The 72089-nt window shown below is 39.4% G+C and overlaps 1 protein-coding gene across 1 annotated transcript; it reads right to left on the bottom strand.

The window, feature by feature from the left end:
- Positions 1 to 19491: 19491 nt before the first annotated feature.
- On the bottom strand, positions 19492 to 63514 carry LOC129653613 (solute carrier family 22 member 10-like). Its single transcript, XM_055583355.1, has 10 exons — positions 63113 to 63514; positions 45043 to 45146; positions 29140 to 29294; positions 28870 to 29038; positions 27056 to 27179; positions 26369 to 26484; positions 24122 to 24336; positions 21791 to 21899; positions 21129 to 21332; positions 19492 to 19702 (listed from the first exon to the last, which is right to left on the bottom strand). Exons 1-10 carry the CDS (start codon positions 63512 to 63514, stop codon positions 19642 to 19644), a joined length of 1659 nt encoding a protein of 552 aa, XP_055439330.1. The 3' UTR covers positions 19492 to 19641.
- Positions 63515 to 72089: the final 8575 nt, after the last annotated feature.

Here is a 72089-nt window from a genome sequence, read left to right as displayed (position 1 = left end):
ATTAATTACTGTATATGGTTGCAAGTATTACCCCTAATTAGGTTTTTTTTTTTTTTTTTTAAGACAAAACCACAGACCAGATTATAGGTGCAATTATTTCTTAAACTGAACTTCAGTACCATCTTACAAATCACACAGGTTTCATAGAAATGAATACTGCAGTGAGGTTAACCATGACGTGAGGACCAAGGTGGGAACCTGAAACTATTTAGCTCATTGAATCTGTGAGGGACTTAACATAGAATTTATGACAAAGGGCTATAGTGCTGTTTCTTCAAACAGGCTGAATCGCCTATCTTGAGGCACTTTTTTCTTATTCAGATCAGATCAGATCAGTCGCTCAGTCATGTCCGACTCTTTGTGACCCCCTGAATCGCAGCACACCAGGCCTCCCTGTCCATCACCAACTCCCGGAGTTCACTGAGACTCACGTCCATAGAGTCAGTGATGCCATCCAGCCATCTCATCCTCTGTCGTCCCCTTCTCCTCTTGCCCCCAATCCCTCCCAGCATCAGAGGCTTTTCCAATGAGTCAACTCTTCCCATGAGGTGGCCAAAGTACTGGAGTTTCAGCTTTAGCATCATTCCTTCCAAAGAAATCCCAGGGCTGATCTCCTTTAGAATGGACTGGTTGGATCTCCTTGCAGTCCAAGGGACTCTCAAGAGTCTTCTCCAACACCACAGTTCAAAAGCATCAATTCTTCAGTACTCAGCCTTCTTCACAGTCCAACTCTCACATCCATACATGACCACAGGAAAAACCATAGCCTTGACTAGACGAACCTTTGTTGGCAAAGTAATGTCTCTACTTTTGAACATGCTATCTAGGTTGGTCATAACTTTCCTTCCAAGGGGTAAGTGTCTTTTAATTTCATGGCTGCAGTCACCATCTGCAGTGCTTTTGGAGCCCAGAAAAATAAAGTCTGACACTGTTTCCACTGTTTCCCCATCTATTTCCCATGAAGTGATGGGACCAGATGCCATGATCTTCGTTTTCTGAATGTTGAGCTTTAAGCCAACTTTTTCACTCTCCTCTTTGACTTTCATCAAGAGGCTTTTTGGTTCCTCTTCACTTTCTGCCATAAGGGTGGTGTCATCTGCATATCTGAGGTTATTGATATTTCTCCCGGCAATCTTGATTCCAGCTTGTGTTTCCTCCAGTCCAGCGTTTCTCATGATGTACTCTGCATATAAGTTAAATAAGCAGGGTGACAATATACAGCCTTTACGAACTCCTTTTCCTATTTGGAACCAGTCTGTTGTTCCATGTCCAATTACCCAATGGTAACCTCTCAAATTTATAAATTAATTTTTCTGGTAACTTGCCTCTAAAAACTTCTCTGCAATAGCCCCAGATCTAAGGTAGATGTCATTTCTGTAACCAGTACAGAGAACTCTGTGGAAACAAAGTCACATTCATCAAAATGAGTCTAATTCTGCATTTCCATCTATAGCTCCCTGGGAATCAAGGCAACCCCCAACAGTATAAATTACATACTGGAACTCAGTAAAGACTTCTTCATGAAATAATTAAGTACAAACTGTGAAAACACTACAGAAGAAGGGTAACAGTGATGTGGAGACACTCATCCATCTGAGAGATGGCTATATATGAGGCCTCCCACCAGCATTCCAGCTATGAATAGGGACTGAAACACTGATTTCTGTGATTGATAATGACATACAAGGTCACACTGGAAGAGAAGGAAGTCAGAACAGAGCAGCTTCACAGCATCTGATAGCCCTCTTCAATAGCCCTCAGTGAACACACTCTCTGGTTTTCTTTACCACATTTACTCATCGATATCATTCAAGTCTCAGCTTAAATAGCTTTCTCTATAAGCCCTCAGCTAACTCCTTTAGGTTATATCAGGGCCAATCTTCATATTCACTTAGCACTGTGTTCCTTGGTAGTTCTAAATCTTTGCCACACATTAAAAACATTAAGGACTTTTTTCATCAATGAGGTCTGGATTTTATACTTAGAGTGAAATGCACTCTGATATGTTTCTCTGAGAAGTAGCCAGGACATGGAAATTTTAAAAAATTAATACCACTATTTCCAAGTAGGAACTATTTCCTAATTTGCAAGTAGGCTAAGAACATTTGACCAAGGATAATTTTTCGCTCATTGTATTTTGTCTAACTGTATACCTTAAAACAATTTAAAGTTTTGTGATACTAAGATTCATTTCCAGTTTGTTTTTCTACTATGCTGCTGCTGCTGCTAAGTCGCTTCAGTCGTGTCCGACTCTGCGACCCCATAGACGGCAGCCCACCAGGCTTCCCCGTCCCTGGGATTCTCCAGGCAAGAACACTGGAGTGGGTTGCAATTTCCTTCTCCAAATTTCTACTAGACTCAATTGTAATAAAAAATAAAGTCCTTGGTAATTAAAAAGATAACCAGTACTTACTAAAAGAATAAAAGGCAGCTGGCTATACTATCTACTCAGTAATTGAAAACCTGAACCCTGTTTATGTTATTCTAAACATAGACATCATATAGTTACAAGAGGTAAATGAGGCCTTAACCTCAGTCACAATGGTGGAAGAGAACAAGCTGAGGTCATACACCCAGCTGTCCACACAGGGTTCCATGTTCTTCTCACTCATGTTGGGGAAGGTCCCATTCAGGTGAAGGAGCTGCCACTGGGGGTGGAGGAAATGGTGAAGTTTCTCTAGCTTCAAGTTAGAATCCAAGGGGATGGATATTCTCAGGAGGACATCAGGGCTGAGGATCCCAGTGTCATTATCTGAGATAGTGGCATTATCAAGAATATGGACCCAGCAGTGATGACCAGGAATAGCTGCAGTGAAATTCTCCAACAGCATATGACAGACTACTATCATGAGAGAAGGGAGACTTAAAACCATTTGAAAAAGTGAAAGTGAAAGTTGCTCAGTCGTTTCTGACTCTTTGGGAGTCTATACAATCCATAGACTTCTCCAGGCCAGGATACTGGAGTGCATAGCTTTTCCCTTCTCCAGCAGATCTTCCCAATCTAGGAACTGAACCAGAGTCTCCTGCATTGCAGGTGGATTCTTTACCAACTGAGTTATCAGGGAAACCATTTAAAGTATCTGGAATTTCCTTCCCTAGGCCACCAATTTCATCCAGGAATTCCTCAAAGGCTATTGGGAACAGGTGGTATTCAAGAGGAGTCAAAATGACTTTATGGAGAGAAGCTTAAAGGAAGGAAAATATTTTCTTTCATTAACCCACAGTACATCTATGTGACCTCATGACAGTTTCTCATCCATGGGTCTAACCCGCTTCACTACTGCAATAGATCAAAGAATCAGTTTCCCTAGTTCCTTTGGGAGCATTGGGTGTTTGATTTTTTGTAAAGTCAGAGAGAAAATTATTTACCAAAAATACTTGTATCTGATGAACATTAAATCTGTTTAAAGATTTACTGTCTGAATGTTTGTCCTCAGTGATTCTATGAAACCAGCATAGGACTTTGCCAGGTACTTGACCTTTGAGTAATCTATAATAAGTCTGCTACACAGTCTTCAGTCATTTACAGAAAATGGAATTTGAGAGGCGAAAGAGTAGATGCCCTGTGATTTTTCTGAGAAAAGAACAGAAAGCGTTTCATTGTTGGTAACAACAAATAATTAACAAAATACAATCCTTTGCTTTTAATTAAAGCAAAGTGGAATGTGGTGCAATTTCTGTTTCCAAACTGGGAAAGGAGACAAGGCTGTATATCAAACCTTATTTAACTTATATGCAGAGTATATCAGGTGAAATGCTAGGCTGGGTGAATCACAAGCTGGAATCAATTGCCGGGAGAAATATCAACAACTTCAGTATGCAAATAATACAACTCTAATGGCAGAAAGTGGAGAGAAACTAAAGAGCCTCTTGAAGATGAAGGAGGTGAGTGGAAAAGCTGGCTTGAAACTCAACATTCAAAAAACTAAGATCATGGCATTCAGTCTCATCACTTCATGGCAAACAGAAGGTGAAAAAGTGGAAGCAGTGACAGATTTTATTTTCTTGGGCTCCAAAATCACTGCAGATGGTGACTGCAGCCATGAAATTAAAAGATGTTTGCTTCTTGGAAGGTAAGCTATGACAAACCTACACAAGGTATTAAAAAACAGAGACATTACTTTGCCAATGAAGGTCTATATAGTCAAATCTATGGTTTTTCCAGTAGTTGTGTATGGATGTGACAGGTGGACCATAAAGAAGGCTGAGCACCAAAGAACTGATGCTTTGGAATTGTGCTGGAGAAGACTCTTGAGAATCTCTTGGATGGCAAGGAGATCAAACCAGTCAATCCTAGAGGAAATCAACACTGAATATTCATTGGAAGGACTGATGTTGAAGTTGAAGTTCCAATAGAGTGGCCACTTGATGTGGAGAGATGAATCACTATAAAAAATTCTGATGCTGGGAAAGATCGAAGGCAAAGGAGAAGGAGGCAGCAGACCATGTGATGGTTAGATAGCATCACCGACTCAGGGGAGATGAATTTGAGCAAACTCCTGGAGATAGTGGAAGACAGAAGAGCCTGGCATGCTATAGTCCATGGAGTCAGATATGACTTAGTGACTGATCAGCAACAAGAACAACAACCCAAGGATGTATTATGTAACATGAGAGAATATAGCCAATATTTGGATTATAATTCTTGGAATGTAAATTTTATGTTATTTGTATCTTCAGTTCAGTTCAGTTGCTCAGTCATGTCTGACTCTTTGTGACCCAGTGGACTACAGCACTCCAGGCTTCCCTGTCCATCACCAACTCCTGGAGTTTGCTTAAACTCATGTCCATCAAGTCGGTGATGCTATCCAACCATCTCATCCTCTGTTGTCCCGTTCTCCTCCTGCCTTCAATCTTTCCCAGCATCAGGGTCTTTTCCAATGAGTCAATTCTTCCCATCAGGTGGCCGAAGTATTGGAGTTTCAGCTTCAGCACCAGTCCTTCCAATGGATATTCAGGACTGATTTCCTTCAGGATGGGCTGGTTGGATCTCCTTGCAGTGCAAGGGACTCTCAAGAGTCTTCTCCAACACCACAGTTCAAAAGCATCAATTCTTCAGTGCTCAGCTTTCTTTATAGTCCAACTCTCATGTCCATACATGACTACTGGAAAAACCATAGTCTTGACTAGATGCACCTTTGTCAGCAAAGTAAAGTCTCTGCTTTTTAATATGCTGTCTAGGTTGGCCACAGCTCTTCCTCAAAGGAGCAAGTGTCTTTTAATTCCATGGCTGCAGCCACCAACTGCAGTGATTTTGGAGCCCAAGAAAATAAAGTCTGTCACTGTTTCCATTGTTTCCCCGTCTATTTGCCATGAAGTGATGGGACCAGATGCCATGATATTAGTTTTTTGAATGTTGAGTTTTAAGCCAGCTTTTTCACTCTTCTCTTCCACCTTCATCAAGAGGCTCTTTAGTTCCTCTTCACTTTTTGCCATAAGGGTGGTATCATCTGCATATCTGAGGTTATTGATATTGAATCTTATCACTGTAAAATGGAATCAGAAAAATGGGCAAAGGAACTGAATAAGCATTTCTCCAAGGAAGAGATACAAATGGCTAACAGGTATATGAAAAATTGCTCAATATCATCAATCATCAGAGAAATGTAAACCAAAACTACACTGGGGTAGGTCACACCTGATGGAATGGCTATGATGGAATAAAAAAAATTTTTTTAAGGCTGGACTTGAAAATTGAAGCATAGCATATTCCTGGCCCTTAATTGGTCCCTCCTTAATGTGCATCTATGTTAGACATTAACCAGACCTTCTCTGTGGTTTGCATGCTCAACCGAACCGGGGATGCAAGCTCAACCAAAATGAGTCATGGTGACCTATTCTCACTTGTTACATTCAGAACTGGACAAATGTCAATGTGACATTTTGATGTATGATTCACTGTCTTAAAACATTTATTTCTTTGGCTTCAACTTCTAACAAACAGAACAGACTTCAGAATTTTCTGGAAGTCTGTCTTCTGGATTATAGTGCCCAGGTTGGCTTGAAAAGATGCTCTGTTTCTTTGATTGGCTGTTGGTTTTCATCCATACCTATCATCAAGAAGATAATAGATAATAAGTACTGGTGATAATGTTGAGAGAAGGGAACACTTGTACACTTTTAGTGCTGATGTAGATTGATGCAGCCATTATGAAAACCAGCACGTGGGGGCTTTCTCTAGTGGTAGTGTGTGAGGGCTACTCCTGGTTGTCATGTGTGGGCTCCTCAATGCAGTGGGTTTTCTTGTTGTGGAGCACAGGCTCTATGTGTCCTCACTTTAGTAGTTTCAGTGCAGGGGCTTTAGTTGCTGCTCATGGGCTCCTGAGAAGGGATAGGCTACCCATTCCAGTATTTTTGGGCTTCCCATTGTGGCTCAGCTGATAAAGAATCCACCTGCAATGTGGGAGACCTGGGTTCGATCCCTGGGTGGAGAAGATCGCCTGGAGAAGGGAATGGCTACCCACGCCAGTATTCTGGCCTAGAGAATTCCATGGACTGTATAGCCCATGGGGTTCCAAAGAGTCAGACACAGCAGAGCGACTTTCACTTTGACATTGACAGGGGCTCTGGAACACAGACTCAGTAGTTGTGGTCACAGGTTTAGTTGCTCCACGGCATACGGGATCGTCCCTGACCAGGGATCAAACCGGTGTCCCCTGCATTGCAAGGCAAATTCTTAACCACTGGACCACCAGGGAAGCGCCCCAGCCTTGAGTTTTTATATACCAATTTATATATGTACAAGGTTCTTTTTTTTTTTTTTTACTTTACAATATTGTATAGGTTTTGCCATACATCAACATGAATCTGCCACGGGTGTACACGTGTTCCCCATTCTGAACCCCCTCCCACTTCCCTCCCCATACCATCCCTCTGAGTTATCCCAGTGCGCCAGCCCCAAGCATTCTGTATCATGCATCAAACCTGGACTGGTGATTCGTTTCACATATGATATTATACATGTTTCAATGCCATTCTCCCAAATCATCCCACCCTCGCCTTTTCCCAGAGAGTCCAAAAGACTGTTCTAGACATCTGTGTCTCTTTTGCTGTCTCCCTTACAGGGTTATCATTACCATCTTTCTGATTTCCATATATATGCGTTAGTATACTGTATTGGAGTTTTTTTTTTTTTTTTTCTGTCTTACTTCACTCTGTATAATAGGCTCCAGTTTCATCCACCTCATTAGAACTGATTCAAATGTATTCTTTTTAATGGCTGAATAATACTCCATTGTGTATATGTACCACGGCTTTCTTATCCATTCATCTGCTGATGGAAATCTAGGTTGCTTCCATGTCCTGGTTATTGTAAACAGTGCTGCGATGAACACTGGGGTACACGTGTCTCTTTCAATTCTGGTTTCCTCAGTGTGTATGCCCAGCAGTGGGATTGCTGGGTCGTATGGCAGTTCTATTTCCAGTTTTTTAAGGAATCTCCACACTGTTCTCCATAGTGGCTGTACTAGTTTGTATTCCCACCAACAGTGTAAGAGGGTTCCCTTTTCTCCACACCCTCTCCAGCATTTATTGCTTGTAGACTTTTGGATCGCAGCTATTCTGACTGGCGTGAAATGGTACCTCATTGTGGTTTTGATTTGCATTTCTCTGATAATGAGTGATGCTGAGCATCTTTTCATGTGTTTGTTAGCCATCTGTATGTCTTCTTTGGAGAAATGTCTATTTAGTTCTTTGGCCCATTTTTTGATTGGGTCATTTATTTTTCTGGAATTGAGCTGTGGGAGTTGCTTGTATATTTTTGAGATTAGTTGTTTGTCAGTTGCTTAATTTGCTATTATATTCTCCCATTCTGAAGGCTGTCTTTTCACCTTGCTTATAGTTTCCTTTGGGTCATTTATTTTCCTGGAATTGAGCTGCAGAAGTTGCTTGTATATTTTTGAGATTAATTCTGTCAGTTGCTTTATCTGCTATTATTTTCTCCCATTCTGAAGGCTGTCTTTTCACCTTGATTATAGTTTTCTTTGTTGTGCAGAAGCTTTTAATTTTAATTAGGTCCCATTTGTTTATTTTTGTTTTTATTTCCAATATTCTGGGAGGTGGGTCATAGAGGATCCTGCTGTGATGTATGTCGGAGAGTGTTTTGCCTATCTTCTCCTCTAGGAGTTTTATAGTTTCTGGTCTTATGCTTAGATCTTTAATCCATTTTGAGTTTATTTTTGTGTATGGTGTTAGAACGTGTTCTAGTTTCATTCTTTTACAAGTGGTTGACCAGTTTTCCCTGCACCACTTGTTAAAGAGATTGTCTTTTCTCCACTGTATATTCTTGCCTCCTTTGTTGAAGATAAGGTGTCCATAGGTGTGTGGATTTATCTCTGGGCTTTCTATTTTGTTCTATTGATCTATATTTCTGTCTCTTTGTGCCAGTACCATACTATCTTGATGACTGTGGCTTTGTAGTAGAGCCTGAAGTCAGGCAGGTTGATTCCTCCAGTTCCATTCTTCTTTCTCAAGGTTGCTTTGGCTATTCGAGGTTTTTTGTATTTTCATACAAATTGTGAAATTATTTGTTCTAGCTCTGTGAAAAATACCTTTGGGAGCTTGATAGGGATTCCATTGAATCTATAGATTGCTTTGGGTAACATACTCATTTTCACTATATTGATTCTTCCAATCCATGAACTAGTATATTTCTCCATCTATTAGTGTCCTCTTTGATTTCTTTCACCACTGTTGTGTAGTTTTCTATATATAGGTCTTTAGTTTCTTTAGGTAGATATATTCCTAAGTATTTTATTCTTTTCATTGCAATGGTGAATGGAATTGTTTCCTTAATTTCTCTATTTTCTCATTATTAGTGTATAGGAATGCAAGGGATTTTTGTGTGTTGATTTTGTATCCTGAACCTTTACTATATTCATTGATTAGCTCTAGTAATTTTCTGGTGGAGTCGTTAGGGTTTTCTATGTAGAGGATCATGTCATCTGCAAACAGTGAGAGTTTTACTTCTTCTTTTCCAATTTGGATTACTTTTATTTCTTTTTCTGCTCTGATTGCTGTGGCCAAAACTTCCAAAATTATGTTGAATAGTAGTGGTGAAAGTGGGCACCCTTGTCTTGTTCCTGACTTTAGGGAAAATGCTTTCCATTTTTCACCATTGAGGATAATGTTTGCTGTGGGTTTGTCATATATAGCTTTTATTATGTTGAGGTATGTTCCTTCTATTCCTGCTTTCTGGAGAGTTTTTATCATAAATGGCTGTTGGATTTTGTCAAAGGCTTTCTCTGCATCTATTGAGATGATCATACAGCTTTTATTTTCAATTTGTTAGTGTGTATTACATTGATTGATTTGTGGATATTGAAGAATCCTTGCATCCCTGGGATAAAGCCCACTTGGTCATGGTGTATGATCTTTTTAATGTGTTGTTGGATTCTGATTGCTAGAATTTTGTTAAGGATTTTTGCGTCTATATTCATCAGTGATATTGGCCTGTCGTTTTCTTTTTTTGTGGAATCTTTGTCAGGTTTTGGTATTAGGGTGATGGTGGCCTCATAGAATGAGTTTGGAAGTTTACCTTCCTCTGCAATTTTCTGGAAGAGTTTGAGTAGGATAGATGTTAGCTCTTCTCTAAATTTTTGGTAGAATTCAGCTGTGAAGCCGTCTGGACCTGGGCTTTTGTTTGCTGGAAGATTTCTGATTACAATTTCAATTTCCGTGCTTGTGATGGGTCTGTTAAGATTTTCTATTTCTTCCTTGTTCAGTTTTGGAAAGTTGTACTTTTCTAAGAATTTGTCCATTTCTTCCACGTTGTGCATTTTATTGGCATATAATTGCTGATAGTTATGATCCTCTGTATTTCTGTGTTGTCTGTTGTGATCTCTCCATTTTCATTTCTAATTTTATTGATTTGGTTTTTCTCCCTTTGTTTCTTGATGAGTCTGGCTAATGGTTTATCAATTTTATTTATGCTCTCAAAGGACCAGCTTTTGACTTTGTTGATTTTTGCTATGGTGTCTTTTGTTTCTTTTGCATTTATTTCTGCCCTAATTTTTAAGATTTCTTTCCTTCTACCAACCCTGGGGTTCATAATTTCTTCCTTTTCTAGTTGCTTTAGGTGTGGAGTTAGGTTATTTATTTCACTCTTTTCTTGTTTCTTGAGGTATTCCTGTATTGCTATGAACCTTCCCCTTAGCACTGCTTTTACAGTGTCCCACAGGTTTTGGGTTGTTGTGTTTTCATTTTCATTCATTTCTATGCATATTTTGATTTCTTTTTTGATTTCTTCTGTGATTTGTTCGTTATTCAGCAGCGTGTTGTTCAGCCTCCATATATTGGAATTTTAATTAGTTTTATATATATGTACAAGGTTCTTTTAAGTTGCTGGTTTCTTAATTTCAGATGTAGTTCCCATTTCCTGCAGCTGTGTTCTTCCCTTCTAATAATTATTACCGGTTTTGATATCATCTTTGTGTGTGGATGATATCTTACAATGACTTTATGGTTGCCTTTACCTGTGTGGTTTCCCATTAAGATTTTCTTATATACAGTTGTGGCCTCTTTTCTGCCTCCCTTACCTACAGAAGTTCCATTATCATTTTTGTATGACTGATTTGATGGTTTTGAATTCTCTAAGTTTTTGCTTGCCTGTGAAGCTTTTGATTTCTCTGTCCAATCTGAATGAGAGTGATGCTGGGTAGAGTATCTTGGTTGTAGATTTTCCCCTTTAATCATTTAAAATATATTGTGCCACTCTTTTTTAATTTAATTTTTAAAATGTGGACCATTAAAAAAAAAAGACTTTATTGAATTTGTAGCAGTATTGTTTCTGTTTGTTTTGGTTTTTTGGCTGCCAGGCATGTGGGATCTTAGTTCCCCAACCAGAGGTTGATCCACACTTCCTGCGTTTGGAGGAAAGCCTTGACCACTGGACTGCCAGGAAAGTTCCTTTCCTTACTTTATTGATGAGAGAACTGAGTGAGATATATTGGGTTAGCCAAAAAATTGGTTTTTCTGTAAGCTGTTACTGAAAACTCTGAACAAACTTTTTGACTAACCCAGTAAATAAGTGACTCATTTGTGTAGTCAGTTACCAATAACGCTGGTAGTGGAGTAGTAAGTAGCAGGTGTACTTACAATACTTGTTGGTGTTGGAGCTTACATAATTTAAGGGCTTCTTCTTTTTTTAAGAATATGTGTTATGAAAATACACTATGTGCACAAAATTGCTAGATTACACGCCAAACTTTGGGAGGAAATCATGCTTGTGAGTGACTTTAAGTTTAAACTTTAAAGTTTCTTTAAAAATCCCCTGGTAAATAAACAGAGGGACAGTTTGACTCCAAAGTCTGTGATCCTTTGTATGTAGTACAAAGAAACTCATATTTGAGTTAATATTTATTTATAATATATATTACTATATATTTATAATATTTAGGAGCTCATATTTTCCTAGAATTTGTTTAACAGAACATGAATTTCTATGTGAAGTGATGGATTTTAGATGGAAGGCAAAAAGCATCTGTTATCAATAATAATGTGACAAATAATGGAGAGACAACTGGCTGAACTTGTGTGCCCATCATTCAGCAGGTGGCTGGTAGAATCAGCTCGGCAGCTGATTATCATCAATAAACCTCACGAGTACTTTGTTGTTGATGTTCAGTTGCTAAGTTGTGTCTGACTCTTTGCAATCCCATGAACTATAGCATGACAGACTTCTCTGTGCTTCACTATTCTTAGAGTTTGCTCAAACTCATGTTCATTGAATTGGTGATGATATACAACCATCTCATCCTCTGCCGCCCCTTTCTCTTTTTGCCTTCAATCTTATTCAGCATCACGGTTTTTTCCAATGAGGCAACATTTGCATCAGGAGGCCAAAGAATGGAGCTTCGGCATCAGTCCCTTCCAGTGAATATTCAGATTTTATTTCCTTTAGGATTGACTAGTTTGTTCTCCTTGCAGCCCCAGGGGCTCTCAAGAGTCTTCCACAGCGCCACACTTTGAAAGCATCAATTCTTCGGGGCTCATGGAGAAGAAAATGGCAACCCACTCCAGTATTCTTGCCTGGAGAATCCCATGGATGGAGGACTCTGGTAGGCTGTAGTCCATGGGGTCGCAAAGAGTCAGCCACGACTGAGTGACTTCACTTTTTTTTTTTTCCAGCCTTCTTTATCGTCAAACTCTCACAACTGTACACGACTACTGGAAAAACCATAGCTTTGACAATACAGATATTTTTTGGCAAAATGATGTCTTTGCCTTTTAAAACACTGTTTAGGTTTGTCTATGCTTTTCTTCCTAGAAGCAATCATCTTTTAATTTCATGGCTGCAGTGATCATTTGTAGTGCTTTTGGAGCCCAAGAAAGTTAAATCTGTCACTGTTTCCACTTTCTCCCCATCTCTTTGCATGAAGTGATGGGACTGGATGCCATGATCTTAGTTTTTGAATGTTGAGTTTTAAGCCAGCTTTTTCACTCTCTTCTTTCATCCTCATCAAGAGATTCTTTAGTTCCTGACCTTTAGTTCTTTAGACTTTTAGTTCCTCACTTTCTGTTACTAGAGTGGTACCTTCTGCATATATGAGGTTGTTGATATTTCTTCTGGCAATCTTGCTTTCAGCTTGTGATTCATCCAGCCTGACTTTTGCCTGCTGCACTCCTTATGTAAGTTAAATAAACAGGGCGACAGTATACAGCCGTGACTTACTCCTTTCCTAACTTCAAACCAGTCTGTTGTTTCATTTCCATTTCTAACTGTTGCTTCTTGACCTGCATACAGGTTTCTCAGGAGGCAGGTAAGGTGGTCTGGTATTTCCATCTTGTTAAGAATTTTCCACAGTTTGTTGTGACCCACACAGTCAAAGGCTTTAGCATAGTCAATGAAGCAGAAGTAGGTGTGTTCTTGGAATTCCCTGTTTTTTTCCTATGATACAATGGATGTTGGTAATTTGATCTCTGGTTCCTCTGCCTTTTCTAAATCCCACTTGTACATCTGGAAGTCCTTCATGCAGATACTGTTGAAGCCCAGCTTGAAGGATTTTGAGCATTACCTTGCTAACAATGAACTTAAAAAGCTGCATACAGACATGGAATAATGAATGGTGAAGCAACCCTGACCACAGAAGAGAGGAGGAAAGGGAAGGTGGTTACTGGATTGGAAGGTAGACAAAATGAAACCTGCCTTCTCCTTACTGAGACAGAAAAACTGCTTTTCTATTAATAACAAGAGAAGTTAGTTGAGAATATAAGCTCAGTTCCCTTCTCTGTCATGTCTGGCTCATAGAAGAGAAGGTTTGCCCATTGTGCAACTATTGCTTCATTTAGCTCACTTCCTGATGTGAATCTCCAGTACACATGCTCTCTGGGATGTCCTGGACTCCTCTTTGTTCTCATTTTCAAAATATCAATGTGGCTATATAAATTCCTGGTGTCTCCCTTAGCTCTCTACACCATCCTTCATATCACCTCCACACTTGTGATTGCATGTATACTATGTTATAGAGAAAGAAAGGGAACACATCTCTCTTGTGTATTGTGTGCCAGTGCTTATCACAAGACCTGGCACTATGTTGGCAAACAATATGTGTTTTTTGTTGAAGGGTTTGAGAAGAGGAGGAACTGGAAGCAGCACAGATGAAAACTACCCTATTTGACTTGTTCTGCACTCCCAACCTATGTAAGAGGATTTGCTCCTGTCCTTTGTGAGGTGAGCGTCATACAGTACATGACAACATTCAAAGAGTGGAGACATGTATCTAATCTATTTATTTCAAAGTTCATAACAGTGTTGTGAGAAGAAGACATTGATTTGGAGATAAAAGGTGAGGAAAACACACCATATAAGACTCACACGGAACTGATTACATTATGTAGAATTCCTTATTCATATCACACTGTCAGTCTCTTCACTGGAGACTGATGTAGAGAACTTCCCTCACAGTACAGATTTTGTCATTTAATATTCTTCATTTTCTTTGAATTTTATTTATTTATTTATTTTTCTTTTTAAATTTTTATTATTATTATTTTGAATTTTAGTTGAAGCAAATCTCATGCATGAAGTCATGAATAGAGAATATGTACATGTCAATGACTATCTCAATAATTAAAATGTAACCAAGGTCCTGATCAAGATAGAAAAATCTGAAATCCTCAGAAGATCCTCTCATTTATATCCTGTATCACACTAACAGCCACCACCACCACAGCCTCACTCTCATTTCCTTCTCAGTGTCATGTCCTGTGTACTGTCCTGATCTCCATCGCTGTATCACAGTTTAGTCTGATCTTAACCTTCACATAATGTAAATGGTAAGAAGATTCTGTGACAACCTCCTTTCCTCATGCTCATTCATGAAGATCCATCCATTCTGTTAATGTAGCAGTAGGATGTTCTCCTTGCTAGTGATTTAGTTTTCATAAGATGAATACTTATGGGAACATAAGATGAATAAGATGAATACTAATGGAAACTTAAGGAGTTCAGACCATGGACTCCTTATTGCAAAATTCAGACTTAAATTGAAGAAAGTAGGGAAAACCACTAGACCATTCAGGTATGACCTAAATCAAATCCCTTATGATTATACAGTGGAAGTGAGAAATAGATTATAGGGATTAGATCTGATAGACAGAGCACCTGAAGAACTATGGGCAGAGGTTCATGACATTGTGCAGGAGGCAGTGATCAAGACCATCCCTCACCCCACGCCCCCCAAAAAAAGAAATGCAAAAAGGCAAAATGGCTGTCTGAGGAGGCCTTACAAATAGCTGAGAAAAGAAGAGAAGTGAAAGGCAAAGGAGAAAAGGAAAGATAAACCCATTTGAATGCAGAGTTCCAAAGAATAGCAAGGAGAGATAAGAAAGCCTTCCTCAGTGATCAATGTAAAGAAATAGAGGAAAACAATAGGATGGGAAAGACTAGAAATCTCTTCAAGAAAATTAGAGATACCAAGGGAACATTTCAGGCAAAGATGGGCACAATAAAGGACAGAAATGGTATGGACCTAACAGAAGCAGAAGATATTAAGGAGAGGTGGCAAGAATACACAGAGGAACTATACAAAAAAGATCTTCATGACCAAGATAATCACGATGGTGTAATCACTCACCTAGAGCCAGACATCCTGGGATGTGAAGTCAGATGGGCCTTAGGAAGCATCACTACAAACAAAGCTAGGGGAGGTATTGGAATTCCAGTTGAGCTATTTCAAATGCTAAAAGATGATGCTATGAAATTGCTGCAGTCAATTGGCAGCAAATTTGGAAAACTCAGCAGTGGCCACAGGACTGGAAAAGGTCAGTTTTCATTCCAATCCCAAAGAAAGGCAATGCTAAAGAATGCTCAAACTACCACACAATTGCACTCATCTCACATGCTAGCAAAATAATGCTCAAAATTCTCCAAGCCAGGCATCAGCAATACATGAGCCTCGAACTTCCAGATGTTGAAGCTGGATTTAGCAGAGGAAGAGGAACCAGAGATTAAATTGCCAACATCCGTTGGATCATTGAAAAAGCAATAGAGTTCCAGAAAAACATGTACTTCTGCTTTATTGACTATGCCAAAGCCTTTCTGTGGATCACACAAACTGTGGAAAATTCTTCAAGAGATGGGAATACCAGACTACCTGACCTGCTTCCTGAGAAATCTGTATGCAGGTCAAGAAGCAACAGTTAGAACTGGACATGGAACAACAGACTGGTTCCAAATTGGGAAAGGAGTACATCAAGGTTGTATATTGTCACCCTGCTTATTTAACTTTCATGCAGAGTACATCATGCAAAATGCCAGACTGGATGAAGCAAAAGTTGGAATCAAGATTGCTGGGAGAAATATCAATAACCTTAGATATGCAGATGACACCACCCTTCTGGCAGAAAGCGAAGAAGAACTAATGAACCTCTTGATGAAAGTGAAATAGGAGAATAAAAAACTTGGCTTAAAACTCAACATTCAAAAAACTAAGATCATGGCATCTGGTCCCATCACTTCATGACAAATAGATGGGGAAACAATGGAAACAATGACAGACTTTGTTTTGGGGGGCTCCAAAATCACTGCAGATGGTGACTACAGCCATGAAATTAAAAGACACTTGCTTCTTGGAAGAAAAGCTATGACGAACCTAGACAGCGTATTAAAAAGCAGACATTACTTTGTTGACAAAGATCCGTCTAGTCAAAGCTATGGTTTTTCCAGTACTCATGTATGGATGTGAGAATTGGACTATAAAGAAAGCTGAGTCCCAAAGAATTGATGCTTTTGAACTGTGGTGTTAGAGAAGACTCTTGAGTCCCTTGGACTGCAAGAAGATCCAACCAGTCCATCCTAAAGGAAATCAGTCCTGAATATTCATTGGAAGGACTGGTGCTGAAGCTGAAACTCCAATACTTTGGTCACCTGATGCAAAGAACTGACTCACTTGAAAAGACCCTGATACTGGGAAAGATTGAAGGCAAGAGGAGAAGGGGATGACAGAGGATAAGATGGTTGGATGACATCACTGACTCAATGGACATGAGTTTGAGTAAACTCCAGGAGTTGGTGATGGACAGGGAGGCCTGGCCTTCTGCAGTCCATGGGGTCGCAAATAGTCGGACTTGTCTGATTGAACTGAGGGCATATCCTAGTAGACCCCATTTGCATTTAATTGCATTGTGCTTTTTCACCTTTTCAGTATTCACTCAGACAGAGACTTATGTTCCTAAATCATACATAGACAAAGTACAAGGAAAAAGCTGAGATAAAGTTCAAGAGTGGCCTTGCTTGCAATTGCTCTGATCTGTGGTGTTTCTTCTGTTGCAATATCTAAGTGTAGCTCTCTCTGGGTGTAGTAGATCATTAAAGTGGACCTCTGTCCCTTAGATGCTTTCTGGGTAAAATGTAGACCACCCAGTGGAAAGCTTTGATTCCATTTCTGATGGTGCAAGTTTGCTTTCCCGTATCCTTACACTTTCTCTTAGTCCTAAGAAATCAGAAATGAAGTTTAAGTTTCCCAGAATTGTGTTAGATTCTAGGAAACTGTGCTCCTAGATCAAAGTGACACAGATGTCTCTTTCCAGCTTCAATCATTATTTGAGAAAAGAGAAATTCTTCTCTCTGTTGGGATTGAGGTGCAAGAGGTCAACAGAATAACAAAACCCACACTTTCATCTGAAACTCATAATTTTGGGTTTGTATAAAGATACCACAGTGGAGAGATTTTGAAAATATACACACAACATAATTCTGGAACCCTTCCAAATTGAAGAGACTTGAACCTCCAAGTTATAATCACAGACTTATAGAAAATCAAAATGTGACACCCAAGTTGCACTGTGGCCTACATGAGAGTTCTGATTTTATGCTTTTTGTCTCATCAAATCTCTGTATCCACAGGAATAAGTCAAGTCCTTTGTATGTTACATATACATGACAAGGGGCTCCCCTGATAGCTCAGTTGGTGAAGAGTCCACCTGCAATGCAGGAGACCCAAGTTCGATTCCTGGGTCAGGAAGCTCCACTGGAGAAGGGATAGGCTACCCATTCCAGTATGCTTGGGCTTCCCTTGTGGCTCAGCTGGTAAAGAATCCGCCTGCAATGTGGGAGACCTGGGTTCAATCCCTGGGTTATGAAGATCCCCTGGAGAAGGGAACGGCTACCCATTCCAGGATTCTGGCCTGGAGAATTCCATTGACTGTATAGTCCGGGGGTCGTGAAGAGTTGGACATGACTGAGTGACTTTCACTTTCACTTTTCATGCACAAGTGTTTGTGGAACTAGAAATTGAGTAGAACTCTTAACATAATGTCAACTGTTTTTGGCAGCATTAGAGCATATTGGCTTTTTAAAACTATACCACGTTGTCTTGTATATGAATGTCTATTGCAGTGTACCCTCAACCACAATGAGAATTGTTATTACTTTTGAGTCTGTTCTTTTGAAAATGAAAGATTATTTTTCAGATTTGTTGTGTCTTAAATTGCTATTAACTTTTCCTTTATGGATTAGCCATCACATTTGAAATACAGTTTTTTCCCATTGAATCATATATTTTGTTATTTAAAGATTTTTATATTGGAGTATTGTTGATACAGCCTTCCCTTTTGGCTCAGATGGTAAAGCGTCTGCCTACAATGCGGGAGACCTGGGTTCGATCCCTGGGTTGGAAAGTTCCCCTGGAGAAAGAAATGACAACCCACTCCAGTAGTCTTGCTTGGAAAATCCCATGGACGAGGAGCCTGGTAGGCTACAGTCCATGGGGTCGCAAAGAGTCGGACACGACTGAGCGACTTCACTTCATTTCATAGTTGATTTACAGTGTTGTATTATTTTCTGCTTCACAGCAGAGCAAATCAGTTATACATACAGATATATCCAATCTTTTTAAGATTATTTACCCTTCTAGATCATTACAGATTATTGAGTAGAGTTCCCTGTGGTATAGAGTAAGTCCTTATTAGTTACCTGTTTTATATTTTGTAGTATGTATATGGGGCTTCCCTGGTAGTTCAGCTGGTAAAGAATTCTGCAATGCAAGAGACCCCGGTTCAATTCCTGGATTGGGACGATCCCTTGGAGAAGGGATAGGCCACCCACTCCAGCATTCCTACTGCAGAATCTCCATGGACAGAGGAGCCTGGGTGGCTACAGTCCATGGGGTCATCTAGCTGGACACAACTGAGCAACTAAGTACAGCACAGCACAGTGTGTATATGAACTTATTTACAAAACAGAAATTGAGTCGCAGTCATAGAAACCAGTCTTATGGTTACTGGGGGAAAGAAGGGGAGGGATAAATTGAGAGATTGGGAGTATAGTTTTTAATTTGTAGTGATTAAATGCATACACATGTGAAGTTGCTTATACCTCAATTTTGATGTCTTAAAATACTAAAATTATATATGCTAATTGTTGAAAATATGAAAAGAGAAAATCCAAAGAGAAAGTAATAGTCATTTAAATCCCACCATTAAAAAAGTCACTATTATCATTTCAATGATTGTATTTTCAAAGATTGCTTCCCAGGTGGAGCTAGTGGTAAAGAACCAACCTGTGAATACAGGAGATGTAAGAGATGTGAGTTCGATCCCTGGGTCAGGAAGGTCCCTGGAGAAAGAAATGGCAACCTGCTTCAGTATTCTCACCTGGAAAAGTCCATGGACAGAGGAGCCTGGTGGGCTACAGTCCATGGGATCGCAAAGAGTCAGGCATGACTGAGCTCACACACACAAGATATTCAAGGATTACATAAGCTTTCTTTTGAAGGAGATTTATGATGTCAAATGTATTATGTTAAGCATATACATATTGGGTATCTGTTTCCGGATTTCTTTCAATGGCCATTTACATATGATATAGTGCTCTGATTTTTGTAAATTTTTTTAAAGTTCACCATATGCTGTTCCATGTATCAACCAGTCAGATCCTAATTCCATGGTGTTTCTTTGTTTCTGAATCTGAATCATCCTGTCTATTAATAGTTTATTGATAAATTCAAAACTTTTTAAACTACTTCCCCCCAAATTGAACTCTTCATGAAATTACATGTTCCAGCAAAGTATATGATAAAGTGCAAATTAATATAATGATTGTAAATGAGATACATTTTCCAGTATATTTTCTTGCTAGCTTGTGAATAGAAAGGAAAATTCGTATTTGTTCTTTGTATTTTTCTTTTCTTCACCAATAACTCCTTAAAACTTTGTCACTTTTATGTAGAAATCTTTTTCATTTACTTTTCTTGAAAACTTTTTCCTGGGAAAACAAGAAACAACCAGTCAACCAACCAATAAGTAAATGAAAAACAACCTTTAAAAAAGAAAATGTGAAAATAGGTTTGTGTGCCCTCCATACATAAGTACAAATTGATCCTCTCCATCATCTTTTTTAATTCAATAAAATCTATGGGATTGACACTCATGCTGGAATAGGTTCTGCTGACTGTGGAGATCCTAGAAAGTTGCTACTATCATTTGGTCTCTTTAGAGGTCTGGCCAGTGATGGAAGAAAGGCAAGAGGTGAACTGAAAATCCTAAGGGAGTTCCCCGTTTGTTACGGGTTGAATCATGTCTCTCCTAAAATTCATGTGTTCAAGTTATAACTCTTAGTACCTCAAATGTAAGATTGCCATATTCGGAAACAGGGAAGTTGCAGATAAAATGAATTAAGATGAGGTCATATTGGGCTAGGATGGGCCCCTAATCCAATTAGAATGTCTTTACACAAAGGGGACATCAGGACACAGAAGTGTGCAGGGAGATGCCATGTGAAAATTGGAGTTATGCTGCCACAAGCAAAGAAACTATTGAAATGTAAGAGAGACCTGGAACAGACCCTTCCCTAGAGCCTATAGTGGGGACATGGCCCTGCCAACAACTACAGCTCAGACTTCCAGCCTATATAATTGTGAGACAATAAACTTCTGTTATTTAAGGAGCTCAGTTTGAGTCACTTCATTATGGAAGCTGTAGGTCAGTAATGGTCTTCCTAGGTGGGGCAGTGGTAAAGAATCCACCTGCCAATGCAGAAGACACAAGAATTTGGAGTTCATTCCCTGGGTCAGGAAGATCTCTTGGAGTAGGAAATGGCAACCTATCACAGTATTCCTGTGTGAAAAATTCCATTGACAGAGGAGTCTGGTGGGCTACAGTCCATGGGGTTGCAAAGAGTTGGACATGACTGAGTGACCGAACATTTTTCTTATTTACAAATATTTTTTACCAGTTTCTTATGTTCCTTATCCTCAATATTTCCATTATTTATGGCAGCAAAATTGCCTAGTCTTATAGGCACCAATATAAGATTTATCTCTGTAGTATCTTTTTAAAGAGAAACTTTAATTTTTATGGATATGAAGACCATGAAACATGATCAGAAATGTATGTCTCTCATGAGGGCAGGTAAGATGTGCCCTAAGATATTAGTAGAGCTAATATCTTCTCTTCAGCACTAAAACTACCAAAGAGAACAGGGCAGAAGGGATCTCTGCAGTCTAGATTGAAACTCACAGTGAATAGAAATGACCTCACCACTCATGAAGGCAATGGCCCGAGATGGGAGTATCCCTGGCAAGGTTCAGCCTCCCCAGTGATCTGAGGGACCCACGCGGTATGTTGCCTTTCTCACCCACAGATCCAAAGCATACAGTCCCTCCCAGGGGATGGTTAGAAGGTTTACTCACTTATTTTCCACATCCTGGATGGTGTCAGGCAGAGGCAGATTTCTAGTTTCAGGTAGGAGAAGGAGAACAGGAACAGCAATGATGGGGCACACTCCATAGATGATCCAGGGCAGAGTGGGTAGATACACCACTAGGGTCATCAGCAGGGGAGCCAGTGCTGCCCCACACCTGTTAGCCAACAAATCTAATCCTGCAGCTTTTGCTCTGAAGGGTAAAGGACAATATATAATAATCCAGTTAAATTCTGGACTTTAATTTATGGTCTATTATTTTGACTTTATTTTGAACCAGAAAACTCCACAAGTATTAAATCATGAGCTTGATGAAAACGTCTTGCTTTTGTCATTTTCTCTGTGATTTGCTAGATGTCTTTGTCAAGGTCAATATGAATTACTCTTTAAACAGAGTGTTACATATTGTGACTAGTCTGACAAATCTTCTAAAAAGTTGAGAGGATGCATTGAAGTACTGCTTAGCATGGTACATGGCACAAAGTCAGCATTTGCAGTAATTTTGGTTATAATTATTTTTAAAGCACTATTATAAATACTGATAATTGCTTTATAATTAACATATCTTATTATGTTTATTCTCTTGAATAAGCACCAATTAGCTGGGAAAGTTCTCTTCTGGACCCTGGCAGAGTATTCATAAACTCATACCTGACAATCGTGGGGAGGAGTTCACTTTGGTGGACAGAAAAACAGGTGTGAGAGGAAGCAGCACAGCCGATTCCCACACTTGCCAAAATCACACGCAGGGTCTGCATATCTGGAGATGAGAAGATCAGTGAGATTAAAAAATCTGGGCTGAAGGAATCAACACCCACAAAATTTAGTCAGTAAAAAAACTCTATAGGCTGTTTGTATTTCTTAAATATATTGTAGATTTACCTCTGGGCTTTCTATCCTGTTCCAGTGATTTATATTTCTGTTTTGTGCCTGTACCATACTGTGTTGTTTACCATAGCTTTGTAGTGTAGTCTTAATTCAGGGATCCTGATTCCTTGAGCTCCGTTTTTCTTACTCCAGGTTGCTTTGGCTATTGGGAGTTCTTTGTGGTTCCATACAATTTTTTTTGTTCTAGTTCTTTGAAAATGCCATTGGCAATTTAATGGGAATTGTATTGAATCTGTAGATTGCTTTGGGTAGAATAGAAAGTACAGATATAAACTCATGAACCTATGGCTACCTAAACTTTGACAAAGGAGGAAGGAAAATATAATGGAGAAAAGACAACCTCTTCAATATGTGGTTCTGGGAAACCTGGACAGCTACACAAAAAAGAATGGAATGTAAACATTTCCTAACCCTATTAAAAAAATAAACTCAAAATGGATAAAAGTCCTAACTGTAAGGCCAGACACTATAAAACTCTTAGAGGAAAACGTAGGCAGAACACTCTTTGACATAAATGGCAGCAAGATCCCCTAGCTGCACCTTCTAGAGTAATGAAAATAAAAATGAAAACAAATAAATGGGACCTAATTAAACTTAAAAGTTTTGCACAGCAAAGGAAACCACAGACAAGATGAAAAGACAACTTTCAGAATCTGAGAAAATAATTGCAAATGAAGCAACTGACAAGGGATTAATCTCCAAAATATACAAGCAGCTCATGCGGCTCAATATAAAAGAAACCCAAACAACCCAATAAAAACCGAGTGGAACACTTAAATAGATATTTCTCCAAAGAAAACATAAACATAGAGATGGCCAACAAACACATGAAAAGATGCTCAACATTGCTCATTATTAGAGAAACACAAATCAAAACTACGATGGAATATCACCTCACACCAGTCATAATGGCCATCAACAAAAAAAATCTATAAGCAATAAATGCTGGAGGGTGTGTGGAGAAAAAGAAATCCTCTTGCACTGTTGATGGGAACATAAATTGATACAACCACTATAGAGAACTGTATGGAGGTTCTGTAAAGAACTGAAAATAGAACTACCAAGTGCATGCACACGCAGTTCCTTCAGTTGTGTCCGACTCTTTGCAACCCTATGGACTTAGTCCACTGGGCTCCTCTGTCCCTGGGATTTTCCTGGCAAGAATACTGGAGTGGGTTGCCATGTCCTCCTCTGGGGGATCTTCCTGACCCAGGAATTAAACCAGAGTCTCCTGCATTGCAGGTGGGTTCTTTACCAGCTGAACTATCAGGGTAGCCCCATCATATCTGGTACTGAGCCAAAACAGAGGGAGTGACCATACTATGTTTTCACCTGGGATATAATCGCAAGATCTCACCCCTCCATCCTTGTTATTAAAAGTGTGAATGGCGACTGAATAAGTCCTGTCCTAGAGGAACTGTCAGGACTAATGGTACCAGTTTATAGACAACTTTCACTATGTAAGATGATAAATAGATGTCTGAACTGCCACTTGCTGATCTCTGGTTCTTTTTCTAAAATCTTATTAGAATTTCTCACAAACTCTTTGATTGGTTTGGGTAGGATTTAGCCTTTAATTGGGCTTCCCTGGTGCCTCACTTGGTAAAGAATCCACCTACAATGCAGGAGAGCCTTGTTCTATCCCTGGGTCGGGAAAATCCCCTGGAGAAGGAAATGGTAACCCACTCCAGTATTCTTGCTGGAAAGTTCCATGGACAGAGGACAAGGGAGCCTTATGGACCACAACACGGGGTTGCAAGAGTCAGACATGATTTAACAACTAAACGACCACCTGCTCCATAGACAGAGTGCAGGCTGTCTCTGAAGGCAAGAGTTTCAGTCTCAGGGTTTGGGGTCACAGTCTCTGATAGGGCACTGCACTGGGAGAAATACCTTCCATAGACAGAATGCTGTCTGATCTACCTTAAAAGGCCCTGAGGTGTGGGGGTGGTTCGTGTTTTTTTTTTTTTTTTTTTTTTCTTTCTCTTTAATTGAGACCATTCTTCACTGCTGGCTCCAGACAGTATGACCCAACACAATCCATGGTGGTTTGAAAAAGACACTTCCTTTCCCCAAATTCCAATCTTCTCTCACCTTGAGGCACAAACATGTTGATCAAAATGGAAAGTCCCACCAGGAACATGAAAAACATCTGGGTTGGTCGACGGCCCACATTATTCAGTGGGTAAAGTGCAAGACATCGGACTGAGATAGTGAGAGCTCCAAAGATTACCTGGAACAGGAAAATATTGCTTCCAAAGTGCTGTAGATTGATCATAATGCCAAAAAAGGGTATTGTGCCTGCAAATCTGTAGTGAACAAAAGAAGACACAAGCCATAGATTAGAGCCCATTGCTGCCATTGATGATTATGTTGACCCAGGCAGCCAATGGTCAAGGTTAAAGAATAAAGGGCCAGTCTGATTTCTGTAATACTTCATTTTAAGGTGATAAAGATACAATAAAAGATTATGTGTCTGTATATGAAAGTGACACTCCCTCTTGTCATTTTTTTTCTGAGTCCCTAAGCCTAGAGTTGACAATGACAGGAATACATAATCTGGCCCAGTCCACCAAAGTGAATGGTTTAGAGAAATTGAATACAGAATGATTAAAACTTATAAATTGGAGAAGGATTTCTTTTTGTGTGTTGCCTGTATAAATGTACGTATGTGTGTATGAATTCTGTGAGTCCTCCCTCTCATCCCCCAACACCAGTACTGGGAAGAATTCCCTTTTTCTCAACTATGATTGAAGTTGCAAAGAGACTACCAGCGTCTCCTTGACCTGGGAGCAGTGTCCTGGGGTCTAACAGAATTCTGGGGAATTTAAACTTTGTATCTGATTTCTTAGCACCAAGGGAAAATGGAAGAATTCAGAAAGCAAACGTGCACCAGCTGTACCATCAGAAATGTAGTGAAATATTGCCACTGGGGATCTACATCTTACACAGAAAGCATCTAGACATGAACCCACTTTAAAGATCTGCTACAACCAGAGAGAGCTACACTTAGAACTTACAACAAAAAACACCACAGATCACAGCAATTTTAAGCAAGGTCTTTCTTGATCATTATCTATACTTTTTTTCTTCCATTGTGATTGTGTAGGATTCCAGAACATAAATCTGTGTTTCCTAGTGAGTAAAGAAATGTTAAAACAGCACAATGCATTTAAATGCAGACATCTACTAAGATATGTCTGGAAAGAAGTAAATTGTTCAGCTTAGTAGTTACTTCTTAAGATTGGCAGTGGGTATGTATTTTCCAGTGGCTGATGTGTGTGTAAGTCTTCAAAAATTAAAGTTTCTCCTCCTGACTCTATCAAAGTTAGTAGTTACATCTCGTCAAGAAATAATGAGCAAGATTTGCTAAACTGTATCCAAAATGGAAACAAATAAAGTCCACGAAGTTTGAAGTACATACAGACATTGCAGTGTATTCATGTATTAGAAACTAGAACACTGGGGAGAATAGTTTACCAGGTTTACAGGTACAAGCAACAGAATGGGTGAATCTTCATGAATGAGCCTGAAGAAAGGAGACCTATCACAGAATGCTTCTGTCATTTATTATGTGAAGGTTAAGATCAGGCACCACTCATCTGTAATGATGGAGATCGGAATAGTGCACAGTGCAGAGCAGTGAGGAGGAGATGAGAGTGGGGTAGTGGTGAAGGTGGTGGTAGTTATATGGGTTACATGAGCAGAGCTCCTGGGGAATTAGGATTGTTCTATCTTGATTTGTATGTTGGGTACGTTATTAGACATTGAAATATTCATTGATCTGTATTTATTTGTGATCTCTTCACATTACAGTGTGCCAGATTTGCTTCAATTAAAATTCAAAGAATAAATGAAGAAAATTAAGTGCCAAAATCTGTACTGTGAGGGAAGTTCTCAGCCTCAATCTCCAGTGAAGAGACTGACAGTGTGATATGACTGAACTGTCATTGTAAAATCAGTTCCACATGAGTCTTACTTGGCCTGTTTCCCTCATCCTTTAAATGCAAATATGTATATTGCCATATGTGAAATGGGTCACCAGTCCAGGTTCAATGCATGAGACAGGGCGCTCAGGGCTGGTGCACTGGGTGACCCTGAGGGATGGGTTGGGGAGGGATGTGGGAGGGGGGTTCAGGATGGGGGACACATGTACACTCATGGCTGATTCATGTCAATGTATGGCAAAAACCACTACAATATTGTAAAGTAATTAGCCTCCAATTAAAATAAATAAATTAATTTAAAAAATGCAAGTATGCCCTTCCTCTCACGATACTGTTATAACATTTGAAATAAATAGATTCATGTTTCTTCTCACATGCGCTGTGTGTAGCCTACCTCACAAAGGACAGGAGATAGATCCTTTTTCGCAGGTTGGGTGTGCGGAACAAGTCAAGCATAGTTGTTTTAGTCTGTGCTGTCTCCAGCTCCTCCTGCATGGTCGCTCTCAAACCCTTCAACAACAGCAAACATGTATCATTTGCTAACATAGTGCCAGGAATTGTGATGTGCGCTGGCACACAAGAGGACAAGAGATATGTGTTCTCTTTCTTTCTAGTATATCGTATTGTACACACAATCACATGTGAACATGAAATGAAGGAAGTTGTAGGGAGTTAAGGGAGACTTCAGGAAATTAAATGCTAAAATGCTATTTTGAAGAAGAGGCCATAGATGGAGGTAGGGTGACTCAAGAGTAGAAAAGTTTTAGATTCAGAGGAAGTGAGCTAAAGGATACTCCTATATGTATCCCTGAATCCCCATCAATGTTCACCTAATCTGTCACAACATTGTTAATCAGCAATAGTCCAACACAAAATAAAAAAGTTTAAAAAAGAAAGAAGTAGCTGCACAGTGCTCAAAGCTTCTTTTATATTAGATGCCCATGAAAGATTAGGGAATTTCCATTCTCAACTAGCTGTCCTTGTTAGAAAAGCAGCTTGTCTATCTCAAGAAGGAGAAGGCAGGTCAGTTTATGATTTCCCTTCAACCAAGTAACCATATTCCCTTCCCTTTCCCACTCACCTCCAAGTTCAGGATTTCTTCAGCATTCTTCATTCCATTTCTGTGTGCAACTATTTTAAGTTCCTTTAAGCCCTCATCTGGTTTATTGGTGATAATCAGCCATCGAGAAGATTCCACCAGCCACCTGATGAAAAATAAGCACGCAAGTGCAGTCAGTTGTGCTCAGCCGCTCAGTCCTGTCTGACTCCTTGAGACCCCAAAGACTGTAGCCTGCCAGGCTCCTCTGTTTATGGGATTTTCCTGATAAGAAAACTGGAGTGGATTGCCATTTCCTTTTCTAGGGGATCTTCCTATCCCAGGGATCGAACCCACATCTCTTGCATTGTCTTCTGCATTGGCAGGCAGAATCTTTACCACTAGCACCACCTGGGAGGCCATTGATTATTTGTCACATGTCAATCGATAAGAGCTGCGTTTTGCTTTCCATCTAAAATCTACCACTTCACTTGTTGGATCAGTTAGTTAGTGTTAGCTGCTCAGTCGTGTACCACTCTTTGTGACCCCACTGACTGTAGCTAGCCAGGATCCATGGAATTCTTCAGGCAAGAATACTGGAGTGGGTTGCTATTCCGTTCTCCAGGTGATCTTCCTCATCCAGGGACTGAACCCAATCTGCATTGTAGGCAGATTCTTTACTGTCTGAGCCACCAGGGAATGTGAGAAAACCCAGATCTATTATACAAATACTAGGAGAATATGAGACTAACCACTCCATGACAGTGCACTTGAAAGTTGTACTACTAGTAAGGAACACAGACTTTGGAGTCAAATTGCCTCTCTGCTTACTCACTAGGAGAATTTGCAAGAAGCTTGACAAGCTTAATCTTGAGAGTCCCTCACATGATAATTTCCTTCCACCGTGGCATGGGACAAAGAACTTTTTGCACATGATATATATTTACAGTATCTATTCCTCTAAAAAAGAAGCCCCCATAATGTCAGCTTAAACCCTAACAATGACTACAATTACTCCTGCTACTACTAGTTATGTCGATAACTAATTATCCAATTACTAATACCAATTAATAACTAATTGCTTCTTTACATCTGTCTCAATTTTCTCATTAATAACATGGGTACAGTAGTGCTAGCTTTCTTGTAGTGTTGTTACAAATATAGAATGACTTAACAGATGAGTCTGACATGGATTATACTGTCCTCTCTCTCTGAACTCATCTCATTCTATAAAACCTGCAGTCATCTCCTTGTCTTCTCCTAAATCTGATTTTTCCTAGATTGGTTTTAGTGTGGGAATGAAGTTATCCATTAATAATTATTTATTAAAGTTATTTAAGGGAAGAAGGAGTGCTGAATTCATATTGTAAATCATCTAATTTGCATGCAAATTTAACTAGTGGAAAATCTTGTTGCTAGTTTGTGAAACAGCTCTGTGAATAAATTTGCTGCATCTTTTTCATCCAATTCCATCTGCAACAGAGCAAATCACTGAAAGCTTTTCTGTGACCTGATTCATTCCAAAGCCAAATAGAATTAAAGGTATATCTTTTTTTATATAAAAAATTGAGTCTGTATTTTATATTAAGGAAAATAATATTGGAATAGCTCTATGACCTTTATATGGGGAAAGACTTAGGAACCAGATGGCAGAAAATACCCAGAACTCACAGGCAGAAAGATTATTGTTACTCCATGTTATGTTTCTCAAAGCTCAAATTGCCCAGAATGAACAGGTGAGAGACATGGATTTCAGGTCCAAACAATAAGAATGTGCCGGGGAATAAGAAAATCAATATATCCCAATTCAATGTGCATTTTATCCCAGATTTCCTTAAGAGAGAGAGAACACTTCATACCTTGAGGAGAGAAAGAAGACAAAGAAAGGTACAGACAACACCAGCTGCAGGGTGCGCCATTCTCGAAAGACAAAAGCCAGTCCTCCCAGCATCATCTGTCCAATACTAAGGGCACAGTATATCAATGTTAATACCATGCCTTTCGACTGGGATCTTGTCCACTCTATAACTGAAAGATATTAAAACAGTGTTATCATGTCAAATAAGTGTGAAATTTCAAGCTCAAATTCAAGGCTAAGAAGATGGATTAGATCAGAATTGTTGACTTACTTAGAAAACAGCTGTTTGTTATTATGACTGCAATGGAACAGCCCGACAAGAAGCGTAGTAAGCAGTAAATGAAGATGTTGGGAGCGAAGGTTGTACAGGTCCCAGAGATGGCAAGTTGGAGTAAACACCACCTGAGAATCAGCTTTCGCCCAAACCTACAAAACAGACAGTCAGCTTAGGTGATGTGAGTAGTGATAATTTATGGTAACAAATTAAGAAAGCAAAAACATACTCTATAACTTTAACAAGAGAATCATGTACCTGAAAGCTTGAGTAAACAAGAGCTAAATCAACAACGCAAATCTCCATAAAGCAACAATCTTTGACTATATGCCAATAATACAAAAACTTCATCATATAACCACCAGATGCCTCTGACACCATATAAAAGACACTGTGCATCTGTGTCTTTATTTCTTCTTTGCAAATAGGTTCATCTCTATCATTTTTCTAGATTCCATATATGTGTTAATTTATATTTGTTTTTCTCTTTTTGACTTTCTTCCCTGGTGTTCCAGTGGTTAGGACTCCATGCTTTCACTGCTGAAGGCATGAGTTCTGTTCCTGATCCGGGAGCTAAAATCCTGCAAGCCATGTGGCATGGCCAAAAATAAAAATAACCTCACAGAAGAAACCATGGTGTTGGAAATTGTAACACTTTTGTAAGCAGTCATGTATTAGCCTGTGTTTAACCTGGTGTATAGTCTCTTAAGTGTCTGAAACATAAGAGAGCTAAAAGTGTACTTGGGTCTCGAGGACCACACAGGCAAGGCTAAACGGATGCAAAAGATCAGTGGAATAATGCATGAAAGTTGTTGAAGGGTTAGGTAACAGTCACTCTTTGTTGAATCTGATTTTATTGGCCTAAAGCAATATACTTTTCTAGAACAGAATATAAGAGCACCATAATTCAGCCAGAGGCTGTTATATAAATATCTCAGATTAAAGAATTACCTAAGATGGAGAATGAAGGAAAAAGAAGGTGAAAAACAAATAAGGAAAAGTGAATTCTCTGTTTCATCAGGCATCAAGAAAAGAGGGCCTTAAAATAAATGCATCCCAATGTTCATTGCAACTCTATTTACAATAGCCAGAGCATGAAAGCAATTGAATTGTTCATTGATGAATGAATGGATAAAGAAGATGGGGGTACATATCTACAATGGAATATAATTCAGCCATAAAACAGAATGAAATGATGGCATTTGCAGCAACATGGATGGATCTACAGATTGAAATACTGAATAAAATGCCAGACAGAGGAGGAAAGATGTCATATGGCATTTCTTATATGCAGAATCTAAAAAAAAAAAATAGAAATGAACTTATTTACAAATCAGAAACAGACTCACAGACTTAAAGAACAAACTTATAGTTGTCAGGAAGGAAGGGATAGTTTGGGCATACCAAATGATGATCTCAAAACATGAAAAAGCCTTTTGACATAATACAATACCCTTTCATGATAAAAAAATACTCAATTAGGTGGTATAGAAGGAATATAACTCAACACAATAAATTTGATATAGACAATCCTTCAGAGAACATCATACTCAGCAGAGACAGTTTGAAAGATTTTCCTTTAAGTTCAGGGAAGAAAAAGTGCCCACTCACACCAGTTCTATCAATACAATTCTGGAAGTGCTAGTTAGGGATATCAGGCAAGATAAAGAAGAAAAATGTAACCATACTGGAAAGGAAGAATTTTATTTTCCTTGCTACAGATAATATGAACTTATATATATATTAATAGAAAATCCTAAAGATTCAACCAAACAATTTGCTAGAACCAATCTACAAATTCAGTAAACTGTAAGATACAAAAATCAACATATGAAGTTAAATGCATTTATATACACCAAGAATGCAATGTCTGAGAAATTTAAAAGGTAGCAATTCCACTTACTATAGCATCAAAATTATAAAATAAGTATCAGTTTCATGAAGGAGATGAAATACTTAGACACTACAGCAAGACTTTGATGAAAGAACATTGAGAAGACACAAATAAATGGAAAGATAACCCATATACATGGATTGGAAGAATTAGTATTGTTTAAATGTCTATATTACCCAAAGCCATCTGTAGATTCAATGCAATCTCTATCAAAATTCCAATGGTAATCTTCCCCACTATCAGCATCAAGGGTATATGAGAAATCTCTGTACTTTCTGTTCAATTTTGCTATGAACCTAAAACTACTCTAAGAAATAAAGTTTACTAAATAAAAAGTCTTGGGGTTTGAGTTCGGACTCTGCAGCTTACTAATTAAAATGCACTGAGCTAATTAACTTATTAGACATTGTAAACTGCTGGTACAAGTGGTATTTACTTCCCATGCTTGCCAAAAGATTGCAATGAAAAAAATTCCAATGGCATTTTTCACAGAAATAGCAAAAGCTATTCTAAAATTTATGTGAGGGAGCTAAGATGGTGGAGGAGTAGGATGGGGAGAACACTTTCTCCCCCACAAATTCATCAAAAGAACATTTAAACGCCAAGTAAATTCCACAAAACAACTTCTGAATGCCAGCAGAGGACATCAGGCACCCAGAAAAGCAACCCAAGTCTTCGAAAGGAGGTAGGAAAAAATATAAAAGACAAAAAAAAAAAAAAAGAGACAAAAGAGGGAGGGATAGAGTTCCATCCCGGGAAGGGAGTCTTAAAAAGAGAGAAGTTTCCAAACACCAGGAAACCTTCTCACTGCCGAATCTGTGCCGAGCCTTGGAAGCACGGAGGGCAACATAACAGGGAGGAAAAATAAACAGACAATTAAAACCCGCAGATTACGAGCCCTACGGTATCTCCCCCAGTGGAGAAGCAGTGCAGACGCCTGCACACGCCACTAGCAAGCAGGGGCTGGGCAGGGAGGCGCGGCGCAGGCTGCATTGCTTAGAGTAAGGATCTGGCCTGAATACCCCGAGCGCTATCTGAGCGAAATAATTTGGGCTAGCAAACCAGACTGTGGGCTATCTACCACGCGAAAAGCCAGCCTTAACCTAAGACACCGCCAGGCCCGTGCACAGAACAAAGGACTGAACAGAGATAGCCGGCTGCCGACCATCCCTCTCCGGTGTCAGGCAGCCAGAGCCAGAAGGGGGCAATCGCAGCCCCAGAGAGACATTATCTATAAAACTGTAAGCAAGCTTCTTTGCTAACTAAGACTTCTTGGGGGTCTGGACGGTCAACATCTGCCTGAGAAGGTGCACTGGTTGTACACCTAGATAACTGAGCGGCAGGGAGGCGATAAGTCGCAGCAATGGCGCTCGCCAAACACCTCATCACCTGAGCTGCTCGGATCTGGGAAGAACACAAAACACAGGCCCAACTGAGTCTGCGCCTCTGAGGACTACCCGAGTGCCTGAACCTGAGCGGCTTGGACCTGGGAGGTGCAAGCAGCCCAGGGCCGGCCACGGATGGTTCCCTGCGGAGCAACTTAGAGCCTGAGCAGTGTGGGCAGGGAGGCTACACACGCCCTGAGCGGGGGCAGACCCAGTGTGAGTGAGGCACTGAGAGCACAAGCCAGTGTTATTTGTTTGCAGTGTCCCTCCCTCCCCACAGCGTGACTGAACAAGTGAGCCTTAAAAAAAAAAAAAAAGAAGTGTCCTCCACCGTCCCCTTTGTGTCAGGGCGGAAACCAGACACTGAAGAGACCAGCAAACAGAAGAAGCTATAACAGAGGGAACCGCCTTGGAAGCTACAGGCAATAGATTAAAACCCTGTGGTTAGTACCGTCTTCATAGGAAGGGGCCTATAGATCTTGAGAAATATAAGTTGGACCCAAGGAACTAGCCGAAAATGAACTGAACCGACAATACCGACAACAAAACCAGAGAAAGTCCTAGATATATTTTTACTATTTTTACGATCATTCTTTCTTTTTTTTAATTAAAAAAAATTTTAAGTCCTCTATTATTCCATTAATTTTCACTTTAATAACCTACTATTACTTGGCAAAAAAAAAAAAAGACCCTTTTTTTTTAAAAGCAAACTTCATATATATATTTTTTATAATTTTTTTGATCTTTTTTTTCTTCTTTTTTTAACATTGTATTTTTGAAATTCCAAACTCTACTCTAGATTTTTAATTTTAGCTTTTTGGTATTTGTTATCAATTTTGTACCTATATATATATATTTTTAATAATTTTTGTGACTTTTTTTCTCTCTTTCTTTCTCTTCTTCTTTTATATAACATTGTATACCTGAAATTCCAAACTCTACTCTAGATTTTTAATTTATGCTTTTTGGTATTTGTTATCAATTTTGTACCTATATTTTCTTTATAATTTTTGCAACTTTGTTTGTTTTTGTTTGTTTGTTTGTTTTTTCTCTCTCTTTCTTTTTCTTCTTCTTTTTTTTAACATTGTATTTTTGAAATTCCAAACTCTACTCTAGATTTTTAACTTTTGCTTTTTGGTATTTGTTATCAATTTTATACCTATATTTTCTTTATAATTTTTGCAACTTTGTTTTTGCTTTTTTTCCTTCTCTTTCTTTTCCTTCTTCTTTTCTTTAACATTGTATTTTTGAAATTCCAAACTCTACTCTAGATTTTTGATTTTTGCTTTTATGTATTTGTTACCAATTTTGTACCTTTAAGAACCCAATCTTCAGGACCCATTTTTCACTAGGGGGGGCGGGGAGTGAGATTACTGGCTTGACTGCTCTCTCTCCCTTTGGACTCTCCTTTTTCTCCACCAGGTCGCCTGTGTCTCCTCCCTAACCTCTCTCTACTCTACCCAACTCTGTGAATTTCTGTGTGTTCCAGACGGTGGAGAACACTTAGGGAACTGATTACTAGCTGAATCTGTCTCCCTCTTTTTCATTCCCCCCTTTTATCCTCCTGGCCACCTCTGTCTCCTTCCTCCTTCTTCTCTTCTCTGTATAACTCCATGAACATCTCTGAGCGGTCCAGTTGTGGAGTGCATATAAGGAAGTGATTACTGGCTAGCCCACTCTCTCCTCTACTGATTCCACCTCATCTCATTCGGGTCACCTCTAACTTCCTCCTCCCTCTTCTCTTCTCCATGTAACGCTGTGAACCTCTCTGGGTGACCCTCACGGTGGAGAAACTTTTCATCTTTAATGTAGATGTTTTTATCAATGGTGCTGTATAGAAGGAGAAGTTTTGAAACTACTGTAAAAATAAGACCGATAACTGGAAGCAGGAGGCTTAAGTCCAAACCCAGACTCCAGGGAACTCCTGACTCCAGGGAACATTAATTGACAGGAGCTCATCAAACGCCTTCATACCTACACTGAAACCAAGCACCACACAAGGGCCAACAAGTTCCAGGGCAAGACATACCAAGCAAATTCTCCAGCAACCAAGGAACACAGCCCCGAGCTCCAAGATACAGGCAGCCCAAAGTCACTCCCAAACCATAGACATCTCATAACTCATTACTGGACACTTTATTGCACTCCAGAAAGAAGAAATACAGCTCCATCCACCAGAACACCGACACAAGCTTCCCTAACCAAGAAACCTTGACAAGCCACCTGTACAAACCCACACACAGTGAGGAAACGCCACAATAAAGAGAACTCCAAAAACTGCTAGAATACAGAAAGGACACCCCAAACTCAGCAATTTAAACAAGATGAAGAGACAGAGGAATACCCAGCAGATAAAGGAACAGGATAAACGCCCACCAAACCAAACAAAAGAGGAAGAGATAAGGAATCTACCTGATAAAGAATTCTGAATAATGATAGCGAAATTGATCCAAAATCTTGAAATCAAAATGGAATCACAGATAAATAGCCTGGAGACAAGGATTGAGAAGATGCGAGAAAGGTTTAACAAGGACCTAGAAGAAATAAAAAAGAGTCAATATATAATGAATACTTCAATAAATGAAATTAAAAACACTCTGGAGGCAACAAATAGTAGAATAACAGAGGCAGAAGATAGGGTTAGTGAATTAGAAGATAGAATGGTAGAAATAAATAAATCAGAGAGGAAAAAAGAAAAACGAATTAAAAGAAATGAGGACAATCTCAGAGACCTCCAGGACAATATTAAACATTACAACATTTGAATCATAGGGGTCCCAGAAGAAGAAGACAAAAAGAAAGACCATGAGAAAATACTTGAGGAGATAATAGTTGAAAACTTCCCTAAGATGGGGAAGGAAATAATCACTCAAGTCCAAGAAACCCAGAGAGTCCCAAACAGGATAAACCCAAGGTGAAACACCCCAAGACACATATTAATCAAATTAACAAAGATCAAACACAAAGAACACATATTAAAAGCAGCAAGGGAAAAACAACAAATATCACACAAGGGAATTCCCATAAGGATAACAGCTGATCTTTCAATAGAAACTCTTCAAGCCAGGAGGGAATGGCAAGACATACTTAAAGTGATGAAAGAAAATAACCTACAGCCCAGATTACTGTACCCAGCAAGGATCTCATTCAAATATGAAGGAGAAATCAAAGGCTTTACAGACAAGCAAAAGCTGAGAGAATTCAGCACCACCAAACCAGCTCTCCAACAAATACTAAAGGATATTCCCTAGACAGGAAACACAAAAGGGTGTATAAATTTGAACCCCAAACAATAAAGTAAATGGCAATGGGATCATACTTATCAGTAATTACCTTAAACGTAAATGGGTTGAATGCCCCAACCAAAAGACAAAGACTGGCTGAATGGATACAAAAACAAGACCCCTACATATATTGTCTACAAGAGACCCACCTCAAAACAGGGGACACATACAAACTGAAAGTGAAGGGCTGGAAAAAGATTTTCCATGCAAATAGGGACCAAAAGAAAGCAGGAGTAGCAATGCTCATATCAGATAAAATAGACTTTAAAACAAAGGCTGTGAAAAGAGACAAAGAGGGTCACTACATAATGATCAAAGGATCAATCCAAGAAGAAGATATAACAATTATAAATATATATGCACCCAACACGGGAGCACTGCAATATGTAAGACAAATGCTAACAAGTATGAAAGGAGAAATTAACAATAACACAATAATAGTGGGAGACTTTAATACCCCACTCACACCTATGGATAGATCAACTAAACAGAAAATTAACAAGGAAACACAAACTTTAAATGATACAATAGACCAGTTAGACCTAATTGATATCTATAGGACATTTCATCCCAAAACAATGAATTTCACCTTTTTCTCAAGCACACATGGAACCTTCTCCAGGATAGATCACATCCTGGGCCATAAAACCCACAAACTGGGCCTTGATAAATTCAAAAAAATAGAAATCATTCCAAGCATCTTTTCTGACCACAGTGCAGTAAGATTAGATCTCAATTACAGGAGAAAAACTATTAAAAATGCCAACATATGGAGGCTCAACAACACGCTGCTGAATAACCAACAAATCACAGAAGAAATAAAAAAGAAATCAAAATTTGCATAGAAATGAATGAAAATGAAAACACAACAACCCAAAACCTGTGGGACACTGTAAAAGCAGTCCTGAGGGGAAAGTTCATAGCAATACAGGCATACCTCAAGAAACAAGAAAAGAGTCAAATAAATAACCTAACTCTACACCTAAAGCAACTAGAAAAGGAAGAAATGAAGAACCCCAGGGTTAGTAGAAGGAAAGAAATCTTAAAAATTAGGGCAGAAATAAATGGAAAAGAAACAAAAGAGACCATAGGAAAAATCAACAAAGCCAAAAGCTGGTTTTTTGAAAGGATAAATAAAATTGACAAACCATTTGCCAGACTCATCAAGAAACAAAGGGAGAAAAACCAAATCAATAAAATTAGAAATGAAGATGGAGAGATCACAACAGACAACACAGAAATACAAAGGATCATAAGAGACTACTATCAGCAATTATATGCCAATAAAATGCACAACGTGGAAGAAATGGACAAATTCTTAGAAAAGTACAACTTTCCAAAACTGGACCAGGAAGAAATAGAAAATCTTAACAGACCCATCACAAGCACAGAAATTGAAACGGTAATCGAAAATCTTCCAGCAAACAAAAGCCCAGGTCCAGACGGCTTCACAGCTGAATTCTACCAAAAATTGACAGAAGAGCTAACACCTATCCTGCTCAAACTCTTCCAGAAAATTGCAGAGGAAGGTAAATTTCCAAACTCATTCTATGAGGCCACCATCACCCTAATACCAAAACCTGACAAAGATCCCACAAAAAAAGAAAACTACAGGCCAATATCACTGATGAACATAGATGCAAAAATCCTTAACAAAATTCTAGCAATCAGAATCCAACAACACATTAAAAAGATCATACACCATGGCCAAGTGGGCTATATGCCAGGGATGCAAGGATTCTTCAATATCCACAAATCAATCAATGTAATACACCACATTAACAAACTGAAAAATAAAAACCATATGATTATCTCAATAGATGCAGAGAAAGCCTTTGACAAAAGTCAACATCCATTTATGATAAAAACTCTCCAGAAAGCAGGAATAGAAGGAACATACCTCAACATAATAAAAGCTATATATGACAAACCCACAGCAAACATTATCCTCAATGGTGAAAAATGGAAAGCATTTCCTCTAAAGTCAGGAACAAGACAAGGGTGCCCACTTTCACCATTACTATTCAACATAGTTTTGGAAGTTTTGGCCACAGCAATCAGAACAGAAAAAGAAATAAAAGGAATCCACATTGGAAAAGAAGAAGTAAAACTCTCACTGTTTGCAGATGACATGATCCTCTACATAGAAAACCCTAAAGACTCCACCAGAAAATTACTAGAACTAATCAATGATTATAGTAAAGTTGCAGGATATAAAATCAACACACAAAAATCCCTTGCATTCCTATACACTAATAATGAGAAAATAGAAAGAGAAATTAAGGAAACAATTCCATTCACCATTGCAACGAAAGAATAAAATACTTAGGAATATATCTACCTAAAGAAACTAAAGACCTATATATAGAAAACTATAAAACACTGGTGAAAGAAATCAAAGAGGACACTAATAGATAGAGAAATATACCATGTTTATGGATTGGAAGAATCAATATAGTGAAAATGAGTATGCTACCCAAAGCAATTTATAGATTCAATGCAATCCCTATCAAGCTACCAACGGTATTCTTCACAGAGCTAGAACAAATTATTTCACAATTTGTATGGAAATCCCTATCAAGCTACCAACGGTATTCTTCACAGAGCTAGAACAAATAATTTCACAATTTGTATGGAAATAAATAGCCAAAGCTACCTTGAGAAAGAAGAATGGAACTGGAGGAATCAACCTGCCTGACTTCAGGCTCTACTACAAAGCCACAGTCATCAAGACAGTATGGTACTGGCACAAAGACAGAAATATAGATCAATGGAACAAAATAGAAAGCCCAGAGATAAATCCACGCACATATGGACACCTTATCTTTGACAAAGGAGGCAAGAATATACAATGGACTAAAGACAATCTCTTTAACAAGTGCTGCTGGGAAATCTGGTCAACCACTTGTAAAAGAATGAAACTAGAACACTTTCTAACACCATACACAAAAATAAACTCAAAATGGATTAAAGATCTAAACGTAAGACCAGAAACTATAAAACTCCTAGAGGAGAACATAGGCAAAACACTCTCCGACATACATCACAGCAGGATCCTCTATGACCCACCTCCCAGAATATTGGAAATAAAAGCAAAAATAAACAAATGGGACCTAATTAAACTTAAAAGCTTCTGCACAACAAAGGAAACTATTAGCAAAGTGAAGAGACAGCGTTCAGAATGGGAGAAAATAATAGCAAATGAAGCAACTGACAAACAACTAATCTCAAAAATACACAAGCAACTCCTACAGCTCAATTTCAGAAAAATAAATGACCCAATCAAAAAATAGGCCAAAAAACTAAATAGACATTTCTCCAAAGAAGACATACAGATGGCTAACAAACACATGAAAAGATGCTCAACATCACTCATTATCAGAGAAATGCAAATCAAAACCACTATGAGGTACCATTTCATACCAGTCAGAATGGCTGCAATCCAAAAGTCTACAAGCAATAAATGCTGGAGAGGGTGTGGAGAAAAGGGAACCCTCTTACACTGTTGGTGGGAATGCAAACTAGTGCAGCCACTATGGAGAACAGTGTGGAGATTCCTTAAAAAACTGGAAATAGAACTGTCATATGACCCAGCAATCCCACTGCTGGGCATACACACTGAGGAAACCAGAAGGGAAAGAGACACATGCACCCCAATGTTTATTGCAGCGCTGTTTATAATAGCCAGGACATGGAAGCAACCTAGATGTCCATCAGCAGATGAATGAACAAGAAAGCTATGGTACATATATACAATGGAGTATTACTCAGGCATTAAAAAGAATGTTTGAATCAGTTCTAATGAGGTGGATGAAACTGGAGCCTATTATACAGAGTGAAGTAAGCCAGAAAGAAAAACACCAATACAGTATACTAATACATATATAGGGAATTTAGAAAGATGGTAAAAATAACCCTGTGTACGAGACAACAAAAGAGACACTGATGTATAGAACAGTCTTATGGTCTCTGTGGGAGAGGGAGAGGGTGGGAAGATTTGGGAGAATGGCATTGAAACATGTATAATATCATGTATGAAATGAGTCGCCAGTCCAGGTTCCATGCACGATACTGGATGCTTGGGGCTGGTGCACTGGGACGACCCAGAGGGATGATATGGGGAGGGAGGAGGGAGGAGGGTTCAGGATGGGGAACACATGTATACCTGTGGCGGATTCATTTCGATATTTGGCAAAACCAATACAATATTGTAAAGTTTAAAAATAAAATAAAATAAAAAAAATTTATTGAAATCATACATGTTCCCAAATAGCCAAAGCAATTATGACAAAGAAGATACAAGCTTAGAAACATCACACTTTTGATTTCAAAGTATACTATAAAGCTACAGTAATAAAAAGATTATGGTAATGGCATAAAGATGGACCCATATAATAATGTTCTTATGATTCCAGAAATTAATTCTTCAGATATCACATTTGATAAAGGAGCCAGTAATATTCTTTTCAATAATGATATTGAGAAACTGGGTAATCACACGCAGAAGGATGAACTTTGATCCCTATTCATACCATTCAAAAATTCATTTAAGGTGGATTAATGACTTAAACTCCAGTACTTTGGCCACCTCATGCGAAGAGTTGACTCATTGGAAAAGACTCTGATGCTGGGAGGGATTGGGGGCAGGAGGAGAAGGGGACGACAGAGGATGAGATGGCTGGATGGCATCACTGACTCAATGGACGTGAGTCTGAGTGAACTCTGGGAGTTGGTGATGGACAGGGAGGCCTTGCGTTCTGCGATTCATGGGGTCACAAAGAGTCGGACACAACTGAGCAACTGAACTGAACTGAACTGAATGACTTAAACATTACCCTGAAACAGTAAACTCCTGGGAGAAAGCATGAGGAAAAAGCTCTTTGACTCCAGGATTGACAGCAGTGTTTTGGATACAATGTCCATCCAAATGGTGTGAGGCTCTATCTCATTGTTGTTTTGACTTTTCTAGCAAAGTAATGCTCAAAATTCTCTAAGCTAGGTTTCAACAGTACATGAACCGTGAACTTCCAGATGTTCAAGCTGGATTTAGCAGAGGAAGAAGAACCAGAGGTCAAATTGCCAACATCAATTGGATCATAGAAAAAGCAAGAGAGTTCCAGGAGAATATTTACTTCTGCTTTATTGATTATGTCAAACCCTTTGACATGTGTGGATCACTAGAAACTGTGGAAAATTCTTAAAGAGAAAAGAGATGGGAATACCAGACCATCTTACTTGCCTCTTGAGAAATCTGTATGCAGGTCAAGAAGAAACAGTTAGAACCAGACATGGAACAACGGACTGGTTCCAAATTAGGAAAAGAGTACGTCAAGGCTGTATATTGTCACCCTGGTTATTTAACTTATATGCAGAGTACATCATGCAAAATGCCAGGCTGGAAGAAGCACAAGCTGGAATCAAGATTGCTGGGAGAAATATCAATAACCTCAGATACGCAGGTGGCACCACCCTTATGGTAGAAAGCAAAGATGAACTAAAGAGCTTCTTGATTAAAGTGAAAGAGGAGAGTGAAAAAGCTGGCTTAAAACTCAACATTCAAAAAACTAAGACCATGGCATCCAGTCCCATCGCTTCATGGCAAGTAGATGGGGAAAAAATAAAAACAGTGACAGACTTTATTTTTGGGGGCTCCAAAATCACTGCAGATGGTGACTGTAGCCATGAAATTAAAAGACACTTGCTCCTTGGAAGAAAAGCTATGACCAACCTAGACAGCATATTAAAAAGCAGAGACATTACTTTGCTGACAAATGTCCATTTAGTGAAAGCTATGGTTCTTCCAGTAGTCGTGTATGGACGTGAGAGTTGGACTATAAAGAAAGCTGAGTGCTGAAGAATTGATGCTTTTATTTATTTATTTATTTATTTTTGAAGTTGTTAAAAAAAAAAAAAGAATTGATGCTTTTAAACTGTGGTGTTGAAGGAGACTCTTGAAAGTCCCTAGGACTGCAAGGAGATCAAACCAGTCGATCCTAAAGGCAATCAGTCTTGAATATTCATTGGAAGGCCACCTGCTGCGAAGAACTGACTCATTGTAAAAGACTCTGATGCTGGGAAAGATTGAAGGCAGGAGAAGGGGACGACAGAGGATGAGATGGTTGGATGACATCACTGACTCGATGGACATCGGTTTGAGCAAGCTTCGGGAGTTGGTGATGGACAGGGAAGCCTGGTGTGCTGCAGTCCACCTGGTCACAAAAAGTCGGACACGACTGAGCGACTGAACTGAACTGATGATCGGTGATGTTAAGTATCTCTTCATATACCTGTTGACTACTTCTTTGTCTTTTTTTGAAGAACTATCTACTGAGCTCATTTGCCAACTTTTAGCAACAGGTTATTTATGTTTTTTTCAATTGGTTGTAGTAATTCCCTGTACATTTTGGATATTAACTCTTTCTTTTTTTTTAAATTTTATTTTATTTTAAAACTTTACAAATTGTATTAGTTTTGCCAAATATCAAAATGAATCCGCCACAGGTATACATGTGTTCCCCATCTTGAACCCTCCTCCCTCCTCCCTCCCCATACCATCCCTCTGGGTCGTCCCAGTGCACCAGCCCCAAGCATCCAGTATCATGCATCGAACCTGGACTGGCAACTCGTTTCATACATGATATTATACATGTTTCAATGACATTCTCCCAAATCTTCCCACTCTCTCCCTCTGCAACAGAGTCCATAAGACTGTTCTGTACATCAGTGTCTCTTTTGCTGTCTCGTACACAGGGTTATTGTTACCATCTTTTTAAATTCCATATATATGCGTTAGTATACTATATTGGTGTTTTTCTTTCTGGCTTACTTCACTCTGTATAATAGGCTCCAGTTTCGTCCACCTCATTAGAACTGATTCAAAAGTATTGTTTTTAATGGCTGAGTAATACTCCATTGTGTATATGTACCACAGCTTTCTTATCCATTCATCTGCTGATGGACATCTAGGTTGCTTCCATGTCCTGGCTATTATAAACAGTGCTGCGATGAATATTGGTGTACACATGTCTCTTTCCCTTCTGGTTTCCTTGGTGTGTATGCCCAGCAGTGGGATTGCTGGATCATAAGGCAGTTCTATTTCCAGTTTTTTAAGGAATCTCCACACTGTTCTCCATAGTGGCTGTACTAGTTTGCATTCCCACCAACAGTGTAAGAGGGTTCCCTTTTCTCCACACCCTCTCCAGCATTTATTGCTTGTAGACTTTTGGATTGCAGCCATTCTGACCGGTGTGAAATGGTACCTCATAGTGGTTTTGATTTGCATTTCTCTGATAATGAGTGATGTTGAGCATCTTTTCATGTGTTTGTTAGCCATCTGTATGTCTTCTTTGGAGAAATGTCTATTTAGTTTTTTGGCCTATTTTTTGATTGGGTCATTTATTTTTCTGGAGTTGAGCTGTAGGAGTTGCAACCTACCTGACTTCAGGCTCTACTACAAAGCCACAGTCATCAAGACAGTATGGTACTGGCACAAAGACAGAAATATAGATCAATGGAACAAAATAGAAAGCCCAGAGATAAATCCATGCACATATGGACACCTTATCTTTGACAAAGGAGGCAAGAATATACAATGGATTAAAGACAATCTCTTTAACAAGTGGTGCTGGGAAATCTGGTCAACCACTTGTAAAAGAATGAAACTAGACCACTTTCTAACACCATACACAAAAATAAACTCAAAATGGATTAAAGATCTAAACGTAAGACCAGAAACTATAAAACTCTTAGAGGAGAACATAGGCAAAACACTCTCCGACATACATCACAGTAGGATCCTCTATGACCCACTTCCCAGGATATTAACTCTTTATCTGATACATGGCTTTCAAATATTTTTCTCTCATTCTACATTTTTCCTTTTTATTTTGTCAATCATTTATTTTGCTATGCAGCAGACTTGTTTTGACATAGTCTCCCTTTCCTATTTGTGCTTTTGATGCCAGTGCTCATAAACTTTTTACCTATGTCAGTTTAAAATCCTTAGCTTAGCTACAATGTTATCTCTTCACCTAATTTTCCACTCTCAACTCCTATCATAACTCACACAGACACACAAACCTAGACACCTATGACTCTATGTCCATCTAAACTCTCAATCAGCATTTTATTATGAATAGTCATAAAAGGCTCAGTCAATAGGCTGGTCCAAATGAGCACTCTGATCCAGAAATCTTTGACTAATTACACTGAGGTGATACAGTCAGAGCCCACAATTTTCAGCTATAAGATTAAATGATATTAGGTTTACAAACGACAAGGGATACTTACTCTAAGCCTCCCATTTCCCCTTTAGAACACTTAAATGTGTAGCTGCCATGTTTGTCCTATTGCTTTAAGAATGTACTTTAAGAATGACCACTGTCAGGTACAGGATAACCCAAACTTCTCACACCACATATTGTGACACATGAGGTCTATGGATTAGTTAATTGCCTTGTATGGTGGCAAATATTACCTGTAAGTAGGCTTTTTCTTTTCTTTTTTTTTTTTTTTAACATAATCACACAACCTGATTATATACACAATAATTTCTACTCCAACTTCAGTACCATCCCAGAAACACAGAAGTTTCATAGAGCACTAATTACTGTAGGGTAACCATGATATGGGCTTCCTAGGTGGCTCCGTGGTAAGGAATCTGCCTGCCAATGCAGGAATGCAGGAGACATGGTTGATTCCTGGGTCGGGAAGATCTCCTGGAGGAGCAAATGGCAACCAAGTCCAGTATTCTAGCCTGGAAAATCCTGTGGATAGAGGAGCCTGGAGGGATACAGTCCATAGGGCTGTAAAAAGTCGGACACCCTGAGTGACTGAACACCACCCCCCCCCCCCCCACACACACACACAAGACCATGACATGAGGACCAAGGTAGGAACCTGCAAGCATTTAGCTCACTGATCTGTGAGGGACACACAGAGTTCATGGCAAAGGGCTACAACTCTGTTTCTTCAAACAGGCTGAACCACCTATCTTGAAAACACCTTCTCTTTTCTCATTGGTAACTCCTTCTCATCTTTATGAGGTCTCTCTAATTTTGTGGTAACTTGCCTCTAAAAATTGTTCGAAATGCCCCCTGCCCTTAATCTTATGGAAAGGTTATTTCTGTGTTAAAACAGAGAGACCTGTGGCAACAAATCGCATTCATCACAATGAGTCTAATTCTGAATTTCCATCCATAGCTCCCTGGAAACCAAGGCAACCCACAACAGCATAAATTGTATCCTGGAACTAAAGAAACATTTCCTTATGGAACAAGTAATCATAAACTGCGAACACACCACAGAGGAGGGGAAGCAGTGATGTGGAGATACTCACCTGTCTGAGAGATGGCCATAGATGAGGCCCCCCACCAGTGTTCCAATCATGACCAGGGATTGAATCAACGGTTTCTGTGACTGTTGATCACATACGAGGTCCCACTGGAAGAGAAAGAAATCAGCACAGAGGAGCTTCACAGTATGTTACATCCTTAAATATTTGCTCACTCTAATAGCCCTTTAATGAACTACTCTCTGGTTTCCTTTACAACCTTTACTTCTCCATGTTATTCCAGTCACAGTTTCAGTTCACTTCATTTCAGTCGATCAGTCATGTCCGACTCTGCGACCCCATGAATCGCAGCACGCCAGGCTTCCCTGTTGATCACCATCTCCTGGAGTTCACCCAAACTCATGTCCATCGAGTCGGTGATGCCATCCAGCCATCTCATCTTCTGTCGTCCCCTTCTCCTCCTGCCCCCAATCCCTCCCAGCATCACAGTCTTTTCCAATGAGTCAACTCTTCCCATGAGGTGGCCAAAGTATTGGAGTTTCAGCTTTAGCATCAGTCCTTAATGAACACCCAGGACTGATCTCCTTTAGAATGGACTGGTTGGATCTCCTTGCAGTCCAAGGGACTCTCAAGAGTCTTCTCCAACACCACAGTTGAAAAGTATCAATTCTTTGGCTCTCAGTTTTCTTCACAATCCAACTCTCACATCCATACATGACCACTGGAAAAACCATAGCCTTGACTAGATGGACCTTTGGTGGCAAAGTAATATCTCTGCTTTTGAATATGCTATCTAGGTTGGTCATAACTTTCCTTCCAAGGAGTAAGCATCTTTTAATTTCATGGATGCAGTCACCATCTGCAGTGATTTGGGAGCCCAAAAAAATAAAGTCTGACACTGTTTCCACTCTTCCCCCATCTATTTCCCATGAAATGATGGGATCAGATGCCATGATCTTAGGTTTCTGAATGTTGAGCCTTAAGCCAACTTTTTCAGTCTCCTCTTTCACTTTCATCAAGATGCTTTTTACCTCCTCTTCACTCTCTGCCATAAGGGTGGTGTCATCTGCATATCTGAGGTTATTGATATTTCTCCCAGCAATCTTGATTTCAGCTTGTGTTTCTTCCAGTCCAGCATTTCTCATGATGTACTCTGCATATAAGTTAAAAAAGCAGGGTGATAATATACAGCCTTGATGTACTCCTTTTCCTATTTGGAACCAGTCTGTTGTTCCATGTCCAGTTCTAACTGTTGCTTCCTGACCTGCATATAGGTTTCTCAAGAGGCAGGTCAGGTGGTCTGGTATTCCCATCTCTTTCAGAATTTTCCACAATTTATTGTGATCCACATAGTCAAAGGCTTTGGCATAGTCAATAAAGCAGAAATAGATGTTTTTCTGGAACTCTCTTGCTTTTTCCATGATCCAGCGGATATTGGCAATTTGATCTCTGGTTCCTCTGCCTTTTCTAAAAGCAGCTTTAACATCTGGAAGTTCATGGTTCACATATTGCTGAAGCCTGGCTTGGAGAATTCTGAGCATTACTTTACTAGTGTGTGAGATGAGTGCAATTGTGCGGTAGTTTGAGCATTCTTTGGCATTGCCTTTCTTTAGGATTAGGCATGACTTTTTCAGATCCTCAGCTAAATCCTGTAGGTTATATCAGGGCCAATCTTCATATTCACTTAGCACTGCATATATCAATGTCTCTGTCTTTTGTTTTGCTGTTCAGTTGCTAAGTCAAGTGTGACTCTTTGTGATCCCATGGACTGCAGCACACCAGGATCCTCTGTCTTACACTATCTCTGGGAGTTTGCTCAAATTCTTGTCCATTGAGTCAGTGATGCTATCTAACTATTTCATCCTCTGCCACTGCCTTCTGCTTTTGAGTTCAATCTTTCCCAGCATCAAGGTCTTTCCCAATGAATCAGATCTTCCTTCCGGTGGCCAAAGTACTGGAGCTTCAGGTTTAGCATCAGTCCTTCCAATGAGTATTCAGGGTTGATTTCCATTAGGATTGACTGGTTTGATTTCCTTGCAGTCCAAAGAACTCTCCAGAGTCCTATTTAACACCAAAATTTGAAAGCATCAATTCTTGGGCATGGACTACTTGATGATCCAATGCCCACATCCATACATGACTACTGAAAAAATCATAGCTTTGACTATATAGACCTTTGTCGGCAAGTGATGTATCTGCTCTTTAACATGTTGTCATGATTTGTCATAGCTTTCCTTCCAAGGAGCAAGCGTCTTTTAATTTCATGGCTGCAGTCACTGTCTGCAGTAATTTTGGACACACTAAATACATTTTAAAAAATTTATGATGCCTGGATTTTACATTTAGGGTGAAATGCACTCTGAGATCATTTTTTGACAAGTAGCCAGGATATGGAAATTAAAAAATTGATACACGTATTTCCAATTTGCAAGTAAGGCAAGAACATTCTACCAAGGGTAGTTTTCACATATTATGTCTTTTCTAACTGTACACCTTCACACAATTTAAAGCTTTGTGATACTAAAATTCACTTCTAGTTTGTTTTGTCACTACACTTAATATTGAAAAATAAAGTGCCTTTTTCAATTCTGGTTTTCTCAGAGTATATGACAAGTAGTGGGATTGCTGAGTCTTATGGTAGTTTTATTCTTAGTTTTTTTTTAAAGAATGTTTTCCATAGTGGTTGTATCAGTTTGCATTCCCACCAACAGTATAAGAGGGTTCCCTTTTCTTCACACCCTGGCCAGCATTTATTGTTTGTAGACTTTTTGATGATGGCTATTCTGACTGGATTGGGAAGATCCCCTGGAAAAGGGAAAGGCTACCCACTCCAGTATTCTGGCCTAGAGAATTCCATGGACTGTTTAGTTCATGGGGTTGCAAAGAGTCAGACACAACTGAATGCCTTTCACTTTCATATTCTGACTGGTATGAGAATACCTCATTGGGATTTTGATTTGCATTTCTCTAATAATGAGCAATGTTGAGTATCTTTTCATGTATTAGCCATCTCTATGTCTTTGGAAAATATCTGTTTAGGTCTTCTGCCCACTTAAAAAATTATTATCTTTTATTGGAGGATAATTGCTTTATAGAATTTTGCTGTTTTCTGTCAAACCTCAACATGAATCAGCCATAGGTATACATATATACCCTTCCCTTTGAAACTCCTTCCCATCTCCCTCCCCATCCCACCCCTCTAGGCTGATACAGAGCCCCTATTTGAATTTCCTGAGTCATACAGCAAATTCCTGCTGGCTATCTATTTTTCATTTGGTAATGTAAGAAGATATTAAGAAGAGGTGGCAAGAATACACAGAAGAACTGTACAAAAAAGAGCATCATGATCAAGATAATCATGATGGTGTGATCACTCACCTAGAGCCAGACATCCTGGAATGTGAAGTCAAGTGGGCCTTAGAAAGCATCACTACGAACAAAGCTAGTGGAGGTGATGGAATTCCAGTTGAGCTATTCCAAATCCTGAAAGATGATACTGTGAAAGTGCTGCACTCAATATGGCAGCAAATTTGGAAAACTCAGCAGTGGCCACAGGACTGGAAAAGGTCAGTTTTCATTCCAATCCCAAAGAAAGGCAATGCCAAAGAATGCTCAAACTACCACACAATTGCACTCATCTCACACACTAGTAAAGTAATGCTCAAAATTCTCCAAGCCAGGTTTCAGCAATATGTGAACCGTGAACTTCCAGATGTTCAAGCTGCTTTTAGAAAAGGCAGAGGAACCAGAGATCAAATTGTCAACATCTGCTGGATCATGGAAAAAGCAAGAGAGTCCAGAAAAACATCTATTTCTGCTTTATTGACTATGCCAAAGCCTTTGACTGTGTGGATCACAATAAATTGTGGAAAATTCTGAAAGAGATGGGAATACCAGACCACCTGACCTGCCTCTTGAGAAACCTATATGCAGGTCAGGAAGCAACAGTTAGAACTGGACATGGAACAGACTGGTTCCAAATAGGAAAAGGAGTACGTCAAGGCTGTATTTTGTCACCTGTTTATTTAACTTATATGCAGAGTACATCATGAGAAATGTTGGACTGGAAGAAACACAAGCTGAAATCAAGATTGCTGGGAGAAATATCAATAACCTCAGATATGCAGATGACACTACCCTTATGGCAGAAAGTGGAGAGGAACTAAAAAACCTGTTTATGAAAGTGAAAGAGGAGACTGAAAAAGTTGGCTTAAGGCTCAACATTCAGAAACCTAAGATCATGGCATCTGATCCCATCATTTCATGGGAAATAGATGGGGAAACAGTGGAAACAGTGTCAGACTTTATTTTTTTGGGCTCCAAAATCACTGCAGATGGTGACTGCAGCCATGAAATTAAAAGATGCTTACTCCTTGGAAGGAAAGTTATGACCAACCTAGATAGCATATTCAAAAGCAGAGATATTACTCTGCCACCTAGGTCCATCTGGTCAAGGCTATGGTTTTTCCAGTGGTCATGTATGGATGCGAGAGTTGGACTGTGAAGAAAACTGAGCACCGAAGAATTGATACTTTTCAACTGTGGTGTTGGAGAAGACTCTTGAGAGTTCGTTGGACTGCACGGAGATCCAACCAGTCCATTCTAAAGGAGATCAGTCCTGGGTGTTCATTGGAAGGACTGATGCTGAAGCTGAAACTCCAGTACTTTGGCCACCTCATGGGAAGAGTTGACTCATTGGAAAAGACTCTGATGCTGGGAGGGATTGGGGGCAGGAGGAGAAGGGGACAACAGAGGATGAGATGGCTGGATGTTATTACCGACTCGATGGACATGAGTTTGAGGGAACTCCGAGAGTTGGTGATCGACAGGGAGGCCTGGCGTTCTGTGATTCATGACACAACTAAGCGACTAAACTGAACTGAACTGAATGTAAGTTTCCAAGTTATTCTTTCCATACATTTCACCCTCTCCTCCCTTCTCCCTATGTCCATAAGTCTATTCTCTATGTCTGTTTCTCCATTCTTGTCCTATAAATAAACTCTTCTGTACCATTTTTCTAGATTCATATATATGAGTTAGAATACGGTATTTATCTTTCTCTTTCTGACTCACTTCATTCTGTATAATAGGTTCTAGGTTCATCCACCTCATTAGAACTGAATCAGATGCGTTCCTTTTTATGGCTGAGTAATATTCTATTGTGTATATGTACCACAACTTTTTTATCCATTCATCTCTTGATGGACGTCTAGGTTGCTTCCATGTCCTGAAAGTGAAAGTGAAGTCACTCAGTCGTGTCCAACTCTTTGCCACCCCATGGACTACAGCCTATCAGGTTCCTCTGTCCATGGCATTTTCCAGGCAAGAGTGCTGGAGTGAATTGCCATTTCCTTCTCCAGGGGATCTTCCCGACCCTAAATCGAACCCAGGTCTCCCGCATTGCAGGCAGATGCTTTACCGTCTGAGCCACTAGGGAAGCCCTTCAGTTCAGTTCAGTTCAGTCACTCAGTCGTGTCCGACTCTTTGTGACCCCATGAATCGCAGCATGCCAGGCCTCCCTGTCCATCATCAACTCCTGGAGTTCACTCAGACTCATGTCCATCGAGTCAGTTTTGCCATCCAGCCATATCATCCTCTGTCATCCCCTTCTCCTCCTGCCCCCAATCCCTCCGAGCATCAGAGTCTTTTCCAATGAGTCAACTCTTCCCATGAGGTGGCCAAAGTACTGGAGCTTCAGCTTTAGCATCATTCCTTCCAATGAACACCCAGGACTGATCTCCTTTAGAATGGACTGGTTGGATCTCCTTGCAGTCCAAGGGACTCTCAAGAGTCTTCTCCAACACCACAGTTCAAAAGCATAAATTCTTCGGCACTCAGCCTTCTTCACAGTCCAACTCTCACATCCATACATGACCACAGGAAAAACCATAGCCTTGACTAGATGAACCTTTGTTGGCAAAGTAACGTCTCTGCTTTTGAATATGTTATCGAGGTTGGTCATAACTTTCCTTCCAAGGAGTAAGCGTCTTTTAATTTCATGGCTGCAGTCACCATCTGCAGTGATTTGGGAGCCCCCCAAAACAAAGTCTGACACTATTTCCACTGTTTCCCCATCTATTTCCCATGAAGTGATGGGATCAGATGCCATGATCTTCGTTTTCTGAAAGTTGAGCTTTAAGCCAACTTTTTCACTCTCCACTTTCACTTTCATCAACAGACTTTTTAGTTCCTCTTCACTTTTTGCCATAAGGGTAGTGTCATCTGCGTATCTGAGGTTATTGATATTTCTCCCAGCAATCTTGATTCCAGCTTGTGTTTCTTCCAGTCCAGCGTTTCTCATGATGTACTCTGCATATAAGTTAAAAAAGCAGGGTGACAATATACAGCCTTGACGTACTCCTTTTCCTATTTGGAACCAGTCTGTTGTTCCATGTCCAGTTCTACCTGTTGCTTCCTGACCTGCATATAGGTTTCTCAAGAGGCAGGTCAGGTGGTCTGGTATTCCCATCTCTTTCAGAATTTTCCACAATTTATTGTGATCCACACAGTCAAAGGCTTTGGCATAGTCAATAAAGCAGAAATAGATGTTTTTCTGGACTCTCTTGCTTTTTCCATGATCCAGCAGATGTTGACAATTTGATCTCTGGTTCCTCTGCCTTTTCTAAAAGCAGCTTGAACATCTGGAAGTTCACGGTTCACATATTGCTGAAACCTGGCTTGGAGAATTTTGAGCATTACTTTACTAGTGTGTGAGATGAGTGCAATTGTGTGGTAGTTTGAGCATTCTTTGGCATTGCCTTTCTTTGGGATTGGAATGAAAACTGACCTTTTCCAGTCTTTTGGCCACTGCTGAGTTTTCCAAATTTGCTGCCATATTGAGTGCAGCACTTTCACAGAATCATCTTTCAGGATTTGGAATAGCTCAACTGGAATTCCATCACCTCCACAAGCTTTGTTCATAGTGATGCTTTCTAAGGCCCACTTGACTTCACATTCCAGGATGTCTGGCTCTGGATGAGTGATCACACCATCGTGATTATCTGGGTCGTGAAGATCTTTTTTGTACAGTTCTTCTGTATATTCTTGCCATCTCTTCTTAATATCTTCTGCTTCTGTTAGGTCCATACCATTTCTGTCCTTTATCGAGCCCATCTTTGCATGAAATGTTCCCTTGGTATCTCTGATTTTCTTGAAGAGATCTCTAGTCTTTCCCATTCTGTTGTTTTCCTCTATTTCTTTGCATTGATCGCTGAGGAAGGCTTTCTTATCTCTTTTTGCTGTTCTTTGGAACTCTGCATTCAGATGCTTATATTTTTCCTTTTCTCCTTTTCTTTTCACTTCTCTTCTTTTCACAGCTATTTGTAAGGCCTCTCCAGACAGCCATTTTGCTTTTTTTGCATTTCTTTTCCATGGGGATGGTCTTGATCCCTGTCTCTTGTACAATGTCACGAACCTCATTCCATAGTTCATCAGGCACTCTATCTATCAGATCTAGGCCCTTACATCTATTTCTCACTTCCACTGTATAATCATAAGGGATTTGACCTAGGTACTGTAAATAGTGCTGCAGTGAACAATGGGATACATGTGTCTCTTTCAATTTTGGTTTCCTCAAGGTATATGTGTAGGAGTGGGATTTCTGTGTCATATGGTGGTTTCATTCCTAGTTTTTTAAGGAATCTCCATACCATCTTCCTGGAGAAGGCAATGGCAACCCACTCCAGTACTCTTGCCCGGAAAATCCCATGGACGGAGGTGCCTGGTAGGCTGCAGTCCATGGGGTCGCTAAGAGTCAGACACGACTGAGTGACTTCACTTTCTCTTTTCACTTTCATGCATTGGAGAAGGAAATGGCAACCCACTCCAGTGTTCTTGCCTGGATAATCCCAGGGATGGGGGAGCCTGGTGGGCTGCCATCTCTGGGATCGCACAGAGTTGGACACAACTGAAGCAACTTAGCAGCAGCAGCAGCAGCAGCAGTATACCGTCTTCCATAGTGGCTGTATCAATTTACATTTCCACCAACAGTGCAAGGGCATTCCCTTTTCTCCACACCATCTCCAGCATTTATTACTTGTAGACTTTTTGATTTTGTCCATTCTGACTGGTGTGAGGTGATATCTCATTGTCGTTTTGATTTGCATTTCTCTAATAATGAGTGATGCTGAGCATCTTGTCATGTGTTTGTTCGCCATCTGTATGTGTTCTTTGGAGAAATGTCTGCTTAGGTCTTTCTCCCACTCTTTGATTGGGTTGTTTGTTTTTCTTGTATTGAGTTGTATGAGCTGCTTTTATATTTTGGAAATTAATCCTTTGCCACTTATTTCATTTGCTATTATTTCCCCCCATTCTGAGGGTTCTTTTTCACCTTGTTTATAGTTTCTTTGCTATGCAAAAGCTTTTAAGTTTAATCAGGTCCCACTTGTTTACTTTTGTTTTTATTTCCATTACTCTAGGAGGTGGTTCATAGGGGATCTTGTTTTGATTTATGTCATCGAGTGTTCTGCCTATGTTTTCCTCCAAGAGTTTTATAATTTCTGGTCTTACATTTAGGTCTTTAATCCATTTTGAGTTTATCTTTGTGTATGGTGTTAGGAAGTGTTCTAATTTCATTCTTTTACATGTGGCTGTTCAGTTTTCCCAGCACCATTTATTCAAGAGGCTGTCTTTGCCCCATTGTATCTTCTTGCCTTCTTTTTAAAAAATAAGTTACCAAAAGGTGCATGGGTTTATTTCTGGGCTTTCTGTCCTGTTCCATTGGTCTATATTTCTGTTTCTGTGCCAGTACCATACTGTCTTGATGACTGTAGCTTTGTAGTATAATCTGAAGTCAGGAAGATTTGTTCGTCCAGCTCCATTCTTCTTTCTCAAGACTGCTTTGGCTAATCAGGGTCTTTGTGTTTCCATATGAATTGTGAAATTTTTTGTTCTGGTTCTGTGAAAAATGCCATTGGTAATTTGATAGGGATTGCATTGAATCTGTAGACTGCATTTGGTAGTAAGTCATTTTCACAATATTGATTCTTCCTACCCAGAACATGGAATATCTCTCCATCTGTTTATGTCATCTTTGATTCTTTCATTAGTGTCTTATAATTTCTGTGTGCAGTTCTCTTGTCTCCTTAGGTAAGTTTATTCCTAAATATTTAATTCTTTTTGTTGCAATGGTGACTGGAATGGATTCCTTAATTTCTCTTTCTGATTTTTCATTGTTAGTATATAGAAATGCAAGTGATTTCTGTGCATTGATTTTGTTTCCTGCAACTTTGCTAAATTCACTGATTAACTCTAGTAATTTTCTGATACCATCTTTAGGGTTTTCTATGTACAGTATCATGTCATCTGTCTATGTACAGTATCATGTCATAGGGTTTTCTATGTACAGTGAGAGCTTTACTTCTTTTCTGACCTGGATTCATTTTATTTCTTTTTCTTCTCTGATTGCTGTAGCTAGGTCATCCAGAACTATGTTGAATAACAGTGGCAAAAGTGGACACCCTTCTCTTTTTCCTGATCTTAGGGGGAATGGTTTCAGTTTTTCACCGTTGAGAATAATGTTTGCTATAGGTTTATCATATATGGCCTTTACTATGTTGAGATAGCTTTCTTCTATGCCCATTTTTTGAAGAGTTTTAATCACAAATTGGTGCTGAATTCTGTCAAAGGCCTTTTCTGCATCTGTTGAGATTGTCATATGGCTTTTGTCTTTCAGTTTGTTAATACAGTGTATCACATTGATTGATTTGCATATATTGAAGAATACTTGCATTTCTGGAATATACCCAACTTGATCATGGTGTATGAGCTTTTTGATGTGTTGCTGAATTCTGTTTGCTAAAATTTTGTTGAGGACTTTTGCATCTATGTTCATCAGTGATATTGGCCTGTAGTTTTCTTTTTTTGTGTTGTCTTTGTCTGGTTTTGGATCAGGGTGATGGTGGGCTTGTAGAATGACTTTGACAGTGTTCCTTCATATGCAATTTTTGGAAAGAGTTTTAGAAGGATAGGTACTAGCTCTTCACTAAATGCTTGATAGAATTCTTCTGTGAAACCATCTGGTCTTGGGCTTTTGTTTTTTGGGAGATTTTTGATCACAGCTTCAATTTCAGTGCTTGTAGTTGTTCATAATTTGTTTCTTCCTGGTTCAGTCTTGGAAGATTGAACTTTTCTAAGAATCTGTCCATTTCTTCCAGGTTATCCATTTTATTGCCATATAGTTGTTCATAATAGTCTCTTATAATCCATTGTATTTCTGCATTGTCTGTTGCAACCTCTCCTTTTTCATTCCTAATTTCGTTGATTTGATTCTTCTGTTTTTTTCTTGATGAGTCGGCTAAAGGCTTGCAATTTTGTTTATCTTCTCAAAGAACCAGCTTTTAGTTTTAGAATTCTTTATTATTGTTTCCATCATTTATTTTTCATTTATTTATGCTCATATCTTTATGATTCTTTCCTTCTACTAATTTTGGGGCTTTTTGTTCTTTTTCCAGTTGTTTTAGGTGTAAAGTTAGGTTGTCTATTCGACGTTTTTCTTGTTTTTTTGAGGTAAGATTGTACTGCTATAAATTTCTCTCTTAGAAGTGCTTTTGCTGCATCCCATAGGTTTTGAGTTGTCGTGTTTTCATTGTCATTTGTTTCCAGAAATTTTTTGATTTCCCTTTTGATTTCTTCAGTCATCTGTTGGTTATTTAGAAATGTGTTGTTTAATCTCCATGTGTTTGTGTTTCTTACTGCTTTTTTTTCTTGTAATTGATATCTAGTCTCATAGTGTTATCAACAGAGAAGATGCTTGATAAGATTTCAATTTTCTTAAATTTACTGAGATTTGATTTGTGACCCAAGATGTTGTCTATCCTGGAGAATGTTCCATGTGCACTTGAGAAGAAGGTGTATTTTTCTGCATTCAGATGGAATGTCCTGAAGATATCAATGAGATCCATCTCATTTAATGCATTGTTTAAGATTTGTGTTTACTTATTAATTTTCTGTTTTGATGATCTGTCCATTGATGTGAGTGGGGTGTTAAAGTCTCCTACCATTGTTGTGTTACTGTCAATTTCTCCTTTTATGTCTGTTAGTCTTTGTCTTATGTATTGAGGTGCTCCTATGTTGGGTCCATAGATACGTACAATTGTTATCTCTTCCTTTTGGATTGATCCCTTGATCATTATGTAGTGTCCTTCCTTATCTCTTGTAAGCCTTTTTATTTTAAGGTCTATTTTGTCTGATATGAGGATTGCTACTCCAGCTTTCTTTCGCTTCCCATTTGCATGGAATGTGTTTTCCATCCTCTGAATTTCAGTCTATATGTGTCTTGAGGTCTGAAGTGGGTTTCTTGTAGACAGCATATATATGGGTCTCGTTTTGTATCCATTCAGCTAGTCTGCTTTTTGGTTGGAGCATTTAATCCATTTACATTTAAAGTAATTATTGATATATATGTTCCTATTGCCTTTTTGAACAAAGCTAGTGGAGGTGATGGAATTCCAGTTGAGCTATTTCAAATCCTGAAAGATGATGCTGTGAAAGTGCTGCACTCAATATGGCAGCAAATTTGGAAAACTCAGCAGTGGCCACAGGATTGGAGAAGGTCAGTTTTCATTCCAATTCCAAAGAAAGGCAATGCCAAAGAATGCTCAAACTACCGCACAATTGCACTCACCTCACATGCTAGTAATGTAATGCTCAAAATTCTCCAAGCAAGGCTTCAGCAATATGTGAACTGTGAACTTCCAGATGTTCAAGCTGGTTTTATAAAAGGCAGAGGAACCAGAGATCAAATTGCCAACATCTGCTGGATCATGGAAAAAGCAAGAGAGTCCAGAAAAACATTTATTTCTGCTTTATTGACTATGCCAAAGCCTTTGACTGTGTGGATCACAATAAATTGTGGAAAATTCTGAAAGAGATGGGAATACCAGACCACCTGACCTGCCTCTTGAGAAACCTATATGCAGGTCAGGAAGCAACAGTTAGAACTGGACATGGAACAACAGACTGGTTCCAAACAGGAAAAAGAGTACGTCAAGGCTGTATATTGTTACCCTGCTTATTTAACTTATATGCAGAGTACATCATGAGAAACACTGGGCTGGAAGAAGCACAAGCTGGAATCAAGATTGCCAGGAGAAATATCAATAACCTCAGATATGCAGATGACACTACCCTCATGGCAGAGAGTGAAGGGGAACTAAAAAGCCTCTTGATGAAAGTGAAAGAGGAGAGTGAAAAAGTTGGCTTAAAGCTCAACATTCAGAAAACGAAGATCATGGCATCTGGTCCCATCACTTCATGGGAAATAGATGGGGAAACAGTGGAAACAGTTTCGGACTTTATTTTTTTGGGCTCCCAAACCACTGCAGATGGTGACTGCAGCCATGAAATTAAAAGACGCTTACTCCTTGGAAGGAAAGTTATAACCAACCTGGATAGCATATTCAAAAGCAGAGACATTACTTTGCCACCAAAGGTCCATCTAGTCAAGGCTATGATTTTTCCAGTGGTCATGTAGGGATGTGAGAATTGGACTGTGAAGAAATCTGAGCACCGAAGAATTTATGCTTTTGAACTGTGGTGTTGGAGAAGACTCTTGAGAGTCCTTTGGACTGCAAGGAGATCCAACCAGTCCATTCTAAAGGAGATCAGCCCTGGGATTTCTTTGGAAGGAATGATGCTAAAGCTGAAACTCCAGTACTTTGGCCACCTCATGGGAAGAGTTGACTCATTGGAAAAGACTGTGATGCTGGGAGGGATTGAGGGCAGGAGGAGAAGGCGATGACAGAGGATGAGATGGCTGGATGGTATCACCGACTCGATGGACATGAGTTTGAGTGAACTCTGGGAGATGGTGATGGACAGGGAGACCTGGCATGCTGCGATTCATGGGGTCACAAAATGTTGGACACGACTGAGCGACTGAACTGAACTTATTACCCTTTTCTTAATTGTTTGGGGTTGATTTTGTAGGTCTTTTTTCTTCTCCTGTATTGCCTGATTATATAAGTCCCTTTAACACTTGTTGTAAAGCTGCTTTGGTGGTACTGAATTCTCTTAACTTTTGCTTATCTGAAAAGCTTTTTATTTCTCCATATATTTTGAATGAGATCCTTACTGGATATAGTAATCCTGGCTGTAGATTTTTCCCATTCAGTACTGTAAATATATCCTGCTATTTCCTTCTGGCCTGCAGAGTTTCTGCTGAAAGATCAACTGTTAAGCATATGGGGTTTCCCTTGTATGTTACTTGTTGCTTCTCCCTTACTGGTTTTAATATTCTTTGTGTTTAGTCTTTGTTAGCTTGATTAGTATGTGTCTTGGCATGTTTCTCCTTGGGTTTATCCTGTATGGGACTCTTTGTGCCTCTTGGACTTGACTATTTCCTTTTCCATGTTGGGGAATTTTCAACTATAATCTCTTCAAAAAATTTCTCATATCCTTTCTTTTTCTCTTCTTCTTCTAGGACCCCTATAATTGGAATGTTGGTGCATTTGATGTGGTCCTAGAGGTCTCTGAGACTGTTCTCAGCTCTTTTCATTCTTTTAACTTTATTCTGGTCTTCAGAGCTTATTTCCACTATTTTATCTTCCAGCTCAGTAATTCGTTCTTTTGCTTCAGATATTCTGCTATTGATTGCTTCTAGAGTATTTTTTATTTCAGTAATTGTTATTTGTCTCTATATGTTTATTCTTAATTCTTCTAGGTCTTTGTTAATTGATTCTTGCATTTTTGCCATTTTGTTTTCAAGGTATTTGATCATCTTCACTATCATTATTCTGAATTATTTTTCAGATATTTTGCCCATTTCCTCTTCATTTATTTGGACTTCTGTTTTTCTAGTTTGTTCCTTCATTTGTGCAGTATTTCTCTTCCTTTTCATTATTATTATTTTTTTAAGTTATTGTGTTTGAGGTCTCCTTTTCCAAGGCCTCAAGTAAAGTTGAATTCTTTCCTTGAAGAAGGTTGAATTCTGTCTTCCTTTTGGTTTCTGCCCTCCTAAGATTGGTCCAGTGGTTTGTGTGAGCTTAGTATAGGGTGAGATTTGTGCTGAGTTTTTGTTTGTTTGTCTTTCCTCTAATGGCAAGGCTGAGTGAGGTGATAATCCTGTCTGATGATGATTAGGTTTGTATTTTTGTCTTGTTTGTTGTTTAGATGAGGCATCCTGCACAGGGTGCTATTGGTGATTGGGTGATGCTGGTTCTGGTATTCAAGTGGTTTACTTTGAGTGAGTTCTCACTATTTGATACTCCCTAGGATTAGTTCTCTGGTAGTCTAAGGTCTTGGAGCCAGTGCTCCCATTCCAAAAGCTCAGGGCTTGATCTCTGGTCAGGAACAAAGATTCCACAAGTGGTTTGTTATGGCATTAAGTGAGATTAAAACAAATATCGAAAACCAAGAAACCAAAGATGAACCACAGACAAATGGAAATTACAAAATCAGGAAAATAATAATTAAAATAATGGAATATACACATATACATATATACCCATGAGCAAAGTGAAAACAGTCCAACAAAAATAAAGTATAGTAGATTGACCCAGTAAACAAAAGAAATAAAAAATTATATTTACCAGTTAAGAACAAAACTAACTTAAGCACAAACTGGAAAACAAAACGAAAGCAAGGTGCCAAGTGGGGAATAAAGCAATGATAACAAAACTAACAAATATATTGAGAGGAAAGGAAAGAAAGAAAAAAAATAATAGATATGCAAAGTTAAATAGAAGTAGATGAGGAAGTTTTATATACATTACAGGTTAACTGCAAGGGGAAAAGAACAGTAGGAAAGGCAAACAAAGGAATAAATGTAGAAAAAATATAATAGGCTTAAAAAATTAAAATTATAAAAAAAAGAAAAGGAAAAAATGGAAGAAGAAAGAAAAAAGGAAAAGAAAGGACAACTTCACAGAGCTGCAAAAGCCCAACATAGAGGCAGAGGTTTATAACAATGATAGAAAGTGTGACTGAATACACATATACATATACTCCCATAAGCAAAATCAAAACAGTCCAATAAATATAAAGTACAATAGATTGACCTGGTAAACTAAGGAAACAGAAAATTATATCTACTAGAATAAAAGTAATTAAAGCACAAACTGGAAAACAAAACTAAAGCAAGTTGCCAATTGGGAAATACAGCGATGAAAATAAATCTAACAAATATGTTGAGAGGAAAAGAGAGAAAGAAAAGAAAAAATAGCTGTGCAAAGTTAAATAGAGGTAGACAAAGATTTATATATGTTAAAGATTAATACAAGGGTAAAAGAACAGTAAGAATAGCAAATAAAGGAATCAATGTGGAAAAAATAATAATAGGTTTAAAAAATTAAAAAAGAGAAAAGAAAAAAGAAAAGAGGAAAACTCCACAGAACTGCAAAAGCCCGATGTAGAGGCAGAGGTTTATGACAACAATAAAAAATGTTACTGAGAAAAAAAAAAAAAAGCTCAAAAGATTAATTGGATTTCTTAGTGTCGAAAAAAATTGGTAACTACAACAGAGGGGAAGAAAAGAAAAAAAAATCCAAAAGAATCTACAGAACAAGTAAAAAAATAAGAATAGTAAATGTTTTTCCTGAGTCACTGCTGTCAGTTTCCCTCACTGGGAATCACAGTTCACCTTACCTCCCTAGGATGCCCTCCAACATGTGCTAATCTCTGGACCTGCTGAGGGGGCAGCTCAGATTCTAATCTGGTCCTACTCCTGTATTTCTTGCCTCCAATGTCCACAGCTATCAGAACTAGTGCGTTTTCTTTTGTGGGAACTCTCAATGGCCTTTTATATAGTCCATAGACACAGAGTCTGCTTAGTTGATCATGTGGATTTAATCTGCAGCTTGTACAGCTGGTGGGAAAGTTTTGGGTCTTTTTCCCTAGCTACACTGTCCCTGGGTTTCAATTGTGGTTTTATTTCCACCTCTACATGTGGATTGTCCACTGGGGTTTAGCTCTGAGTCTGTCCTAGAGGGTTTGGGTTTGCTCCTGTGAGGGCCAGGTGTGGAGATAGTGCAGTTGCAGGGATTCTGGCAGCACCAAGTACTCAGGAGGGTTGGCAGCTAGGGCAGCAGGAAATATAGCGCTCTACAAGGGTATGGTAACCAGTTTTGGCCAATACACTCCAATATTCTTGCCTGAAGAACCCCCTCTCTGATAGAGAAGCCTGGCAAGCCACAGTCTACAAGGTCACAGAGTTGGACACGACAGAAGTGATCTTGTGTGCATAGACACGACTTTTTTTTGCCTGTGGCAGCTCTGCCCCAGTGAGAGCTGAGCGTGAAGGCAGCACAGCTTCTTGGCTTGTGGGGACCCTGCTGGTGCCACGGGTGCAGGGACACGGACTGCCTCTGTCACAGGAGTTATGGCCCTATCAGAGTCTTTCTTCAAGCCTCTTGTAGCTGGCGATCAGAAGGTCTCTTTGGCCAGTCGTTCTCCATAGCTCCGCCTATTCAGTCACTTAGAGGGCTCCCTTGCCTGGGGTCCTTCTCTGTTGTTCAGTGAATCAGGCTCATAGAGGGGTCCCCCTGGCTGGGGTCCTACTCTGTAGTTTGGCATATCAGTCACTGAAAGGAGCACCCTGGATGGGGTCCTACTCTAGTTCAGTGCGTCAGGCATTTGATAGACCGGGCTCTCTATTGTTCAGCTGCCAATGCTGGCGTGTGGGGAGAGAGAGAGGCTATGATGACAGCTTCACCCCCTACATGTGACTCAGCAGTATTGCCTTGCTTCCATGGCTGCTGGGCTTTCCTCCACGGGCATTCCCCACCACGATCTCCTCCCTCACATCCCCTCAGTCTCTCCACGGTCAACAGCAGCCCTCGCCCTGGGAGTGTGCCACAATCCCTAAACTACAGCTCCCAGCTGCTGCGCCTTCCAGAAGACCAGTGTTCCTGTCTGAGGTATGTATGGCTGCAGCAAGGACTGTCTGATTCTCATTCCATTTAGGCTGCCACAGATCAGCTGTTTCACTCTCAGCCTTAAATGTTTCTCCTCTGACTCGGACAACTGTCCCTCTGTGGGGACTGGACCCCTCCCTGCTTCAGTTCCCCCTCCCACCAAGGGCAGGTCCAGTCTTACTAACACTCCTATTTTCCCCCCTAGTTCCTTCGTCCTACCGAGTTGTGCATGGTTCTATATATTCTTTTCCGCTGGTCAGGTACTCCTGCCTGCTCTCAGCTGGTGTTCTGCATGCACTTCTGTGTCTGAAGGTGTATTCCTGATGTATCCGTGGAGAGAGATGTCTCCACCTACTCCTCTCCCATCTTGTCCTCAGCCTCTGCCCACTTTTTGATTGGGTTGTTTGTTTTTCTGGTATTGAGTGGCATGAACTGCTTGTGTATTTTGGAGATTAATTCCTTGTCAGTTGTTTCATTTGCTATTATTTTCTCCCATTCTGAGGGCTGTCTTTTCACCTTGCTTATAGTTTCCTTCTTTGTGCAAAAGCTTTTAGGTTTATTTAAGTCCCATTTGATTATTTCCGGGTTTTTTAAAATTACCATATGTAAAATAGATAACCAGTGTGAGTTTGATGTATGACACAGGGCATGAAAAGCCAGTGCACTGTGACAACCTGGTGGGATAGGGTGGGGAGGGAGATGGGAGGAGGCTTCAGAATGGAGGGGACACATGTATACCTATGGCCAATTCATACTGATATATGGCAAAAACCATCACAATATTGTAAAGTAATTATCCTCCAATTAAAGTAAATAAATAAATTAAAAAGAATAAAGTGCTTGCCAATTAAAAAGATAATCAATCACTCCTTACTAAAAGTATGAAAGGAAGCTGGCTACATTATCTACTCAGTGACTGAAGACTTGAACCCTGTTTAATTTATGTTATTCTAAACAGGATAGGAGCACTCCCTGGTGGCTCAGTTGGTAAAGGGTCTGCCTGCAATGAGGGAGAACTGGGTTCGATCCCTGGGTCAGGAAGATCGCCTGGAGAAGATAATGGCAACCCACTCCAGTATTCTTGCCTGGAGAATTCCATGGACAGAGGAGCCTGGTGGGCTACAGTCTATGGGGTTACAACGAGTTGGACATGACTGAGTGACTAACTTTTACTTTCAAACAGGATATGACTCAGGACACGACTGTATGTTCAGGACATGACCGAGCATACACCTACACTTATAAGAAGTAAATGGGGCCTTTACCTCAGTCACAATGGTGGAGGAGAACAAGCTGTGGTCATACACCCAGCCGTCCACACAGGACTCCGTGTCCAGGTCAGTCATGTTGGGGAAAGTCCCATTCAGGTGAAGGAGCTGCCACTGGGGGTGGAGGAAACGACGACACTTCTCTGGTTTCAAGTTTGAATCCAGTGGGATGGAGATTCTCAGGAGGACATCAGGGCTGAGGATCCCAGTGTCATTATCAGAGACAGTGGCATTATCGAGGATGTGGACCCAGCAGCGATGACCAGGAACGGCTGCAGTGAAGTTCTCCAACAGTGAGTGACAGACTACTATCATGAGGGAAGGAAGAATTAAAGCCATCTGAAGTATTTGGAATTTCCCCAGGCCACCAACTTTATCCAGGAGCTCCTCAAAGGCCATTGTGAACAGGTGATATTCAAGAGGAGTCAAAATGACTTTACAGAGAGAAGTTCAAGGAGAGAAAATATTTTCTTTAATTCATACTAAGTCTATGTGACCTCATGCCAGTTTCTCATGCCTGGGTCTAACTCACCTCACTACTGTAACAGAGCAATGGAATCAGTTTCCCTAGTCCTTTTGAAAGCATGGGGTGGTTGCTTTTTAGCAAAGTTATAGAGAAAATTATTTACTAAAGATATCTGTATCTGATAAATATTAAATCTGTTTAAAGATTTACTCTCTGAATGTGTTTGTCCTTTGTGATTTTGTGAAACTGGCATAGGACTTTGTCACGTACGTGACCTTTGAATAACCTTAAAGTAAGCTACACAGTCTTCAGTCATTTCTAAAAAATGGAACTGGAGAGACACAAAGACTATTCTAGGAGAGAGAAGAAAACAAATGGTTTTTTTCTTGTTTGTTCTGTAACAACACACTACTCAAGAAAATACAATCCTTTGCTTTTAATTAAAGTGGCATATTTGGCAAAACTAATACAATTATGTAAAGTTTAAAAATAAAATTAAATTAAAAAAATAATAAAATAAAAAATAAAAATAAAAATGACCAAAAAAAAAAAAGTGGCATATGGTGCAATTTCTAACTGGTTCAAAGTTGGGAAAGGGGAACAACTAGGGTGCATGTTGTCACTCTGCTTATTTAACTGATATGCAGAGTACATAATGTGAAATGCCAATCTGGATTAATCATGAACTGGAATCATGACTTCTGGGAGAAATATCAATAACCTCAGATTCGCAGATGCCACTCTAATGGCAGATAGTGGAGAAGAACTAAAGAGCCTCTTGATGAGGGTAGAAGTTCAGTTCAGTTCAGTCCCTCAGTTGTGTCCGACTCTTTGCGACCCCATGGACTGCAGCATGCCAGGCCTCCCTGTGCATCACCAACTCCCAGAGTTTACCCAAACTCATGCCCATTGAGTCAGTGATGCCATCCAATGATCTTATCCTCTGTTGTCCCCTTCTCCTCCCCCCTTCAATCTTTCCCAGCATCAGGGTCTTTTCAAATGAGTCAGTTCTTTGCATCAGGTGACCAAAGTATTGGAGTTTCAGCTTCAGCACCAGTCCTTCCAATGAATATTCAGGGCTGATTTCCCTTCAGGATGGACTGGTTGGATCTCTTTGCAGTCCAAGGGACTCTCAAGAGTTTTCTTCAACACCACATTTTAAAAGCATTGATTCTTCGGCACTCAGCTTTCTTTATAGTCCAACTCTCACATCCATACATGACCACTGGAAAAACCATAGCCTTGACTAGATGCACTTTTGTTGGCAAAGTCATGTCTCTGCTTTTTAATATGCTATTTAGGTTGATCATAGCTTTTCTTCCAAGGAGTAAGCGTCTTTTAATTCCATGGTTGCAGTCATCATCTGCAGTGATTTTGGAACCACCAAAAATAAAGTCAGCCACTATTTCTCTATCTTTTTGCCATGAAGTGATGGGACTGGATTCCATGATCTTAGTTTTCTGAATGCTGAGCTTTAAGCCAACTTTTTCACTCTCCTCTTTCACTTTCATCAAGAGGCTCTTTAGTTCTTCTCCACTTTCTGCCATAAAGGTGGTGTCACCTGCATATCTGAGGTTATTGATATTTCTCCTGGCAATCTTGATTCCAGGTTGTGCTTCCTCCAGCCCAGCATTTCTCATGATGTTCTCTGCATGTAAGTTAAATAAGCAGGGTGACAATATAGTCTTGACTTACTCCTTTTCCTATTTGTCTAACTCAATGAAACTATGAGCCATGTTGTGTAGGGCCACCCAAGATGGACAGGTCATCGTGGAGAGTTCTGACAAAATGTGGTCTACTGGAGAAGGGAATGGCAAACCACTTCTGTATTCTTGCCTTGAGAACCCCATGAACAGTATTAGGGTAAAAGAGGAGAGTGTAAAAGCTGGATTGAAACTCAACTTTAAAAAAACTAAGATCATGGCATCTGGTCCAATCACTTCATGCAAAGTGAAGGGGAAAAAAATGGAAGCAGTGACAGATTTTCTGATTTTGGTCTCCAAAATCATTGTGGACAGTGACTGCAGCCATGACACTAAAAGATGCTTGCTTCTTAGACAGAAAGTTATGAAAAACCTTTTGTTGTTTTTCAGTCACTAAGTTATGTCCACTCTTTGTGACTCCATGGACTGAAGCCTTCCAGGCTCCTCTATCCATGGAGTTCTCCAGGAAAGAATACTGGAGTGGGTAGCCATTTAATTTTCCAGGGGATCTTCCTGACCAATGGATCAAACCCGTGTCTCCTGCATTGTAGGAGGATTCTTCACCAACTGAGCCACCAAGAAAGCCCATTATGTTGAGGTAGTTTCCCTCTATGCCCATCTTCTGAAGTGTTTTTAATCATAAACCTGTGTTGAATTTTATGAAAAGCTTTTTCTGCATTGTTTGAGATTTAAAAGAAAAATTTAATTTGTTGTTGTGGTGTATCACAATGATTGATATGTGGATATTGAAAAAGTCTGCATACCTTGTATAACTCCCATTTGATCATAGTGTATGATCCTTTTATATGTTGTTGGATTCAGTTTGCTACTATTTTGTTGTGGATTTTTGTATCTATGTTCATCAGTGATATTGGCCTGTAATTTTTTCTTTTGTGTGTGTGTGATGTTTGTCTGGTTTTGGTATTAGAGGGATGGTGGTATCGTAGTATGAGCTTAGGAGTGTTCCTTCCTCTGTAATTTTTTTATTACTTTTTTTTTTGTCTACATTGTGTGGCATGTGGGATCTTAGTTCCCTGACCAGAGGTGAAACCTGATCCCTCTGCAGTGGCAGCACAGAGTCTTAACCTCTAGACCACCAGGTAAGTTCCTTCCTCTACAATTTTTTGGAAGAGTTTCTAAAGGGTAAGTGTTAACTCTTCTCTAAATATTTGATAGAATTCATCTGTGAAGTTATCTCTCCTGGACTTTTGTTTGTTGGGGGATTGTTAATCACAGTTTCAATTTCAGTACTTGTAATTGTTCTGTTCATATATTCTGTTTCTCCTTGGTTTGTCTTGAAAAGCTGTACCTTTGTAGGAATTTGTCAGTTTCTTCTAGTTTGTCCATTTCATTGGCATACATTGTATTTCTGTGGTGTCCCTTGTAACTTCTATTTTATTGGTTTGAGTCCTCCCTCCCACCCCCGCCTTTTTTTTTTCTTGAGGAGTCTTGCTAAAGATTTATCAATTTTGTTTATTTTCTCAAAGAACCAACTTTTAGTTTCATGGATCTATGCTTTTATTTTCTTTGTCTCTATTTCATTTAATTCTGTTGTGATCTTTACGATTTCTTTCTTTCTACTAACTTTGGGGTTTGTTTGTTCTTCTTTCTCTAGTTGGTTTAGGTGTGAGTTTAGGTTGTTTATTTGATATTTTTCCTGTTTCTTGAGGTTAGAGTGCATAGTTATAAACTTCCCTCTTAGAACTGCATTGGCTATGTTTCATATCTTTTGGATCATCATGTTTTCATTGTCAATTGTCTAGGTATTTTTTGATTTTCTTTTTGATTTTTTTTTTCACTGATCCTCTGGTTGCTTAATAACATTTTGTTTTACCTTTTAGTGTTTGTGTTTTGTTTTTTTTTTCAGTTTTTCCCCTGTTATTGATTTCTAATCTCACAGCATTGTAGTTGGAAAAGATTCTTGATATGATTTAAATTTTGTTAAATTTATCAAGGCTTGATTTGTGGCCAAAAGTGATCATTCCTGGAGAATATTCCATGTGCTCATTGGAAGAAAGTGTGTTCTGTTTCCTTTGGATGTTCAGTTCAGTTCAGTTCAGTCCCTCAGTCGTGTCCAACTCTTTGCCACCCCATGAACCGCAGTATGCCAGGCCTCCCTGTCCATCACCAACTCCCAGAGTGTACCCAAACCCATGTCCATTGTGTCAGTGATGCCATCCAACCATCTCATCCTCTGTCGTCCCCTGCTCCTCCTGCCCTCAATCTTTCCCAGCATCAGGGTCTTTTCAAATGAGTCAGCTCTTTGCATCAGGTGACCAAAGTATTGGAGTTTCAGCTTCAACATCTGTCCCTCCAATGAACACCTAGGACTGATCTCCTTTAGGATGGACTTGTTGGATCTCCTTGCAGTCCAAGGGACTCTCAAGAGTCTTCTCCAACATCACAGTTCAAAAGCATCAATTCTTCGGTGCTCAGCTTTTTTTATAGTCCAACTCTCACATCCATACATGACCACTGGAAAAGCCATAGCCTTGACTAGATGGTCTTTTGTTGGCAAAGTAATGTCTCTGCTTTTTAATATGCTGTCTAGGTTGGTCATAACTTTCCTTCCAAGGAGTAAGCGTCTTTTAATTTCATGGCTGCAGTCACCATCTGCAGTGCTTTTGGAGCCCAGAAAAATAAAGTCTGACACTGTTTCCACTGTTTCCCCATCTATTTCCCATGAAGTGATGGGACCAGATGCTATGATCTTCGTTTTCTGAATGTTGAGCCTTAAGCCAACTTTTTCACTCTCTTCTTTCACTTTCATCAAGAGGCTTTTTAGTTCCTCTTCACTTTCTGCCATAAGGGTGGTGTCATCTGCATATCTGAGGTTATTGATATTTCTCCCAGCAATCTTGATTCCAGCTTGTGCTTCTTCCAGCCCAGCGTTTCTCATGATGTACTCTGCATATAAATTAAATAAGCAGATGACAATATACAGTCTTGACGTACTCCTTTTCCTATTTGGAACCAGTCTGTTGTTCCATGTCCAGTTCTAACTGTTGCTTCCTGACCTTCATATAGGTTTCTCAAGAGGCAGGTCAGGTGGCCTGGTATTCCCATCTCTTGAAGAATTTTCCAGTTTATTGTGATCCACACAGTCAAAGGCTTTGGCATAGTCAATAAAGCAGAAATAGATGTTTTTCTGGAACTCTCTTGCTTTTTCCATAATCCGGTAGATGTTGGCAATTTGATCTCTGGCTCCTCTGTCTTTTCTAAGACCAGCTTGAACACCTGGAAGTTCACGGTTCAGGTACTGCTGAAGCCTGGCTTGGAGAATTTTGAGCATTACTTTACCAGCGTGTGAGATGAGTGCAATTGTGCGGTAGTTTGAGCATTCTTTGGCATTGCCTTTCTTTGGGATTGGAATGAAAACTGACCTTTTCCAGTCCTGTGGCCACTGCTGAGTTTTCCAAATTTGCTGGCATATTGAGTGCAGCACTTTCACAGCGTCATCTTTTATCCTTTGGATGAATGCTTTATAAATATCACTGAAGTCTATTTGATCTAATGTATCATTTAAGGCTTATGATTCTTTATTAATTTTCTGTATGTATGATTATCTCCATTGGTGTAAGTGGGTATTAAAATCTTCCATTTTTATTGTGTTACTGTTGATTTCTCTTCTTATGACTGTTAGCATCTGCCTATATGCTGAGGGGCTCCTATGTTGGGTGCATATATATTTACAATTGTTCTGTATTCTTCTTGGATGATCCCTTAATCATTATGTACTATCCTTCCTTGTCTCTTAATATTTATTATTTATTTATTTATTTGGCAGCCAGGTCTTATTTGCAGCATGCAGGATCCTCAGTTGTGGCATGCAAACAGTTGTGGCATGCAAACAGTTGTGGCATGCAGGATCTAGTTTCCTGATCAGGAATCAAACCCAGGCCCCCTGCATTGGGAGCACAGAGTCTTAGCTACTGGACCACCAAGTAATTATTTTTCCTTGTATCTAGTAATAGTCTTTATTTTAATGTCTATAATGTCTGATATGAGTATTAGTATTCCAGCTTTTACTTGATTTCCATTTTCATGGAATATCGTTTTTCATCTCCTCACTTTTAATCTGTATGTGTCCCTAGGTCTGAGGTGGGTCTCTTGTAGACTATACAAACATATATATATGTTTTTGTGTGTATATATATATATCTTTTATTTCCATTTATCCAGTCTACATCTTTTGGCTGGAGAGTTTTATCCCTTTACATTTAAGATAATTATTGATATGTATGTTCCTATTGCCATTTTCTTAATTACTTTGGAATCATTTTTGTCAGTCTTTCTTCTATTCTTCTTTTGATCTGTCTTGTGGTTTGATTAATGTTGTGTTTGGTTGCTTTTTTTTTTTTTTTCCATGTATCTATTTTTTGCTTTTGGTTTGCAATTCCCATGAGGTTTTTAAAATTTGTATTTATTTTATTTCTTTGGCTGTGGTGGATCTTCATTGCTGCATGTGGGCTTTCATTAGTTGTGATGAGTGAGGGCTGCTCTTTGTTGCTATATGCAGGCTTCTACTTGTGGTGGCTTTTTTGTTGTAGAGCACAGGCTCTATGTGCCTGAGCTTCGGTAGTTTCAGCATGTAGGCTCAGTAGTTGTGGCTCATGGGCTCTGGAACACAAGTTCAGTAGTTGTGTGTGTGAACATCGCTCAGTCATGTGTGACTCTTTGTGACCCATGGACTGTACAGTCCATGGGATTCTCCAGGCCAGAATACTGGAGTGGGTTGCCATTTCCTTCTCCAGAGGATCTTCCCAACCCTGAGATCGAACCCAGATTCCTTGCATTGTAGGCAGATTCTTTATCAGTTGAGCCACCAGGGAAGCCCTCAGTAGTTGTGATCATGGGGTTTGTTGCTCCATGGCATCTGGGATCTTCCTTGACCAGGGATGGAACTGATGTCCTCTGCATTGCAAGGTGGATTCTTCTGGACCATTGGATCACCAGAGAAGTCCCACTGCCATGAGGTTTTTATATAGCAATCTATATATGTACAAGGTTATTTTAAATGGCTGGTTTCTTAATTTCAAATGCATTTCCATTTCCTGTATTGTGTTTTCCTCTTCTCATAATTATTGCTGGTTTTGATATTATATTTGTATGATGATTTCTTGTAGTTACTTTACATTTGCCTTTACTTGTGAGCTTTTCCATTTGTGATTTTCTTATATCTAGTTACCTCTTCAAAACATCTCTTACCTAGAGAAGTTCCTTTAGAATTTTTGTATGGTAGTTTGACAGTGCTGAATTCACTTAGTTTTTGCTTGTCTGCCAATTTTTATTTCTCTGCCTAATCTGAATGAGAGTCTTGCTGGGTAGAGTATTCTTGGTTGTAGGTTTTCCCCTTTAATCATCTAAAAATTATTGTCCACTCTTATTTATTTATTTATTTTTTACTGTGGACCATTTTTTAAAAGTCTTTATTGAATTTGTTACAATATTGCTCCTGTGTTATGTTTTGGTTTTATGGCTGCCAGGCGTCTGGGATCTTAGCTCCCTGACCAGGGATGGAATCTGCCTCCCCTTACTTTGGGAGTTGATATCTTAACCACTGGACTGCCAAAGAAGTCGCTTTCTGTACTATACCAATGAGAAAATGAGGCAGTGTATTGTGTTGGACAAAAAGTTTGTTTTGTCTGTCAAATGTTACTGAAAATCCTGAACTAACTTTTTGACCAACACAATCAGTGACTCATTCCTGTATTCAGCTACCAAGATCCCTGGAAGTGGCAGAAGTACTTACAATACTTGTTGGTGTTTGAGCTTATAATATTTAAGGACTTCTTTCTATTTTTTTTAGAATATGTGCTATAAAGATACACGATGTGCCCCAAATTGCTAGAGAACATGCCAAGCTTTGGGAGGAAATCATGCCTGTGAGTGACTCTCAGGTTTAAACTTTGATGTTTCTTGGAAATTTTCCTGGTGAATAAACAAAGAGCAGTTTGACTCCAAAGTCTGTGATTCCTTGTTTATAGTACATGTTTTAAGTATTCATATTTTCCTAGAATTTGTATAATAGAACATGAGTTTGTATTTTTGACCCAACAAGTGAAGTTGTGGATTATAGATAAAAGGCAAAAAAAAATTTGTTGTCAAGAATCATATGACAAATAAGCAAGAGACAGTTGACTGCACTTATGTGTAATTCTTTCATCAGGTGGTTAGTAGAATCTTCTTGGTCAGTACTGATAATTATTGATTATCAGCAACAAACCACTCGATGGCTTAAAGGAACATAAAAGTTTGCCCAGAGACATGGAGTAAAGAATGCTTAAATAACCCAGAATATGGAGGTGAACAGGAAAAGGAAGTGGTTATTGGGTTGGAGGGAAGATAAATGGCAACCTTCTTTCTCCTTATTGAGATAGACAAACTGCTTTGCTATTAAAAACAGGGACATTCAGTTGAGAATATAAACTCAGTTCCTTCTCTGTCATGGCTGTCTCATAGAATGAGGTGGATGAAACTGGAGCCTATTATACAGAGTGAAGTAAGCCAGAAAGAAAAACACCAATACAGTATACTAATGCATATATATGGAATTTAGAAAGATGATAACAATAACCCTGTATATGAGACAGCAAAAGAGACACTGATGTATAGAACAGTCTTTTGGACTCTGTGGGAGAGGGAGAGGGTGGGATGATTTGGGAGAATGGTATTGAAATATGTATAATATCATATATGAAATGAGCCGCCAGTCCAGGTTCAATGCACGATACTGGATGCTTGGGGCTGGTGCACTGGGATGACCCAGAGGGATGGTATGGGGAGGGAGGAGGGAGGAGGGTTC

The sequence above is a fragment of the Bubalus kerabau genome, chromosome 5, assembly GCF_029407905.1.
Source record: "Bubalus kerabau isolate K-KA32 ecotype Philippines breed swamp buffalo chromosome 5, PCC_UOA_SB_1v2, whole genome shotgun sequence".
Lineage (NCBI taxonomy): Eukaryota > Metazoa > Chordata > Mammalia > Artiodactyla > Bovidae > Bubalus > Bubalus kerabau.
This window is presented reverse-complemented; position numbering and strand designations above follow the sequence as displayed.

Excerpts from the sequence above, each read along its gene's own strand:
- LOC129653613 (XM_055583355.1), bottom strand. The coding sequence starts at position 63,514 with ATGGCCTTTGAGGAGCTCCTGGATAAAGTTGGTGGCCTGGGGAAATTC. Across the intron at positions 27,180-28,869 it reads GTCTTCTTTCTCTCCTCAAG|GTGGCTGGTGGAATCTTCTC; the intron begins GTATGAAGTGTT and ends ATTTTTCATCAG. Across the intron at positions 24,337-26,368 it reads TATCTCCTGTCCTTTGTGAG|ATTTGCAGGCACAATACCCT; the intron begins GTAGGCTACACA and ends TGTTCACTACAG.